The sequence below is a fragment of the Nuphar pumila genome, chromosome 2 (genome assembly GCF_984573655.1).
Source record: "Nuphar pumila chromosome 2, dmNupPumi1.hap1.1, whole genome shotgun sequence".
Classification (NCBI taxonomy): Eukaryota; Viridiplantae; Streptophyta; class Magnoliopsida; order Nymphaeales; family Nymphaeaceae; genus Nuphar; species Nuphar pumila.
The window spans coordinates 104794742-104859608 of NC_143250.1; the positions used below are offsets into that span (position 1 = coordinate 104794742).

General features: G+C 40.0%; 2 protein-coding genes across 2 annotated transcripts; one reads left to right on the forward strand and one right to left on the reverse strand.

Moving 5' to 3' along the window:
• The first annotated feature begins 33274 nt into the window (after positions 1-33274).
• On the forward strand, positions 33275-37871 carry LOC149846536 (peptidyl-prolyl cis-trans isomerase CYP40-like). Its single transcript, XM_089996394.1, has 8 exons — positions 33275-33564; positions 34227-34727; positions 34876-34963; positions 35070-35122; positions 36109-36213; positions 37385-37460; positions 37560-37597; positions 37676-37871. The coding sequence occupies exons 1-8, from the start codon at positions 33394-33396 to the stop codon at positions 37727-37729; spliced, it is 1086 nt and encodes a 361-aa protein (XP_089852520.1). The 5' UTR covers positions 33275-33393; the 3' UTR covers positions 37730-37871.
• Positions 37872-39728: 1857 nt separating this feature from the next.
• On the reverse strand, positions 39729-59229 carry LOC149846537 (ARM repeat superfamily protein). Its single transcript, XM_089996393.1, has 8 exons — positions 59035-59229; positions 56835-57203; positions 43227-43510; positions 42183-42311; positions 40731-40853; positions 40523-40630; positions 40216-40394; positions 39729-40014 (listed from the first exon to the last, which is right to left on the reverse strand). Exons 1-8 carry the CDS (start codon positions 59180-59182, stop codon positions 39891-39893), a joined length of 1464 nt encoding a protein of 487 aa, XP_089852519.1. The 5' UTR covers positions 59183-59229; the 3' UTR covers positions 39729-39890.
• Positions 59230-64867: the final 5638 nt, after the last annotated feature.

Here is a 64867-nt window from a genome sequence, read left to right on the forward strand (position 1 = left end):
GGGGAAAATATCTACTAAAAATATATTAATTTATATTTAATACATATGGGGCAAAATAAAAAATTTAGAAAATGATATGGGTTTAAGGTCTTGTCCAAAATTGAAACTTTTAAATAAAATCATTTAAAACTTCAAAATATGGGTTTGATTTACACATTGGACTTTAGGAGTCTTTTCATGTTTTCAATGCATTTAAAGCATTCAGTTTTCAAGATGGATTTTAGGAAACCGTTTTCTATTATCAACACTTTCTAAAGCTGCCTTGTTGTGCAACTCGTTTTATGTTTTTGGTGGATGAAAGGAAGTTTAAAAGATAGTTTAATGAGAATTTATTCACTTGAAATTAATAATGTTGTTCAATGCATTTTAAATGAATTCAAAGCAAGTAAGGGTCCGTTTTTTATTTTAAATCTCGCTATAAAAACATAATATCATGATAAAAACATGATATTTAGGTTTTGTCAAAAATATCATGATATTTTGAAAATATCGTGAGATAATATATCACATTTTTTCGTGATATTTTCAAAATATCACCCATATGTCACCATGGAATGGTTAGCATGACATTATCTTAATCAAACCGGTCTTGGGTTTGAGTCTCATCATTTGCATCCCTGGATTGACTATAAAAAACAAGGTTTGAGTAATAAGGATATTCTTACCTAAGGCACTGGGTTCTTAGAGACATGAACCCTAATCCATTATGGATGACTTGAAACCGACCACCATCCCTATACACAGGTCTGGTCCTGCTCCAATTCGATGCTCATAAGTTGGATCTTTGCCGAATTTGACTCAAAACCAGTTGGGTACATTTGATATTTGCACCAACGGGGGCTTCACTTTTCTGGTAGGAGCAGCTAGTGCACCTCACTTTGTGTTGGGAAGTTGCAAGTTTGAATCCAATGGCATTGGTATAACTGGTAGGGGTCTGCCTAAACCCAGCTTGCTTTTCAATATATATATATATATATATATATATATATATATATATATATATATATATATATATATATATATATATATGGAACCAAAGAGACAAATCTCCCAAGTTTTATGAAAATCTCACAAAATTATCATGAGAAATTACCCAAATATTAAAAACAGTAATTTCTTGGGATATTTTCAATTTCTCATGAGTTTTTTTGTCAAAAACATAAATATCGCATTTTAAACACAATATTTATGTATTTATCATCTATTTATCATGAAAACTGTGTATTTTTAATTTTAAATATTTTTTATTTATAGTTTATTATAAAAATAAATTTTTATTACCGCGAGTTTTTGCTGAAACTGTGAGATTTAAAAAAAAAATCAAATTCTCTCATGTTTTTGGCTGCCGATGTTTTGGCTTTTTAATTTAATTTTTGTCACCATGCATGGAACTTGACCAAGCCATGACACTCCTTGGTCCTTATTTCACCTAGTTTACGCAATCCATGAAACGAAGTATGGACCTTCCCCTACTCTATTGTTGAACCAATTAAAGATTAGCAGTACATACTAATAAGGAGAGGTTGGTGTATGTTCGCCCCCGATGATTCACTGAATCCCATGTCTGTGTTCGGGGGGTCGAATGAGTGCCACATATTCATGCACATGGGGCTCATATGCCTGTGTATGTTGACATAACTTTGCATCGGACTCTGGTGCTGTTGCAAAGACTTAATCACCCTTGCTTTTCTTGCCCTGAAATGATGGTTCGTGAAAATGACAAAAATATCCTCCATTCAAAAGTTGTGAAACGACTGTTCGAGAAAAGGACAGAAAAGGACAAAAACATCCTCCATCCAGAAAGTTTAAGGAAATGACAAAAATATCCTCCATTCAAGAGTTCTAAAACTCCGGTTCGAGAAACGGACAAAAAAGTCCTCCATCCAGAAAGTTTGATGTTAACTATTTAAAGTGGAGACGTTCCCTATTCATTAAACTTCTGCGCCATCTGCTGTAACAGAAGCTCCCATTATCAACCTAAACTTTGCCTTCGTCTCCAGTCAAGTTTTTTCGCCTTGTTTTTTATCCTGTTTTACGACACATTGTCGCCTTCTCGTGCATGCCTTGTGTTACAAAACATTCCTGTGTCTTCTCTTTATTTTTGTTGTCGTTAGACATCATAGAAGAAAGCAATGACGCACAAACATTCCAACCAGTGCCATTAAGGCAGCGTGAGTAGCTTTTCATCTCATCATGCTATCGATGAAGAAGACATGTCGTCTGGTGTGCCATTAAGGCATTGTTTGGTTATTGCAGGTAGATCATGTTCTTACAATGGTTGGAAACTTATCGATATTTGTAAGACGCTGGGTCCTGTTGACAAGAATGCTTGTTTACAAATGCTAGGAAGGGCCTCTACCCCATCAGGTATCCTACATTAACTCATTATATGCATTGTATCGATTTGTTTGCTATTATGCTCAATTTCTTTCTTATCGATTTGTAATTTATTGTGCGATATATTTATCGACCTTTTAGATAGTATGGTTTTGTATTGTCGAGTTGTAAGTTATTATGCTGAATTGCCGTATCGATTTTCAATATCTTACAAATCGATATACATATCGATTTGTAAGATATTATATGTTATGTAATATTTATTTCTAAGATATTTGTACACAAACTTTGAAAATGTGTGTGTGCAGAAACACATCGTTACTTGCATGTGGAGGGGGGGGGGGGGGATTTTCGCAGGCATGTCGCTGCTCTCTCAGCGACTTCTATTGGACTTGCTTTTGAGCCTAGTGGAAGTAATGAGAGCGTTATCGTCAACACACATGTACGACATGTGTATTACAATTGGCATGGTAAGCGACAACTCGATGCTCAGTATAAGCAAACATCAAACCGCACTTGCTTTGATACTGTCATTCATTAAATTGCTGCTTTGACTTGCTTAACCTTATCGGTATCCGTTGTTATATGCATCCTGATTAAATCGTAGTAAATGTATACGCTTGATAACACAAATTGATATATTGCTTACAAAACATTCCATTATCTTCTCTTCTTTTTCGTTGTTGGTAGGCATTATGAAAGAAAGCAATGATTCACAAACATTCCAACCAGTGCCATTAAGGCGGCGTGAGTAGCTTTCCATCTCATCATGCTATCGAGGAAGAAGGCATGTCGTGTTGTGTGTCATTAAGGCATTGTTTGTTTATTGCAGGTAGATCTTGTTCTTTCGATGGTTGGAAACTTATCGATATTTGTAAGACGCTGGGACCTATTGACAAGAATGCTTGTTTACAAATGCTAGGAAGAGCCTCTACCCCACCAGATATCCTACATTAACTCATTATATGCATTGTATCTCAAACCCCTGTATTCCCGTGTATGCTAGACAGGGTGCTCGTTTCGTCAGAGCTGCTGAGTTCTATTAATGACATCTCTTGTTGCCTTCTTCCACCATCTGTCTCAGACCATAGTCAGATTGTTATCCAATGGGGTCAAGGCTTCACCGGCGACAGATCCTTTAGATTTGAGCAATGGTGGCTTAAGGAGGCGGGCTTCAAGTCGTTAGTCCATCAATCTTGGAGTAGACCTTGCTTTGCAGTCTGGGCGGCTACAAGATGTATGGTTAAGCTTTTTCGACTATCCCGCGATATCAAATCTTGGCTTATCTCCAATAGAATGAGCAAATTCCAAAATCTGGGGGAGTGGGAGCGAGAGTTGGCTTCTATCAATCAGTCTTTCTTGGATACGCCCTATATGAATGCGTCAGATATTGAAAGTCTCAATGCTAGAGCGGTCGAGCTGACTCTTCTAGTACAATCGTGGCGTCTAAAGGATGAGATTCGTTGGAAGCAGCGGTCAAGGGTGACTTGGCTTAAAGCGGGTGACGGGAATACAAGGTTCTTTCATTCTTTAGCGTCTCACAGGCATCGAAGACATGTGATTCACACTATGTATATCAATGGTGTCTCCTTTTCGGGCGATCAGGTAATCAATGTTGTCTCCAACTATTTTTCTAACCTATATTTCTGCAACCAAGCTGTAGGTGGCAATATGGGTTCGACTTTATTTTTGTCCATGAATCGAGCGTTATCCAACTCAATTCAGGGATTGTTCTCCAAAGATGAAATTGTCTCGGCGGTGCGGGAGTCGTCTGGGTGGAAAGCTCCAGAATTTTATGGGTATCCTGTGGATTTCTTTCGCATATTCTGGCAATGTGTTAAGAGTGACATTCTTAGTGTCTTCGTCGAGTTTCATCGAAATGGCCGATTGCCGGTTCATTCTCACCTAGCAATTGTGTCGCTTATTCCTAAGGAGGAAGCCGCATCAGATATCTCGCGGTTTAGACCTATATCAGTGTTAGGGAGTTTATATCGCATTATCGCCAAGGTCTTAGCTAACAGGATGCGGTCAATTGCTCCTAGGATTTTTTTGAAGGCTCAGTTCGCCTTCATTCCTAACAGAAGACTTCAACATTCCTTCATTTTGGCCACAGAAGTGTTGCACTCTCTCAAGATCAGTGAGGGGGCCTTTTTCACTCTGAAGCTTGACTTTCATAAAGCCTACGACTCGGTTCATTGGTCGTTCCTCTTCAACATGTTGGCAAACTTGGGCTTCGGTAGGTGTTTCTCTAGCTGGGTGCATGAGCTGGTAACCAATGCCCAATCACAGCTTCAGATCAATGGGGTCAAGGGAAAACAGTTCAAACTTGGTCGTGGTCTTCGACAAGGATGTCCTCTGTCTCCGTTACTCTTTAACGTCGTCTCTGAAGGCCTGGTAGTTTTGGTTAAGAGGGCAGTGGAGTGTGATCTAATTGAACCTCTCGGTATTCAAGAGTGTCGTAGTTAGATCCTGACCTACGCTGATGACATAATTATCTTCGGAAGGGCCTCCATCCAACAAATGTTAAGATTCAAGCTTGTCCTTCTTTTTTTCCAATCGATGTCAGGTCTATCCTTGAACTACGAGAAGTGTTGTCTATCCATGGTCAATGCCCCTCCATCAATGTTGGACATGGGCCAGCAGATATTCGGATGCTCGGTTTCGGATAACTCTTTTTCTTATCTGGGTCTGCCGCTTCAAATCAGTCGTGTATCAACGGCATCCTGAAGCACTACCATCCAAAGGGTTCAGAAAAAAATATCGGGCTGGCAAGCGTCTTACCTTTCTATCGCGGGTAGACTAACTCTCATCAAGCACGTCCTTTCTGCTATGCCAGAATTTTTTATGTTTATGTTCTTGATGCCTATGGGGGTTAGTAAGAAGATAGCTCAGGTAGTGATGCACTTTCTGTGGTCTGGGCGAGGTCCCAAAAACAAGCGCCACCTAATAGGGTGGGACACTCTTCGTCTACCTCCAAATAGGGGGGGTTTGGGAATCAAGAACCCCCGGCTAAGGAGTATGATTCTTGTCGTGAAGCAGAGCTGGCTTGCACACCAACCTGGGTCTCCGTGTGCAAGCGTGCTTCTAGCTAAATACGGTGGAGTGAAATCATTGGTGGGGGCCACAAGCGTGCGTCAGCGAACTATGTCAAAGCTTTGGTGATCATGGATCCAAGCATGGTCTGCAGTTCTGTCTCATAATGGCAATGCTGACTCGCAGTCTCAGTTCTTTGGTCGTAACCTTGCTCTGAACGGATCTTTTCGCTCAAAAGAAGGCTACCTTGCTCTCCTTCCGTCGGGGGTGGACCGGTTTCCGACGAACCTGATCTGGGGCAAGGGTCCCACTCCGAGATCATGTTTCCTGGCTTGGCTAATCTTACACGATCGGGTGCAGACTGACAACTTCCTCAAATCCATCGAATTTCATCTGCCGAGTAAATGTGTGTTGTGTGAGGCGGCTGAAGAATCTGCCTTTCACCTTTTTTGGGAGTGCTCTGTTTTTCAAAACATCTTTAAGGTGACTTGGAATAAGCTGGGGGTCAGCGTGCGCCAGGAATCGTTCGCCAACGATTTGTTGTGGGGTCCTCAACCAGTTCGTCATTGCAACAAATGGCATATTATTTGGCGAACTTGGCTTCTCTCGTCATGGTGGGCCGTATGGATGACTCGTAACAATGCTATTTTTTGGCAGATTCCGGCAGTGTTCAACAAAATGGTGAACCTTATTTTGGGGGATGTATACGTCATTCTCCCCATCAACATCCCCGAGCTGCAGCACCATCTGCCTCCAGGGACCAGTCATGATCCAGGATGATGCTCGTCGCCTAACTGTTTTGTTTCTTGTTTCTTTCTTCCTCTTCATCCTTGCATCTCTACTTTTCTTTTTTTCTTTTTGGGGCTCCTTGGCATGTCTTGGACCCGTGCTTGGTTACCCGGTAGGTTCAATGTTGGTTGAACCTGTTTTCATTTCGTAATGTTGATGGTTATAGTTCGGTGAACTAGAAATAATAGGTAGAATCTATCCGATTTAATACATTTTGAATCAATGATTTTTTAATTCTAATATTTATTTATCTCAAATTATTGACTTTTTGTTTTCTTGGATTCCAGGTTACCGTTTTCAAGTTAATGAGCTGGGAAAATTCTGAACTTTTGTGTGTAAAATCCCTGGGACCAACAGACTTCAGTACGACTTCAAACTCGATGCTTTGTTGAGTATTATCCTGTATGAAATAAAACTGAGTTATGACACATATATCATGTGCTCTTTCTGGCTCACTGTCAGTCTTATTTTTTATCACCGGGATTGGATATGAGTCTGGGATACAAACAGTTCAGGTCTATAACAGCTAAATTCTTGAGGATTATGATCTAAATCGATCCAGAACTGCCCCAAAAAAGCAAAACCTCCATCCTGAATTTGACCCATTTGCATCGATAGCTCTGACCCACCTTGACAAGTCCAAATCTGGTTTGGTCTATTTCAATAGCAAAATCCTCGTATTGTTATAAGTTAACACCATCCAAAGAAGGTTTCAAGCATCGGCTTTGATTGTGTGCCAGCCAAGTTCAAAACTGGGATTCATGGGACCTCACCCAAAATAGGTGTGTTTACTTTCCATGATTAACCTGGTGGAAACCCCCCACTGATGGCCAGCTTCCGACCCCAGGCTTATGCACGGTGGATAACGCCCGCAAGAATCGATCCGGACTGCCCCGTCTAGCAGGTGAGGGCATTTCCAACTATGCTAACCCCTCGGTTGGGCCTAATGCAGAGTCTGAACAAATAACCCACTGATCAAGTTTGTAGTGGTCCGTCCACCTTGGAGTGACATGCATTTTGGGACACATACTACGGTTCCAACATGGGGCTTTGTCAGCGCAAACAAATTCTAAATCTGGGTCTCATGAGACTGGATCCAATTAGGTGTTGATGTAGTGGATTATTCCTAATCCTCAGATATATCCCACCGATTTGCTTTGTTGTGGTTTGCCCATCTCTTCTGATCTCTGCATGCATGTTGGCGAACTAGCTGGTTGGATTTCCGATGAGAAAGGCTAAACCTGAATATGGATCGAACCAGCTTAAATAATTAACTTGGATATAAGATTTTCATTTTTTGTGATTGGTAGGGGTTTTGAACTTGCAATGTCCCAAAACTTGGTCAGGTGCACTAACAGCTCTTACCAAACAAGCGGAGCCCCGGTTGGTGATAATACTGGCTTGGTTATTTTTTTTAGAAAGGCAAGCTGGGTTAGGCTGACCCCTTGACACAGGACCCCGCTTACCACATGGGATACCAGCCTATGAAGTAATGCTAATCAAGAGGTTGATTTTCAAGATTGAACGGTTAGCGTTCAATCCAAGCAGTATGAGTTTTCATGTAATCATTTTGAGCACTTCCACTGGCTTCTTTACAAAAAAGTGGAAAAAGAGACCCATGGTTTACCCTGGAAATGTTACTCCTCGTATGGTTGGTATTTGGTTAAACAAGCTGGAGATTTGGCATTCTATACGAGTATATGTTCAGACCATAGTTACCAAAAGCACCTCTCAAGGGGGGAAGCACGGTTCTGAAGCGGGAAGCGTGCTTGTCCACTTGCTTCCCTCTCTCGTCCTTTTCATTTCTCTTTCGCTTCTCCCTCGTTTTCCTCTTCTTTCTTCCTTTTTTTTTTAAAGAATAATTCCATTTGGCATGGAAACAGTAACAGTGGCAGACCAAACATGAGGTATCATCAGGTAGGCCACACAGTACAGTAAAGAACGGTAAACAGCAAAATAGAATCAGCAAAGCAGAGTAGGCAGAGAAACCTCTTGTTTCTTCCTTGTTTTTTGTATTTTACATATTATTATTTTTTATTTTTACTTCTCCCTTGTTTCTCCCGCTCTCTCCTTGTTTCTTTCACGTTTTTTTTTTTTATTTGTTCTTCTCACACGCTTTCCCAACAAATCCTGCTTCATACTACTTTTTAACACTTTCCCACTTCAGCTTCACGCATCACTTCCCATAACCATTTGGCATCATGGTAACTATGGCTACAATGTGCAGTTAAATGCAACAAGAATAACCAATAACCATGGCAAAACAGTGAGATCATGAATAGGATGATTGGATGGTTATGTCACCTCATAGGCACTGGATGGTTATGTCACCTCATAGGCACCTACACAGAAAATGCATGTATCTGTTTTTCCTCCTAAAAGAAAATGTCTATTTATTTATTTCTTATGTGGTGGACTCTTCCTCTCTCTCTCTCTCTCTCTCTCTCTCTCTCTCTCTGGGGTTTAAGATAGTCCCACATTCACCATGGTGCATGATTTCCATCGTGCATATGACTTACCATATTTTTCGTGCCATGGGTTCTGCACCGTGACATCTACGTACATGCCATCCCTGAACCAAACTAATCCATATCCATAATGTATCCAGGTTCATATATATGAAAGAAATGTATCCAGGTTCATATAAAAGAAATGTGTAGGCACACTCATAAAGCGAAGCAGGTTATATGTTACCCCCCTGAACAGGGCATCTCATGCTCGGGGGTCCCAAAAAGCACCACGTATTTAAGCATGTGTGTCTCGTATCCCCATGTTTGTCAGCATTAATTAGCATTGGAGGTTGATGCGATTGCAAAGACTTAAGTACCCTCTCATCCATTGGTGCAAAAAAAAATGACGGTTCTTGAAAAGGAGTGGTTGTAAAGACTTAAGTGCCCCGAAGATGATTATTTAAGACCCAGTCTCTGCACTGCAGGATTATCCGAGAAAGAAATCTCCCCTGGAGGAGGCCATGAACATCAACCCTCTTACTCTCTCTCTCCCTTCTATTTCTCACTCTCTCTCTCTCAGCGTGGGTAGCATCATTCAACTCTCACTCTCTCTCTCTCCTTTCTATTTCTGCTTCTGTGCACATCCATTAGCAGATCATACATTGCTCCATCAAGCACCGACTGACCTGCACATTTACTATTGTAGAGCCTGATTCAGAGTTTTTACCCTTACAGAAGGAGGGTCTGGGGGCTCCTCCCAGCGTGGGTAGCATCATTCAACTTGAAGAGATATGGAGTCTGATTCAGAGCTTTTACCCTTACAGAAGGGGGGTCTGAGGGCTCCTCCCAGCGTGTTCATGGTCTTTTGCCCTTACAGGAGGGGGGATTTACATTTCGTAGAACACCCATCACCGGAACGAGATAAACACCCGTCACCGGAACGACGGCTCCGCTGAGACCTCCTCGCTAGGGAGAGGAAGACGATGTGGTGGAGCTTCTGCTGGCCATTCTCAGCGCGACTGCACCGACTGAGTTGCTGTCGAGGAGGAGGGCGAGAACGGTGACTCTTAGCTTGGGCAATCTTTCTTTTGATGATTGTGGTTGTAATGTATCGTTGAAGTTAAAATGGGAAATGAAATGACAATAGAAATTGCTGAAAATTTACAGAAATAAACTAGACTCAATAACGAAGACACCACTTTTTACGGATTTGGAATATGACCTCCGGTTAGGGAGATATGGCCCTGACAAGTTGGTCATAATTCAGGTAGCGATTTACAGTGATTTGCTTACTGAATAACACTACAAATCGCTATAGCGATTTGCAGAAAACACTACAAATCGCTATAGCGATTTGCGGAAGAATCTATAAATCGCTATAGCGATTCACGGAAGACACTACAAATCGCTATAGCGATTTGCGATTTGTAGTGTCTTCCGCACTACAAATCGCTATAGCGATTTGCGGAAGAATCTACAAATCACTATAGCGATTTGCGGAAGAATCTACAAATCGCTATAGCGATTCACGAAAGACACTACAAATCGCTATAGCGATTTGCGATTTGTAGTGTCTTCCGCAAATCGCTATAGCGATTTGTAGTGTCTTCTGCAAATCACTATAGCGTTTCGTTGGAGACCCGAAAATACTACAAATTGCTGTAGGAAAGCCCGATAATACTACAAATCATTGTTGGAAGGCCCAAAAAATTTTTGGTCCGGAGGGCGCTGCCCCCCGAGCCCCCCGCCAGGGGCGGCCCCCCTGGATCCGCGCCGGGGGGGAGCCCCCGGACCCCCCTCCTGTAAGGGCACATAAGTAGAGAGAGAAGGGAGAGAGAGTGAGAGGGTTGGTGTTCATGGCCTTCTCCAGGGTTTTACAGTGTTTTACGAAGAATGAAGAAGAAGATGACGATGGAGCAATGTAGGATCGTCTGTTGGATGTGCACAGAAGTAGAGAGAGAAGGGAGAGAAAGTGAGAGGGTTGATGTTCATGGCCTTCTCCAGGAAGAACTCTTTGTTTTCCTTGATTTCTTCTCTAGAGAGAGAGAGGGTTTTATAGTGTTTTACGGAGAAAGAAGAAGAAGACATGTTTGTCCTTTTTTTGAACAGAAAAAGAAGAAGACTTTGAAGAGTCAACATCATCCTCGACTTTCTGGATGGAGGACATGTTTGTCCTTTTTTTGAACTGTTTGTTTTTTCTTTTTTGAATGAAGGGCATTTTTGTCATTTTCTCAAACCATCACTTTATGAGAAGAATAGCAAGAAAGGGTACTTAAGTCTTTGCAACAACACCAGAGTCCGATGCAAAGTTATGTCAACATACACGGGAATACGAGCCCCATGTGCTTGTATACGTGGTGCTCATTCAAAGCCCCGAACACAGACGTGGGATTCAGTGAATCATCGGGGGCGAACATACACAACCCTCCCCTCATAAAGGGTTCGGAAATCTGCAATATTGTTGGTACTTGTACTTAAATCACCAACCGACTCTAACATTGTTGGTACTTGTACTTAAATCACCATGCGTTTTCCTTTAGTGGGATACATATTTTTTATTTTACTAATTTATTATATTGCGTTTTCTTAAATGTTTCCCATGCATTTTCCAGTAGTTTCTCGATTTGTTTCCTGTTTTCTGTTTCACATGCACTTGAAAAACCTAGTTCCCATGTCCGTTTTCCTTTCTGGCAACTTGATAAAGACACATTACATGAATCCAATGTCATACGGACCAAGGTAATCAGTCTTTTTATCTGTTCACTATGCATCTACAGTATGTGAACCTAAACTGACATGGTGGGGGCTTGCTTTTTTGCTTACACTAATTCCACTCAATTCAGATTGGACATAACTGTTAAGATGGACACGACAGAAGACTGGTCCAAATCCAATCGGATAGATTACCCTGATCTGTTTACCAAATCCATTAAGCTGATTGGCTGCCCAACTTCACCAGAGCTTATTGGAATCTGACTCCAAATCCACTTTGGTGTCTCAATACATGCCCAGAGAGAGAGAGAGAGAGAGAGAGAGAGAGAGAATCACAGTGCCCCTTCACAATTGGAAGGGGTGGGTTGCTCACACAAGTTGTCATATTGTAGAAATGGTTGGTTTGTTGGACATTTTGGGTTTTTGGGTCCAACCCACAGTCTGACCCGGTTTGACACCTTGTTAGTGAGTCACGTAAGTGACTGAATAATGGAGGTAGTGGGTGGGAGTTACGTGAATGTGGAGAGACCACATTCACGTAACTGCCCAATTCTCTATTATATAAAGAGGTTTTGGGGTTACGAAAATGATGAGATTTCGTAACAATTCCCTGCCATAATATTGTTCTGCATTCAGGCGCAGCAGAACGGGTCCTGTTCACCGTCCACATTAGGCCTGAGCTCATTGTGGGCGTCGACCGGCTGAGGAGAACGCCAAACTTCCTACACGATCAATGGCGAATCCAGGTACGCTCCCTGTCTTGTTGTATTTATAGGGTTTCGCCCAACATTGGGTTATGGGCCCACTGCCACGCATTTCCGCTGCGCGTGGCTGCGTAGGCCGGTTTCGGCGTTTTGGCATCGGTGGAGTCGTCGTGGGGTGACAACCACCGGTAAGCCGCAGACTGTCGTTGTGGGGCGACAGTCATCACCGGCAAATGTCACCGTAAAGGGCGACATCTTTTTTCCCTGTTCTGGCAAAACTCATAAAAAAATGTAAGTTTTTATACCTGTGGCCGGTTTTGCCGTCGCCGGGAGTATCGTCGGAGGCGTCACCAGATATCCCCTGCACCGTCGGGTTGCAGGGTGGTCGGCATACGGCGGAGGTGTTGCCGGAGTTAAACGTCAGATGGCCGGCGTTTGGGGTTTGAAAAAGCCCCCTTTTTCTCTGCTCGGAGTTCCTTCAGGCCGCCATGGAGATGTCATCGCTGGGGCGTCTGTCGGCGATTCCAACCGGTGCCGGCAGTAAGACGTCGCCATAGGGCGCCGTCAGTCGCCGGTGACCTTGCTGGCGCCGCTGGGATGACGCCGACGGATTTTAGGGCATCCGGATATGGCTGCCGCCGTCTGGAACTTTTGGAGCCGGGGCATGGGGCTGTCGCCGGACCGGCGTCACCGTGGGGTGACGCAGGTCGCCGGGGTCCGGCGTCATCAATCTGGGGACCGGATCGGGTCCCGTGTGAAGACCCGATATCAGGCCTGATCCAAACCCGAAATGGATCAGGCCTGCTATTATTTTTTGGATCTGACCTGGACCCATAATGGGACTGAGTCTGGGTCTGATCCGAAAAGGGTCGGGTCTCCATTTTGATCGGGTTCGATCCGGATCCATTCTGGAACGAGTCCGATCCAGACCCATTAAGAACCGGGTCGACCCCGGGTCCATAAGGGACCGGGTCGTACCCAGGGTCCGGTTTGGACCGGGTCATACCCGGGTCCATGTAGGACCGGGTCCATGAAGGACCAGGTCATATCCGGTATCCGTTCTGGACCGGGCCCGACCCAGGTCTGTTTTGGACCGGGTCTGACCCGGGCCTGTTTAAGACCGGGTCTAACCCGGGTTCTGTTCGGGCCGGGTCTGATCCGTATTAAGTATGGGTCGGGTCAGACCCGGATCCCATTTAAAACTGGGTTGGATCCATAAAAACAGAATCCAAACACTATTGAGACTGAATCGGATCAGGAACCTGATCCGACCCCTTCCGGAACCGGTTCGGAGCCGTTTTTGACCGGTTCTTTCCAGTTTTTCACCGGTTCCGGGATGCTGAGACCCTGTTTTCATAGATTTAAAGAAATACAGGGATTTTGGTATACGGTTATAGGGTTTTATGGAACTTTTGTTCATATTAAGTACCGATTTATAAGGTTCGGAACCGGTTCGGACCCTTAGATGACCGGTTCGGGGCGGTTTCAGACCAGTTCATACTGTTTTTAGACCGGTTCCTACATGTGGACCCTGGGTTTTACCCATATGAGCATGCTTTTGTTGTTTTTCATGCTTTATAAAGTATTTATTTTAAATAATGCATGACTTATGCATGTTAATTCATGTATTTAGCATTTGTTAAGTTATGCATACTGATTTTAAGCATGAATTATAACTAAATTTATGACAATTAGTTTATGCATTTGTGTTGTAGTATGAACTGATATTATGTCATGAATATACATGCATTAAAATGTGTGCATGGGTGTGCTCCATAATACGAATAGGTTTTTCGGTAAAAGATTTTGATTAACTGATTCATGTAATCACCAAAGTGATCTGAGTCATGTTAATTAAAGATTCTTTGGACCATATTAAGATTCGTAATTATGATTGTGTGTGAATTTATGAAACATCGATTCTACCCAAAGGTAGGTCGTTGTGTTCCAAAATTTACACAAGGTGTGATAGTAGATGTGCATTCCAGCCCATGAAGCATGTTCGTACTCAAAGGTACAGTGCTGAATTGCCTCTGGATTCATGATCTACTAGTTTCACCAACTGTAGTCAATTCCTTGAGAATTGAAGAGACGAAGCAATTATGAGTATTATCGTTTTCACCAAAGTGAAACGATAATGGCTCAACTATGCTTGTCTCAGAAAAGGTGAAAATAAAGGGTCTCACTTTTACCTTTTCAACACGAGTCTCGTTTGAGCAATAATAGTAACATCTTTTCATTTTTCGTTCCTTTGATTTATCAAGATCCCTTCACATTTGCAGAAGCCATTGAAAGTGAAAGATCAACACATTGGATCAATGCCATGAAAGAAGAGCTTGACTCTATGGCAAAGAACCAAGTGTGGGATCTTGTACCTCGACCTGATGGAGTTAGACCTGTTGGTTGTAAATGGGTTTACAAAACCAAAACAGACTCTAAAGGTCATGTGGAGAGGTACAAGGCTAGGATTGTTGCAAAAGGTTTCACACAGATAGAGGGCATTGATTATAATGAGACTTTTTCTCCTGACTCAACTAAAGATTCATTAAGAATAATCATGGCCCTCGTAGCTCATTTTGATTTAGAGCTGCATCAGATGGATGTGAAAACCGCCTTCCTGAATGGGGATCTGGATGAGGAGGTATACATGCAACAACCTCCTGGTTTCAGTATAGATGACTCAAATAACTTAGTTTGCAAATTGAATAAGTCAATTTATGGACTTAAACAAGCCTCCCGCCAGTGGTATAAGAAGTTCAATCAGGTAATAATGAACTTTGGATTCACTGAAAATATTGTTGATCAGTGTATTTACATTAAGACTAGTGGGAGTAAGTTCATAATTTTGGTTTTATATGTTGACGATATTCTTCTTGCAACTAATGATTTGAGTCTTTTACATAAAACAAAAGACTTTCTTTCCTCTCATTTCGATATAAAAGACATGGGTGAAGCCACTTATGTCCTTGGAATCGAGATCCGTCGTAACAGAACTAAGGGTGTCCTTGGCTAATCTCAGAAATCCTATATCCTTAAGGTTCTTAAAAGATATGGGATGGAGAATTGTTCTCCTAGTTTGGCACCTATAGTGAAAGGGGATAAATTGAGTTTAAAGGACTGTCCTCAGGATGATATTGCGAAGGCTCAGATGGATGCTGTCCCATATGCTTCAGCAGTTGGGAGTTACAGTATGCGCAGACCTGCACTCGACCTGATATAGCATTTGCTGTGGGAATGCTTGGTAGATATCAGTCAAATCCAGGCATTTCGTACTGGAAGGCAGCGAAGAAGGTCATGCGCTATTTACAAGGAACGAAAGACTATATGTTGACCTACAAGAAAGCTGACCACCTAGAGGTTGTTGGATTCTCTGATGCAGACTTAGGAGGATGTATTGACAGTAGAAAATCCACTACTGGATACATTTTCCTTCTAGCGGGTGGTGTTGTCTCATGGAGAAGCGGAAAGCAGTCTACCACTGTTGCTCATACCATGGAGGTGGAATTTATTGCTCTATACGAGACTTCGTCACAGGTCATTTGGATAAGAAACTTCATTATGGGTCTTGGTATAGTGGACTCTATTGAGAGACCACTAAAGATCTTTTGTGATAATGAAGCAATCGTGTCCTTTTCAAATAACAACAAGAGCTCAACATTGTGTCAACACATGGAGTTAAAATATTTTGTTGTTAAAGAAAGGACTGAGAATCATCTGGTATGTATTGATACAATTGGGACGAAGGAAATGACTGCGGATCCCCTTACTAAAGGGCTAGCACCGGGATTGTATTCCCAACATGTAAAGGGGATGGTTCTTTTTTATTCCTTCTGATGTATGACAATACATTATGTAATCACATTTGTGTTTATGTTTTGATTCTCTAAGGTTTTGAGTTATTATTGATTTTGCATAAATGATCTCTTATATGGGTTAGAGAGAATAGCAGAATAACAATATTAAAGGACCAATAGAATAGGTGAGAGACCAACCTATTCATAAAGGTAATTTCTTTACATGCCTAAGCACTGAAGGTGAATTTTAGTGTAGTACAAGGAAATATGACATTTCATAAAGGGGTGTTCATATCCTTGACTCATACGATTCATCCTTGTGATAAAGGGTGGCATGTGAACCCACATGAAGAATTAAATCGAGATAACAGTATACACCTCGATTTAGTACACTTTTGGTGTCAATGGGTCAAGTGGGAGTGTAAAACCCATGAATTTTAAAGAATTTTCAATGAAATAAAAATGTGTGTTTACGTGAGATAATATGGTTTATGAGATATTCAATGTGATTTTGAGGCTTGTGGGCCAGTCGAGTGAACCCAATAACGAATACTGTAAAGGGTACTTGGATCCGGACCTTGACGAGATCCGATGATCCGACCCGGTTCACGAGGCCAAGTAAGGAAACCCGATGGTTTCGGGATGATAGCGTGAGATCCGAAGCACATTTAAAGTAAGCGAGCGCAAGTTTAAAACCAATGGGTGAAAAATCCACTTGAAAATGGAAGAAATCCATCAACAAGGAAAAACGTCCCAATGTGACATAAAGAAAATTTTCTGCAAAAGTAAACACCAAGTGATGGTGTGGTGTTGTGGTAGGACACACGGTGTATGATACCACCACCCAAGTTCAAAACCCCCTGTGCACAAATTATTTTTTTTCAAGAAAGTGATGATTTCTACCTTGGTGAAAAGGGTAAAAACGTGGGCTCAAATTAAACCCTACCTTTTTTGTCTCTCTCCACCAAAAACGTGAGCAACTCCTCTCACCTTACCAAAGATAGAGGAGAATCCCATGCATCAAGGGATGAGGGGTACCACAATAAGGAAAAAAGAGAGTGGAAGTTGAAAAAAATGACACATGGAGTAAAGGGGCAAAATCGAAAGAGATGCTATCCCAACAAAAAACATAAGATTTGGGTGAAGATTAAATGCTTTGAAAAATTGGTAACTTCCCCTTAAATAGAGGAGTTAAATGAGAGATTTTGGTAAGGAGTTACATTAGACGTATATCCCTCTCTCCCTCTCTCTCTCACGGTGGTGGTCGACCTCCATTGTTGGACTGTGTGGACCTCCCTTGCTGAACACGTGAACATCCATTATTGACGTGGGGTGCCGCTCTAACGAAGAGAAGGGGTTGCAGCCTTGCCGTCGTGAGACTCCAAAGAGGTAAGGAGCATTGCTATTTGTATGTAAGTGGTTGATGCCTTGTTGCACATCTATGTTGCAATATCATGGAGTTTACGTGACAAGCACCACCTATATATAGGTATGTTTAGGGCCTCGAGACCGAGGTGGCATGAGTTGAAACACCTACTCGCCAATAGGTCAATATGTAGTGGTTCAGCCAATGGTTCTCACCCTTGGCCAACATTGGGGCACTGTGGTGTTCTTTGTAAGGGCATTTTGTTCCTATGTGTGTGCCTGGTAATAGGTAGTACTCATATCAAAACCTACAGTTCGAATCTATGTAGGAAGATGCAAATATTTTTGGTGTGGGTGTTAGCCATGACGAATTCAAGATCGAAACAAAAAAATAAAGTAGGCAAATGGCGTGGAACCTTACGTATCTTGGATTATTATTCATGAAATTATTGTTTGGTTGTATTTTCTTGTTCAATACACCTTTCCTATTTGTAGATTGAATGATTTTAATCAAGTCTGAAGTTATGTATACGTGATTGCTATTTCACATCATGGTAAAATAAAGATATATCATTCCTATTGGGTAATTCGATTGGATTCGATGTTTTTGAGTGTGGAATGCACTCATATTTATAGTTGAAAGATTCCATATATTGAGGATGAAAGGGGTGGCAAAACAGTCCATTTAGAATGATCAAAATGTTTGAAAAATAAAATGATACGCCCTTTTAAAAAGTTATAGAAAAACGGCAAAATTAGTCGACTGAGACAATAGTTAGTCGACTGATAATATGTTCAGTCGACTGATAAAAACCTTCAGTCGACTGCTGCAAAAATTTCCAAAAAACAGACATTCTGTACAGTCGACTGATAAAACCTTCAGTCGACTGATGCTAAAATTTTTCCAGAAAATAGACATTCTGATCAGTCGACTGATAAAACCTTCAGTCGACTGATGCTAAAATTTTTCCGGAAAACAGGCATTCTGATCAGTCGACTGATAAAACCTTCAGTCGACTGATGCTAAAATTTTTCCAGAAAACAGATATTCTGATCAGTCGACTGATAAAACCTTCAGTCGACTGATGCTAAATTTTTTCCAGAAAACAGATATTCTGATCAGTCGACTGATAAAACCTTCAGTCGACTAATGCTAAAATTTTCAGAAAATTGATATTCTGTTCAGTCGACTGATAAATCCTTCAGTCGACTGCTGCTAAATTTTCCAGAAAACAGACATTCTGTCCGGTCGACTGATAAAAACTTTCGGTCGACTAATTTTATGTTCAGTCGACTGATAAACCCTTCAGTTGACTGCTGCTAAGTTTTTCAGAAAACAGACATTCTGTCCGGTCGACTGATAAAACTTTTGGTCGACTAATTTTATAAAAAAATAACATTTTGCTTAGAAGATTTGAATAAAAAAGGTTGGTCGACCGGTGAGTCTATTGGTCGACTAATAAACCTGAAAAATTAAGTAAAGAGTTTTCTAAAATGATTTTCATGAAGGGTTCTTTTAGAAAAGTTCTCCTAAAGACTTTTTAGGTAAAATGCAATTGAAATATCTATAAAGAGAATAGTTTTGATGGTAAACTAAATATGTGATTCATATATGGACTTTAAGATTATGTCCAATACATGGAACACACATGATACAGATATTTACACAACGAAGATCATTTCTTGTTCAAGATAATATAAGAGTTCAAACATGAACATGTGGTTTTGCTAAATGTTGGGAGTGCCAAACAAACACTTAATAAATGATAAAGTTAGATAATGCCATGTTGCGGCGTAACCAGTGGGGGTATGAAACGTACACTCGAGCTCATAAACAAATCTTAAAATGCCGAATGTATAAGTACTCGACACAAAGTTGAACCAGAATTCTGAGAAATTATGGTTGTCACCTATTGGACTTCTAGTGGGTAATGTGCATACCCTAAGATCACCCTGAATGTGGGTTGGGATTTTGGAAAACCCCTGTAGTGCAATAACTTGCATATAAGAATACATAAAATTAAAAAAATATGCATATATAATACTTATGGGATTCTGGATATACCTGAAAGACGGTATATGTTACTGGTTTCCCGGGATACTGGGTATACCTAAAAACGGTATATGTTACTGGTTTCCTAGGGTTCTGGGTACATCTGAAAGACGATGTATGTTACCGGACCCCTCGTGGTGTGATGATTCACACGTGATTATAAATAAGATGGTAAATGCTAACATAAACATAAAACTTTCGAGATTCTGGGTATACCTGAAAAGCGGTATATGTTACCGGATTCTCTGGGCTCTGGGTACACCTGAAAGACGGTATATGTTACTGGACCCATGGTCTACCTTGGAGAGGGTAGGCGGTACGAACTTCATGGACGCTCGTGTTTTTGTGAGAGCTAGGTGTCTCATCGTATGGTCTTGGTCCGCTACGAGGTCTATGCCTGTGCGTACCCACAGGGTAAGAGTAAGTTAAGCATTAGATAATTTAAGTTGACTGGAAACTTATCTTTGAAGAATTATATACTGTTGATTTGGCTTTAGTGAAACTTGTGGAATCTACAGCTTGTACTAATGTAGATAAATATACCTTTAGTTCAGTCATCTTTTGCACTGTATCATGAATTAAAAATCATAATTATCTTCTTAGAATGACATAAACTTCAATGCTAGTTATATATGTTGTTGTTGCACATATTTGTACACAGGACACTGAGCACCACATATAAATACATTGTTTCTTACGCAGACAGGGGAGTCTGACCCTTCTGCTTTAAATGTTTTTCAGGCAACGCATAAATGGAGCATCGTGGCGTCGCATTTGGAAGTAGTCAAGAGATCTCAGTTTTTCAGTGTTTTCTGTTTGAATTCTGATTAGTAGATTTACATTTTTGTAATGGGATGTAATTAATGACATTAATGTTTTAATTAATGAATGGTATGTTTAGTACTTCTCTGTTTTACCCTGTAATGCGCCCGACTTGTATTTTACGCACTTCCGCTATTTCAAAAAAAAAAATTTTACTCCAAAATTTTCACTATAAAAAGTTGGGGCGTTACAGCTTTGGTATCAGAGCAGGACTGAAAAATCTGAGATCTTGGCTCTTCCAGCGACCGCGATGGCTCTGTAAGTATATAGAAATGTGGTTTTCTTAATGTAGAGATAAAAACATATAATTGCATATTATATTTTCATGGAGTTATAACTAAGGTTAGAATGGCCTTTTACTTCCCAAACGAATGGCTTGGGTAAACCATTGCAATGATTTATGGAGATGCTACATAACCTGGCCGAAGTGATAGGCCGACAGGCTGCTGCAATGCAACTGGTGGGTGACAATTTACATCTTGTGACCCATTAGAGGATACATAGAAGATGAGTGTCACTTAAAGTATGGTATATATTTTTCTAGATGGGAAACGTGGATGCACTCGAGAGCATAGCTTCCCAAGTTAGTCTCGTGTCAACTCCTGCGAGAGTTGAAGTTCTGGAGCGAAACCCAGGGACTGCTCGCGTATTCTACCTTCTCGAAACTGATTTGGTGAATCATAACGAATATCAAAATTATTATCCCAATCGCATTGGAAACGATGATTTTGTTGATAAGAGTCATCAGATGAGGCTCTAAATTAATGTTTTTCTTTTTTCCAACTTCGTTGGAGATGTTAGTGACTCTATCATTGATGAAGGGTACCTTTCCGAATAATCTTTCAGACAGAAGGTGAAAGCCTTGTCTGTGCCCTTTAAACCTTTGAGTTCCTCGTTGGAGGATGTTGTAGATCCCCAGTTGTCCTTGGTGATGAGAACATGAATGATGTTATATGCTTAGCAAATGGCTTATGGGTTGCCGATGATGGCAATCGACTCCTGAGAGGGTCATGTTGGGGACTACATAACACCAGACTTTTGGGTGTTATGGTTTTTAAAAGAGAGTTGTGGGAATTCGTGTTTCCCAACCACAGTTGAAAGGGATTGTGGTGAGTTGAGTTGGCTCAGGTGGTGATTCCGGATAATGCCAACATTGTCATTAGGGTGGTGATGCTCTATTGATGTCATTAGAGTGGTGATTCTCTAATGAAGGTTGCTGGAGTGGTGATTCTTCAGCGATGCCGTTAGAGTGGTGATTCTCTAACGATGCCGCTAGGGTGGTGATTCCCTAACGATGTCATTAGAGTGGTGATTCTCTAATGAAGGTTGTTGGAGTGGTGATTCTCCAGCAATGCCGTTAGAGTGGTGATTCTCTAACGATGCCGCTAGGGTGGTGGTTCCCTAACAATGCCATTAGAGTGGTGATTCTCTAATGAAGGTTGTTGGAGTGGTGATTCTCCAACAATGCCGTTAGAGTGGTGATTCTCTAACGATGCCGCTAGGGTGGTGATTCCCTAACAATGCCATTAGAGTGATGATTCTCTAATGAAGGTTGTTGGGGTGGTGATTCTCCAGCAATTCCGTTAGAGTGGTGATTCTCTAACGATGCTGATAGGGTGGTGATTCCCTAACGATGCCATTAGAGTGGTGATTCTCTAATGAAGGTTGTTTGAGTGGTGATTCTCCGGCAATGCCGTTAGAGTGGTGATTCTCTAACGTTGCCGTTAGGGTGGTGATTCCCTAACGATGCCATTAGAGTGGTGATTCTCTAATAAGGGTTGTTGGAGTGGTGATTCTTCAGCAATGCCGTTAGGGTGGTGATTCTCTAACGATGCCATTAGGGTGGCGATTCCCTAAAAAGGTTGTTGAAGTAGTGATTCTTCAACAATATCGTTAGAGTGGTGATTCTCTAACAATGTCATTAGAATAATGATTCTCTAATGAAGTGGTGATTCTTCAACAATGCCGTTAGAATGATGATCTTCTAACAATGTCATTCGAGTGATGACTCTTTTTTTTTATGATATTGGAGTGGTAATTCTCCGGATAGTGTGTTAGAGCGGAAGTTCTCTAATGTGGGTCGTCTAGAATGGTGATTTTCTGACGATAGCGGCCTTATGCGGTGTCGCTTGAGGTCGTTCGAAGAATATATGTATAAAATGAGTTATTGCACCAATAAATTTCATTGTGGCACTATTTGAATTGTGTATTGTACATTTGAGAACTATGAAAGATTGCTAAGGATATTACTTAGCAAGCATAATTATGTAACCTAACGATTAACTATTATTATGCTTTTGTCCTGATAGATGGCATGGGAGGCCAGGTGCAACGATATCATGGACACTGTCAACAACCTTGCCGAGGTTGTACAATAGCAGGTGGTTGCAATACAACAAGTGGGTGCAAACCTTCAACAGGTGGCCCAAGATAGGAAGAATATAGGTGCAGTCACTTACAAGCGCTTTATGGAAATGGATCCTCTTGTTTTTAAGGGCAAGACAGATCCTGAAGTGGCTGAGACATGGATACGTGAGATTGAACGTATTTTTCGTGTTTTGAATGTTCCAGAGGAACAAAAGGTGAACGTCGGTACTTATCGTTTGAAGAACCACGCTGAGAAGTGGTGGGATACAATCTATGCGGTCAAGTTCCAGAATGAAAAGGTTACTTGGGATGAGTTTATTGAGGTTTTTAACTCTGCATATTTCCCTAAGCATGAACGTAGTAAGAAGATGCAAGAATTTTTAGACCTACAACAAGGGGCAACAACACTGGTGGATTATATCACTAAGTTTCGTTGTTTGGAACGATATTGCCCAAATGTATACACCGTGGAAGAGGATCGAGCAATGAAGTTTGCTCGTGGATTGAAACCAGCTTTGAGAACCAAGGTGTTCACACGAGGGCCAAAATCACTCGATGAGGCCATCGAATTAGCGACCCTATTGGAAGAAGACTGGGTCAAAGAGCAAAAGAACCAATGGAATAAACCCGAGCAACAATCAAGGTTTATGTGAGTAGTAATGAGAAAAATCCTAGTGAAAGGGAGTTCACACCACCTATAAAAAAGAGAATGCGGCAGGAAGGCTACCCGAACCGCCAACAACAAAGGAAATCACAACAACCAAAGGTTCAACAAATTTGTCGACGGTGCGATGAGGATCATCTCTTCGGAGTTTGCCCTCTATATAATGCAAGTGTTTCAAATGTGAGCAACCAAGACATATTGCTAAGTTTTGCCCGAAGAAGTCTACTGAAAATTTAGTTTAAGCTAATTCGACTCCATTGGAAGAAAAGACGTGCCAATAAGTAAGAAATACCATAACCTTTTTGTCGAGTGATGTTTGTGATTTCGCAGACGAAATCCTTTTTAAGGAGGGTAGGATGTAAAACCCATGAATTTTAAAGAATTTTCAATGAAATAAAAATGTGTGTTTACGTGAGATAATATGGTTTATGAGATATTCAATGTGATTTTGAGGCTTGTGGGCCAGTCGAGTGAACCCAATAACGAATACTGTAAAGGGTACTTGGATCCGGACCTTGACGAGATCCGATGATCCGACCCGGTTCACGAGGCCAAGTAAGGAAACCCGATGGTTTCAGGATGATAGCGTGAGATCCGAAGCACATTTAAAGTAAGCGAGCGCAAGTTTAAAACCAACGGGTGAAAAATCCACTTGAAAATGGAAGAAATCCATCAACAAGGAAAAACGTCCCAATGTGACATAAAGAGAATTTTCTGCAAAAGTAAACACCAAGTGATGGTGTGGTGTTGTGGTAGGACACACGGTGTGTGATACCACCACCCAAGTTCAAAACCCCCTGTGCACAAATTATTTTTTTTCAAGAAAATGATGATTTCTACCTTGGTGAAAAGGGTAAAAACGTGGGCTCAAATTAAACCCTACCTTTTTTGTCTCTCTCCACCAAAAACGTGAGCAACTCCTCTCACCTTACCAAAGATAGAGGAGAATCCCATGCATCAAGGGATGAGGGGTACCACAATAAGGAAAAAAGAGAGTGGAAGTTGAAAAAAATGACACATGGAGTAAAGGGGCAAAATCGAAAGAGATGCTATCCCAACAAAAAACATAAGATTTGGGTGAAGATTAAATGCTTTGAAAATTTGGTAACTTCCCCCTAAATAGAGGAGTTAAATGAGAGATTTTGGTAAGGAGTTACATTAGACGTATATCCCTCTCTCCCTCTCTCTCTCACGGTGGTGGTCGACCTCCATTGTTGGACTGTGTGGACCTCCCTTGCTGAACGCGTGAACATCCATTATCGACGTGGGGTGCCGCTCTAACGAAGAGAAGGGGTTGCAGCCTTGCCATCGTGAGACTCCAAAGAGGTAAGGAGCATTGCTATTTGTATGTAAGTGGTTGATGCCTTGTTGCACATCTATGTTGCAATATCATGGAGTTTACGTGACAAGCACCACCTATATGTAGGTATGTTTAGGGCCTCGAGACAGAGGTGGCATGAGTTGAAACACCTACTCGCCAATAGGTCAATATGTAGTGGTTCAGCCAATGGTTCTCACCCTTGGCCAACGTTGGGGCACTGTGGTGTTCTTTGTAAGGGCATTTTGTTCCTATGTGTGTGCCTGGTAATAGGTAGTACTCATATCAAAACCTACAGTTCGAATCTGTGTAGGAAGATGCAAATATTTTTGGTGTGGGTGTTAGCCATGACGGATTCAAGATCGAAACAAAAAAATAAAGTAGGCAAATGACATGGAACCTTACGTATCTTGGATTATTATTTATGAAATTATTGTTTGGTTGTATTTTCTTGTTCAATACACCTTTTCTACTTTGTAGATTGAATGATTTTAATCAAGTCTGAAGTTATGTATACGTGATTGCTATTTCACATCATGGTAAAATAAAGATATATCATTCATATTGGGTAATTCGATTGGATTCGATGTTTTTGAGTGTGGAATGCACTCATATTTATAGTTGAAAGATTCCATATATTGAGGATGAAAGGGGTGGCAAAACAGTCCATTTAGAATGATCAAAATGTTTGAAAAATAAAAAGATACGCCCTTTTAAAAAGTTATAGAAAAACGGCAAAATTAGTCGACTGATAATATGTTCAGTCGACTGATAAAAACCTTCAGTCGACTGCTGCAAAAATTTCCAGAAAACAGACATTCTGTTCAGTCGACTGATAAAACCTTCAGTCGACTGATGCTAAAATTTTTCCAGAAAATAGACATTCTGATCAGTCGACTGATAAAACCTTCAGTCGACTGATGCTAAAATTTTTCCAGAAAACAGGCATTCTGATCAGTCGACTGATAAAACCTTCAGTCGACTGATGCTAAATTTTTTCCAGAAAACAGATATTCTGATCAGTCGACTGATAAAACCTTCAGTCGACTGATGCTAATTTTTTTCCAGAAAACAGATATTCTGATCAGTCGACTGATAAAACCTTCAGTCGACTAATGCTAAAATTTTCAGAAAATTGATATTCTGTTCAGTCGACTGATAAACCCTTCAGTCGATTGCTGCTAAATTTTCCAGAAAACAGACATTCTGTCCGGTCGACTGATAAAAACTTTCGGTTGACTAATTTTATGATCAGTCGACTGATAAACCCTTCAGTTGACTGCTGCTAAGTTTTCCAGAAAACAGACATTCTGTCCGATCGACTGATAAAACTTTCTGTCGACTAATTTTATAAAAAAATAACATTTTGCTTAGAAGATTTGAATCAAAAAGGTTGGTCGACCGGTGAGTCTATTGGTCGACTAATAAACCTGAAAAATTAAGTAAAGAGTTTTCTAAAATGATTTTCATGAAGGGTTCTTTTAGAAAAGTTCTCCTAAAGACTTTTTAGGTAAAATGCAATTGAAATATCTATAAAGAGAATAGTTTTGATGGTAAACTAAATATGTGATTCACATATGGACTTTAAGATTATGTCCAATACATGGAACACACATGATACAAATATTTACACAACGAAGATCATTTCTTGTTCAAGATAATATAAGAGTTCAAACATGAACATATGGTTTTGCTAAATGTTGGGAGTGCCAAACAAACACTTAATAAATGATAAAGTTAGATAATGCCATGTTGCAGCGTAACCAGTGGGGGTATGAAACGTACACTCGAGCTCATAAACAAATCTTAAAATGTCGAATGTATAAGTACTCGACACAAAGTTGAACCAGAATTCTGAGAAATTATGGTTGTCGCCTATTGGACTTCTAGTGGGTAATGTGCATACCCTAAGATCACCCCGAATGTGGGTTGGGATTTTGGAAAACCCCTGTGGTGCAATAACTTGCATATAAGAATACATAAAATTAAAAAAATATGCATATATAATACTTATGGGATTCTGGGTATACCTGAAAGACGGTATATGTTACTGGTTTCCCGGGATACTGGGTATACCTAAAAACGGTATATGTTACTGGTTTCCTAGGGTTCTGGGTACATCTGAAAGACGATGTATGTTACCGGACCCCTCGTGGTGTGATGATTCGCACGTGATTATAAATAAGATGGTAAATGATAACATAAACATAAAACTTTCGAGATTCTGGGTATACCTGAAAAGCGGTATATGTTACCGGATTCTTTGGGCTCTGGGTACACCTTAAAGACGGTATATGTTACTGGACCCATGGTCTACCTTGGAGAGGGTAGGCGGTACGAACTTCATGGACGCTCGTGTTTTTGTGAGAGCTAGGCGTCTCACCGTATGGTCTTGGTCCACTACGAGGTCTATGCCTGTGCGTACCCCCAGGGTAAGAGTAAGTTAAGCATTAGATAATTTAAGTTGACTGAAAACTTATCTTTGAAGAATTATATACTGTTGATTTGGCTTTAGTGAAACTTGTGGAATCTACAACTTGTACTAATGTAGATAAATATACCTTTAGTTCAGTCATCTTTTGCACTGTATCATGAATTAAAAATCATAATTATCTTCTTAGAATGATATAAACTTCCATGCTAGTTATATATGCTGTTGTTGCACATATTTGTACACATGACACTTAGCACCACATATAAATACATTGCTTCTTACGCAGACAGGGGATTCTGACCCTTCTGCTTTAAATGTTTTTCAGGCAACGCATAAATGGAGCATCGTGGCATCGCATTTGGAAGTAGTCAAGAGATCTCAGTTTTTCAGTGTTTTCTGTTTGAACTCTGATTAGTAGATTTACATTTTTGTAATGGGATGTAATTAATGACATTAATGTTTCAATTAATGAATGGTATGTTTAGTACTTCTCTGTTTTACCCTGTAATGCGCCCGACTTGTATTTTACGCACTTCCGCTATTTCAAAAAAAAAAAAATTTACTCCAAAATTTTCACTATAGAAAGTTGGGGCGTTACAGGGAGAATGTTGGACATTTTGGGTTTTCGGGTCCAACCCACAGTCTGACCCGGTTTGACACCCTGTTAGTGGGTCACGTAAGTGACTGAATAATGGAGGTAGTGGGTGGGAGTTACGTGAATGTGGAGAGACCACATTCACGTAACTGCCCAATTCTCCATTATATAAAGAGGTTTTGGGGTTACAAAAATGATGAGATTTCGTAACAATTCTCTGCCATAATATTGTTCTGCATTCAGGCGCAGCAGAACGGGTCCTGTTCACCGTCGACATTAGGCCTGGGCTCATTGTGGGCGTCGACCGGCTGAGGAGAACGCCGAACTTCCTACACGATCAATGGCGAATCCAGGTATGCTCCCTATCTTGTTGTATTTACAGGGTTTCGCCCAACATGGTTGGCTTATCTGCATTCAAAGAGGATATTAGCATTTACTTTTCCTTGCTGAGCAAGATAGTTGCCATGAGTGACCATAGATAGCAAGCTACAACTTTTTAATCAATCATATCATGCAACTTGGAGCTAACCACAGACAGGAAAGGTTATCTTTTAGATAACTTGATATCAACTATCTAATTTTTTTCGGCGTTCTAAAACAGAACTTGAATGTAAAAAGCAAAAACACATACCGGTACTCGCCATTAACAAAAAGAGCGTTGACACGGGTGTTCAGTGTTTTCTTCAGTGTATCGATGTCCACGATAAGCCAGGCTGTCAAGTCTATGGTGAGCATAACCCTAAACCCAAATGAAAGAAAGAAGACACCTTGATTGCACTCATCAAGCAATTTATAGTGGGAGGTGAGTGATGTACCCTTCACGTAACATACCTCTTCCCACTAATTCCCCACCAATGCTTTCATTAGTGCTTTCTGTCAAATCGGGCCACTTAGGGTCAGACCCAATCCGAAATGTCTAACAATTTTATGAATCAAAACGCCAAAAACAGAAAGTTGGTTCCACTATTTCCCCCCTCCAATTAGTTCCCTTTCCTAAGAATAGTCGGAAATGTTGAACCCAATGTTGTTAGAATCGGTATCGGCCCCGAATAGATTTTCGAAGATTCTGAACTAAATCAATCAATTTTTAACCAGCATCTGACACGTGTTACAAAATTTTAAAATATATTTTGAATTATTTTTAAAATTATTTAAATATAAGCCAAATCAACTTGGATTTCATATCGATGTCTGACTGATACGATACAAGAACATGATCAAAATTAGTAAGCGACAAATTGTGGTTATTGCATGACAACATGGAGAGCCTCATCAGCCCCCAGTAATATTTGTACTATTTGAAGAACTGGCTGCACTGATGGTGCAATAATATTTTTTCCTTAGCTGCACTAGTGCAATCTTAGTGAAACAGGTCTGACCTATGCCCGAACCCGATTTAAACTGGATCCCATACATATAGAACAAAGGGTATGCTCTAGTTGTCCAAGGGCAAAAACGTAACCTCCATGTACTAAACCAAGATAGGTTAGAAGTAATTACAAGTGAGTACTATCTACCTCATTGTCAGTAATTACAATTGAAAAAGTCTGATCTTTCTACATAAACAAGACTTTGGTTACTTTTTGAAAATTTCAATATGTTAGATGCATTTTTCGGATCAAAGTCAAAAAGTTCAGTGTTATTATGAAAAGTTTTCCTCACTAAAATCACTTAGTAGTCACAAGTAATAGCTTAAAATTAGTGGTCATTTTCATATTTGTTATGGGGTATAAATATGTGATGAATTTTGTTAATTTCTATATATAATCATAGGCAACTACTTACTATCTCAGGCATATAAGGTCAATTTAATGTTAAAACCGTTTGGTTAAAGTTTGTTACTGTTCTCACAGAAAAGCAATTATGTTTTCTGAAATGTATATTTACCTTTTTTTTAAGGCCAAGAAAGTTTCTCTTTTTTGTGAGAGTAATGAAAACTTTTAGTGAGAAATAAATATCAGAACAGATGATGAGAGACCGTCGATCTTGAGATAAAGGACAGATTTACAGAAGGTATCCAAAAAATACATCAAAGCATTAGATCAGATTGATCCCCTGAGATTGAAAGGGGCCCAACCCATTCTTACCAATCCAAGATAAGGCCAAGAAAGTTGAATCATATTGAAATCATGCAAACCCGACACATACAGATGATGAATAAAGTTCTCTGAAGCCTTAATAAGGCCATGAAAGTTTCTCACTGATTAAACTAAAATGATCAAAAATTCTTTGTTTTAAAAAAAAAAATATATTTAATTTTTATTTTTATTTAAAAAACCTAATCTATTTTTCTAACCGCACATCTACATAATTGTAAACCCCCTCCGAAAAAGTCACCGGAAGAGATAAACATTGAAAAAAAAGAAAAGAGGAAAAGGCGGTTCCACGAAAATCAGGAAACCCCTTTCCCCGATCTGCGACGAGCGGGGGAGAGGATAAACCTCACCCCCCACGGGGGGGAGGGTTATCCTCACCCCACCATGAGAGCCCTCCCTCGCATTCGAGCAGGAAGCGAGCACATAGAGAGAAAAAGAGTTTGAGGAAGATTGAGCAGGAGAAAGAGAGAGAGAGTTGCAGGGATGGTTACTGGAATCTGGCGCCGGCAGCAGGTGAGTCCTCCCCCATTCTCTTCTTCTTCATTTTGTTTTCGTCAGGGCAAAGGTGGCTGGCAGCCATGGCTGCCAGCGAGTACCTGTCAAAAAAAATATATAAATAAGAGAGGTAGTGAGAGAGAGAGAGAGGGAGTGAGAAGGGTCGGCCAACAGACCGACGTCGGTGCCGATCCCCTATCGCAGGGGGGAGTCGGCCGGTGCCGACCCGAACCCGGTGGATACAGAGCAGGGGTCGGCCTGTGGTTGATGCCCCTCTCTGTAAATGAAAGGGGCTTTGCCCCTTTCGACCCATTTATTGAGACTGGGCTCAGTCTGGGTGTGACCTAGACTGAACTGGGTCGGTCTGGGTCACGCCGAGACCGAGGAAGGTTAAAAAAAAAAAAGAAGGGACTGGGTTCGGTCTTGGTCTGACCCAAACCAGACCAAGTCAGTCTAGGTCTGACCCAGACCAGACTGAGTCGGTTTGGGTCTGACCCAAACCAGAACCCGAGTCTAGGTCATGAAGAAAAAAAAAAGAACCGGTTCTGGTCAAAATGATTTATGGAGGTCGATTCAAACTGAACCGGTTTGAACCAAACCGAGTCTGACTGAATCAGTTCAGTCTGATTGGATTAGGGTTCTTGGTTTAGATCCAACTTGATATGAACCTGACCCGTTATGGATCTAATTGGATTAGTCTCGAGTCTGGATCCAGTCAGACTATCCTAGATCCGGTCAGACTGTCCTAGATCTAGTTAGACAGGTCTGGATCCAGTCAGATTATCCTGAATCCAGTTAGACAGGTCTGGATCTAGTCAAACTATTACGAATCCAGTGAGACAGGTCCAAATTCAGTCAAACAGGTTTGGATTCAGCCTGACAGTGTTGGATCTGGGTGAGCAGCAGATCTGGACTCAGATGATTGATCCTGGATCCAGATCATAGATAGATCTGGATCAGGAAAATTCTAGAACGGTCCAAATCTGAAATGACCTAAATATCCTTTGGGATACCCGAGATCTATTTTGGTAAAATGAGCATATCTTTGCACCCCGAACTCAAAATCGAGTGAAGTTTAAGGCGTTAGACTCGTATCGTAGAAAGGAATCTATTAGTTCATGAAATTCAGTCAAATTAGTGATGTAGAAATTGAGGGTTCATGAATAAATTTGAGAAAGGGTATTTTGGTAATTTAGTAATAATGTATGAAGTTTTGTTTATTAATATGAGAATATTGTGTAACCATATCATACTATTAGAGCTTTGTGAGGCTCAATTTGAGGGAAAATACAAGATTCACCTTCAAGGTAAGGGATATTATAAGTAATTTTAGAAGTGAATAAACATTTTACGTTGCATGTTATTGTGATTTTGTGTATTAATATGATTAACATGATGACTTTCGAGTGATACCATGACATGCATAAAAATTATCATGCTTGACATTATGAGTTAATTTTATACATGTGGTTGTGATATCCATGTTAGTTGTGGTGTGCCCTGCATGATTGAAAGATATTGTATTTGTGATTGCATGTCTAAATGTTCATTAATATCATGCATTGTGATGAGAGTATGTTAGATTGAAATCCCATATAGTCTATTCATGTTGTATGAATAGATGTGTTGAGATCAACATGCATAACCTCTTAAATCCCAAAAATGACGACCTGTGGCAAGGGCTACCTGGTTTGCGGCCAGAGTGCAGCTACCATGGAGAGTTGATCGCCGGTGATTGAACGATGTAGAGACCCTACATCTTTGCATGCTTAGTGAGAGATGTGTGAGTCTTAAAGTCATCATGAGATTTAAGAATGAGATTGATTGTGAAGAGTTTACAACATCACTCGTGAGAGAACGAGTGTATGACGAGTTTGAGGATATGGTTCAATGGGTTGAACTTAGTTATGATTTAGGGTTTCACTCATACCGGGTTGGGATTCTGGAGGACTAGGGATGGTTGATAACCATCATGGTTAGGATGTAGCATGAATCATACCGAGATTGAGAGCTTGACCTCCTGGCTAGCTACCGGTGAGGTCTCCGTGGTGGTTCACTGCAGTGCCTGGTGGTCTGGAAACTACTGGGAGTGTATGGTTCATTGTCTAGCCAACATGTAGAATTAGAGTGTTCTACGGGATTACTACGCCCATGAACGACTATGACCGATATAGTCATCTTAGTGATAGTTGTGTGAAATAATGTTAGAGAAAGTTAATTTGAGAAATTAAAATATATCAATTTGTGTGGTCTGTCGAAAACTAAACTAAGACTAAGGGCTTAAAGCTCACTACAATTGTAAGTTAATTGTTTAATTGCTTATAATTTTTCCTTGCTGGGTTGTAGACTCATCCCCATGTTTAATTACAAGTGTAGGTTTCAGGCATTAGGTCAATCAGGACGTGAATAATTTTTCTTTTTTCAGCAAAACATTTGGTATATTTTATTTCTTTGTCATTGAATAAAATGTATTTGCTTTCTGTTGTCATAAATGATAAATTTTGTAAGAAAAAAATGTGATGATGGTAATAAAATATTTTTTTGCCACATTTTCTTTATATAAACTTTGAACTCTTTCTTCTGAGAAATAATACCAATCGAACTCGGAAACTCAGACTCCTAAGGTCCCCGACAAGGGTGTTAGCTTTTGAAAAGTATTTTGATAATTTCCATCAATTTGAACATAACATGCCCAAGAAACCAAGAACAAATCTATCAGACAAGTGCATCCAAATCGTAGACCCGACTAAGTGTGAACACAATCAAGCGTGATAAGATCTTAATCTGAACAGGTCAAGTTTACAAACCGGTACCTGGATCCACTCACACCCAAACCCAACTAAAGGCACTATCGTAATTCAACAAAGTGTTCACAGACAAAATGTCATCATTCCTGTATCCTTGTAGTGAAGGTATGGTAAGAATATGAAACGTACTGTGGGTACATCCTGTCCTTCTCAATCCCCAATCCAAGTCAGGGATTTTTAATTCGTTCCCTCTCATGTCTCAACCATCAAAAAAAGGTTGGACCCTGACAGTGAGGTCTTCCCTGCTCCGGAGCCCACTGCACTGCACTACTGTGCTGCCCACATTAGTTTCTTCCAATTTTACTATTTTAGTTCCTTTTAATATTTATTGGTTTATCATTTTGTTAGATTATATGCTTACTAAAGTTAATTATAATAACAAACAAACTACAGAATGATTAATAAAATAAATGAACTCCTCCCTCTTTTCCAGTGCCACTAATAAATATTTGAATCCCCGCCGAGGGAGAGTGGTGGCGACTGGCGAGGCAGTTTTACAGACGGAGGGAGGGAGAGACGAAGAGTCTAGAACAGTTTTTGGGCGAGAGAGAGAGAGAGATGGTGAAGCCGAGGTGCTTCCTGGACATTGCCATCGGGGGGGAGGTCGAAGGGAGGATCATGGTGGAGTTGTATAGCGACGTGGTGCCGAAGACGGCGGAGAATTTCAGGGCGCTCTGTACAGGGGAGAAGGGTATCGGCCCCGACACCGGCGTCCCTTTGCATTTTAAGGTCTTCTTCTTCTCGACCATCTTCTTCTTTTGTTTTGCTCGTTTGATTTTCTTTCTTCTGCCGAAGTTTACGAGATAGTTGGTAGCGTTTTTCCTTGTTGGTGGCCGTAATCGAATGATGGTCGCGCTCAGAATTGCTGGAGGTTGCTTGGTTATCGCTTTCGGGTTCTTTTTCTTGGTTGTTCTTGATGCTTGCGCATCGTTTCTGCTAGTCTTATCGCATTCCGCTCATCTTCTTGATTAGTTGTGATGAGAGAGAGCGAGCATTGAAACCCTCCCATAGTAACCATCTTCGTTTGAATATCCGTAATGTTCTAAGGCATTGAATCTCTGTTACCTATCGTATTATATGAAATCTTCTATTTTTCGATTTATTGCTTGTTTTATTTTTTGTTTTTTTTCCTTTTCTTTTTATTACTGTTCGTTCTTAATCATTTTCTTTTTAGCGATTATTTTGTTGTATTGTTTATTTTGTTTTTTTTTATTGGGTTAGGGATCAATACTTTACCACCATCTTCATTTTCTGATGCCTATGATATCGGGTGGTCCCATCTTTTTATATCAGATGAATAACCTTTTTGTTGAATCTTTTTATCCTATTTAAACGGTTTCTTGTGCTTTGTTTGATGAATTTAACTTAAGATTGGATGATTATCGATTCAGGGTAACCGTTTCCATCGGATTATCAAGGGGTTCATGATTCAAGGTGGTGATATATCGGCGGGAGATGGTACTGGGGGTGAATCCATATACGGATTGAAGTTTGATGATGAAAATTTTGAGTTAAAACATGAGAGGAAAGGAATCCTGTCAATGGCTAATTCAGGTCCAAACACCAATGGCTCTCAATTTTTCATCACAACCACCAGAACATCTCATCTTAATGGGAAGCATGTCGTGTTCGGCAAGGTGGTTAAAGGTATGGGGGTGGTCAGGTCGATTGAGCACACTCCCACAGGCGAGCATGACCGCCCAGATGTAGATGTTGAGATTGTTGATTGTGGGGAGATTCCTGAAGGACATGATGATGGTATTGCCAATTTCTTCAAGGATGGTGATATGCATCCTGAGTGGCCAGGGGACCTTGATGAGAAGCCAGCAAGGATTGCTTGGTGGATTGCTGCTGTTGAATCAGCTAAGGCTTTTGGAAATGAGCATTACAAGGTGAAGTTAACCAAGTGTGGAACTGTGCAGTTGTGGGATCATACTAGTTAGTTAACTGTTTTCTTTAACATGGTGTCTAATTCAACTTCCTTACATTTGATTTAGCTTTCTTCTATTTGTTTGACTGATTGAAGCCTTACTGCAACAGAAACAGGACTATAAAATGGCTCTTAGAAAGTACAGGAAGGCTTTGCGGTACCTGGACGTATGCTGGGAACAAGGAGACATTGATGAATGTTTGTAATCTACTCATTTACTGTGTTTTCTGTTCATTCCAATTCATTCACCCTTGTTTCCATGTAGATGTTTCTTGATCAAATTGTGCTATATAAAAATTTGCAGATAAGAGCTCAAATTTGAGGAAGATAAAGTCACAAATCTTTACCAATAGCTCTGTAAGTTGCATTGTTGAAGTAGTGCTTTCGAGGTTTGATCAGTCTTTTTTGTGCAGAAGTGTCTTTGTTGGTAGTAGTCTTTATTTCATTTATATTTTCATGCTACTAGTTGATTAATTGGCTGCAGCAGGGCCCATAACTTAAGCATGTTTGAGGTTTCCCTGTAGCAAACTGTTGCCATCTAGTTCATTATTTGTGATCAGTAATGTTTCGCCATATGATAGGTGGCCATGATGCAATGAAGCATTCCAAATGTTTTCTTGACTGTCCTTACACATATGTACACAGCATGAATATGGGTGGATATGTTCACCTTTCTAATGCAAGAAGTGAGAATTATATGTGACAGGAGTGTTCATAATTCTTCTGTCCAGTAAAATAACATGAAACTGTTAAACAAAAGCTATTTCAATTGATGTTGTAATGGTGTCGAAGAGTGGGGACATAATGGTGTCTAAGAGTGGGGACTCTTCTCTCATCTATGATGTCACCTAGCACCTACCCTGCGGCCAGCATGTAGGTTGCCTAGTCGTGTTTTAACTCCACACATCCTCTTCCAGCTTGCAGTCATCACCTCTGTACTGAGCAGTAACCTTACAGTATTGCCAAGAGCCCTGTGCCATATAATCCCTGAAACTTTCTACTTCCCAGTCAGCTTATTCTTTTGCTATTCTTATACAAATGCATTTCTTTGTGCAGTTTGTTGTGCAAAAATTTAACATGGAAATAATCACATAAAACTGCCTCATATTGGCAAACAATGAATGATAAAGCTATGCTTGTTTTTAATAAATTCTTACAATGCAATACCTGTAAAGTTTATTAATTAATGCTTTCTACTGTAAAATAAGTTTATACATTTATCTGCTTGTACCTTTCACACTCTTGAATTAATTTTACATGATCATTGATCTATCTTAAAAATCAATTTTGAATTCTATTTGTCCACACACCTTGATGGCAACATGGCATAAACTTCATTGCAGGCTTGTAAGTTGAAACTGGGGGATCTAAAGGGTGCTTTACTGGATGCTGATTTTGCAATGCGTGATGGAGATGACAATGTTAAAGCCCTTTTTCGCCAGGGTCAGGTTAGTCTGATATGCCTTTAAAATGCACTAGCTCTATTGCCTGGATGTGGATACCACTTTATGCTTATGAAAGCATCAGAAGTTGTCCTCAAGAAAGCCATCATAAGCTACTGTTTTACAGTTTTTTGGGTAATATCTCATGCACGAAGTTTTGCTTGGTGGCATGAGGGGTTTAGATGGCCATCCAAATGCCATGCTGCTAATACTGAGAAGTTCCATTGGAAAGCTTTGTCCATGTTGACGTGAAACTACAAAAGCCTTCATTCTCCTATGTAATCGAACTTGTATAACATAACCTTCTGACAGGGATGGCCATCTGATTTCTGTCATAACTTTGGGAAGCCAATGTAAGGTATACTAGGAAGGGCTCTCCATAATTCCATACTACCATGTCAAAAATTGAATAAATGAAATAGGTTTCTTTAATAAAAAAAAGAAAATAGATGTTCCTGTGCTATGTAACTATAAAGAGAAAAAAGGGGATCAGATAGACTGCATCTATCATCTATGTATCTCGCTCCATGCCAGAGCAAATTGCTTTTCCTCTGGATAAGCTTTGCCCATTTAACTATATTCCAATGGTTAAGAGACTCGAGCAAGAGTACTCTCTCTCTCTCTCTCTCTCTCTCTCTCTCACACACACACACACACACACACATACACACACTCAACACATCCACACACAGACATGCAAACAAGCACATACACGTGAACTTGCTCACATGCTTTCACAGGTGGATCTACCAATTGCTAAAGTCATGATGTATAGGATCTTCTTATTAAATATGTGGGTAGTTCAACTAAAGTCATGTTGCATTCTAGGCCCTATATCACCTATTTGAAGGATTTGCTCTGGTCAAAATGTTGTATCTTGAACCCATGCTGGTCTCTGGTTGATCTGGTCTGTTCTACATTATATCAATGTAAGACGCCCTCCTATTCTCTAGAACCTCAAGCTCAGTTTTATCTTTTGTGATGAAACTCCAGCATCTCTTACCACCATCTTTTGCATTCCTTTACAATCATGCTTATAACCTCGAAGGACATTTAATGGATAAATACTGAATGCTCCATTATGCATAATTGGTTGTAGCCAGTGATTCCTCCAATTCTTTTCCAATGTCCTATATTTGTAATACAAGTCTAACATCTTTTTGGCTATGGTACACAGGCATACATGGCTCTCAATGATGTTGATGCTGCTGTGGAAAGCTTTAAAAAGGCTTTAGAGTTGGAACCAAATGATGGTCGGTGTACTTCCTAACTATTTAGGAATGTAGTGTCTATTCATGTAGGGACTTGGATTCTAGATCTTATGGTGTGTATTTTTGTTCTCTATTCTGTAGGAGGAATAAAGAAGGAGCTTGCTGCTGCAAGGAAAAATGTTTGTAAAATGAATCTTGGCAAGTAATTATAGGTGTTTGATAGTGGGACATCTCTTAATGCTAAGAATGTGCTGCAGATTGCCGATAGAAGAGATCAGGAGCGGAAAGCTTATTCCAAGATGTTTCAATAAGCATGTAAGCTTGATGTGGCGGTTTCCCTCTTGCTGGTTGAGCTTTTATGAATTTTGTTGTGTGCTAATGCTCAATACAGTATTTTGTAGTGGTTGGCTCTGATTTCCATCTTTGCAGTTGAATTATTTTTTGGGGGGACCTACATTACGTCCAAACAGCCTCTGATATGTTTTTCTTCTATTCAATCTCTTGTCAACATGCATGAACTCTAGGTAGGTGGGTGAACGTTCTATTGCTTGTTTCCCTTGCTATGGTGATTTTACCGGGTCATAATTCAACTTTCAGGACTTTTTACGAAGGGCCAAGGATACTTCCGGATCCCTTGATGACTTGCATATGCAGGACACCAATTTTGTTCTGGGCAGTTTGCTAAAGTTAGAGAGGGATATGATGGACTCATGATTTTTTGTTTCCTACAGACATGTCATGTATCATAATAAACACTTTCTCTATCCTGATTACTCTCTTGTTCTTGTGAATTTTAATGAATGAATCATGTTTCATGTTACTAAAATTGTTAACCCCGAACTCCCCTTGTTTGTTACCTTCCCCTTCTCTTGAATCTCTTCACTGCAGCTTTGGTGGAATGCTGCTGGCATTTAAAGGGAGACGCCTTTGGTTGGCTATAGAAGAGCTTCCCCAAACTCCTCTAACATGTCTACCAAAAACTTGTCGTTCGGTTGCGAGCTCTCCCATCCTATAACATGTTCATTGAAAAAGCAAAAAAGGACAGATGAACGAAGCTCTGTTCATAGCAATGAGGATTTTCGTCAGGTCTGATAGTCCGTCAGGTGACAAATACTTGGCCCAGGCTGGGGGATCGGTTTTAGGTTCCAAAATTAAAAAGAAGTGGACCAAAGTCCAGGCCGCCAACATAGCAGGCCAGTTTTGGGACCCAGTTTGTATACCTGGCTTTTTTGGAAGAGGTTATTTTTAGCTAGGCCAAGGGAACATCCCTCCATCACTAACCTTACATTGGCAATGCTCAAGTTGATAAAACCCTTGAGGTCTCCTCTGCCCACTAAGGTCGTGTTTGATGGTGTGCCCCGCTGGATGCCGTGCCCATGAAACAGTGAATGCGGCAGACGTGGAATGGTGCCGTTCCACTCCTGTTCTGCTGGGAACAGGGACCGGAACACAAAAAAAAAAAGAAAAAGAAACGTAGGGGGTGTCTACCCTCTCTTTCTCTATCTTCTTCATTCCTCTCTCTTATTAGGACTATAAATCAAATATCTTTAAGTAGTTCTTTGAATAATATTTTTAATTAAGGCAGCTTTTGATATTTAATTTGATTAAGGTTATTTTTCTTTGATTTTCTACGATTAGAGCTTTGAATCAATTTTTTTAAACGAGGGATTCTTATAGTTAGTTTGATTAGGTTATTTTTCTTTGATTAGAGTTTGAGTAAAGGCTTTTATATTTAATTTTATGATTTATTTATGATTTTGTTGATTTTATGATTTATTTTTCTTGTAGTTTAGAGTTTTTTTGTTTATTTATGATTTATTTTCTTACATTTTAAGGTTTTTATGATTTATTTATGCTTTTTGCATTTGTATATAAAAAATACAAATTCTTATTTTTTTCTCAAATTACCCCAACATTTTGATTCAATAAGAGATCCATATCTAGGGCCTAAAATCCATATTAAACATGTTAAAACACTCATATGATGGGGTATATTGAGTCATACAATCTAAAACAAAGTTATCCAACCCATTATCCATGTGTCCAAGCTTTCCGCACAACATAAAAATCAAATGCCGAACACAAGGGACACAACTTCTTGTCCAGTCAAAACAAATGCTGGACATAGTACAATTGTTCTGTTATGTCCAAACTTGGACAAGCAATCAAATGCACCCTAACGAGAACACACAGCTTCACCGTGGGGGTGATGGATGCCTGCTGTAGGTTTTGAACTGCAGCATAAAAGCATTTCTTTAAAATGAGTCTAACAGAAATATACATCCTTAGAAATAAAAAGATGAAGGATTTCAACAATAAGAATTTCATCTTCTAGATAAAATTTGTTCTCATGGTGATCAAAAGAGAACTGGCTTAATTTTTCCTTCTCTTTTGCTAAATGGGCTGAAGTAACAACACCAAGCTAACAAACAAAACGGTAATACAAGACATTCTTGATCAAAAGCCGTAAGTTCAAGATTTATAGTCGTCAAGTCCCAGATCTCTCAATGCATCACTAGCAGCATCTTCGCAGCTCTCATGATTGTGTTTGGCCTGCCGTATGATCTTTTCCATGCCATTATTTAGGAAGGTAGCCCTACACATACAAAATTCCAGTAAAAACTCAATTTATATGATAAAAATCATGTTTGTACACTTTATAGATTAAATATTTTTCTGTAAATCAGTATTGTCAGGAAAAATTTAAATAGAAGAAAGTTTATTTTTGTTCAAAAACTTAACATTAGTTTATTTTCGTCCTGTAAATGACTGCCACTGCCAGAAAGTTTGCACATGCCTGTTTTCAGGATTGCGGACAGAAAGATTGCGAATCATCAGACATGCTTGTTTCTGCATCTGGCTGGCTGTAGGAAACTTCGTCATTGCTTCCATTGCAAGATCACCAGCACCTGCTTCCATTGCACTGGCTGCATTCTCAGGGGACCTTAGTGAAAGAACACAGATGGTTGACATGATCTGCAGTTTTCACATGACAAGGATTACCAAGAATTCATCAATTTGCTAATCTCCAGTTTCTCAAATTTTGAAACAATTTATTCTCAATCTCAACTGTTTTTGATGAAGAGTTTTCATTCTCCACCTACCTCTTGTAGGACAGTAGGATCTTCGGCAAATGTTGAAGAAAGTTGAATCAGTTTACTTAGCCCCTGCTTCTCAACAATGACATTTTTGTTTGCGTCACTGCCTGCCAACTTAGATGGAGTGGCAAAAAATTAGGCCATTCAAGGAATCACATACAAATCTAATGAAAATGTAAGACCAAAAAATTCCAATTTGAATGAAACTTGAAACCTTAGCCAACAAGGAGCAGAGAGCTTTAGCAGCAGACTTGTTATTTCGCACACAGCTGTCACTGATACACTGGAGAACCACATCTATGCCACCATCGTCAGCAATCATCCTGCAAATCTCATCCTGTAACAACAATGAAATGCAAAAAGGCAAAAGTATATAAGCTCACCAGGATGAAGGGCCATGTTGCAAACTAATCTGTCAGTGTCACGTATGCTATTATTCACATTCATGAACTTGTGGCTGCTTCCATCTGTTTGTGCACATGGTTGGCGATGTGCATATCATCATCATCATCATCAAGAAGCCTTAGCCTATGCAATGGTTATGTGATCACAGGTTATACAAAGTTATACAAATGAAGGACAGCCTTAAATAGAAGGCTATGTTCGCAAATATAGGTCATAGTTCGCAAACGAAGGACAATCTGAAGTTTCTTGTCCTTAAACCCACTTTTACCCCACGAACAAAGGGCATCCCCCACAGTTCCACTTGGTCTTCTCCAATGTGCAAAATAGGAGACCACCTTCTTCCAAACAGTTTGAACCACTCTACAGGAAAAGGTGGTCAGCATCCTTCTCTTCTTGATGGCATAAACCACAACTGTTCACCAACTGCCAACCCTTGTGCTTCAATCTGTCCTGAGTAAGTAACCTCTAGAAATTTTCAAGAAGTTAACTGAGGGCACCAGGGCATAATTAATCACCATGTACCTCTAGAAATTTTAGTGCTCTGTACTTGTTGTCACCTCATATAATATCCAACCCAACACATTCTCCAAGGAAGTATGTTTTACATGACTAAACACAGTCTACATGGCAAATGTTGAACAGATTAGAAAGCTGATACAGATAAAGCAAGGGCAAATGAAATGTCATGTAAATAATTCCTATTTGAAATACTACAAAAGTGGCCTTCATCTGAGAAGCAACTTAAACTGATGTAGTAAAGGGTATAACAGTTCACCCCAGATGCATGTCATGTAAGCTAGTTTTCTTCTTCTTCTTCTTCTTCTTATTATTATATTATTATTATTATTATTATTATTAGCATGATCATCCATGATCGTCATCATCATCATTAAGAAAGTGAAACATAGGTTACATTTATATTATACTAAAAGAAGGAAAATGTAAAGAAAATGAGACAAATTACATAGATGACCCCATTAATTACTAAATGGATGGATCTTTGAACATAATAAAGTTTGATTATGTGTGTCACTTCTTCAATTATCACATGATCCTGCTATTATCAGCATACTAACCCAATCACATCCAAAGATGGCAATACATGGCGACAAAGTGGTCCAAAGCAATTTATGCTTCTAACTTGTTATGTTGATCACTAGCAACATATCAAGAAGGCAGTGAGTATTATGATTAATGATGTTAAAGATGACATTAGTTATAAATAAAGAACCATGATAGAATAAGCATAGGTTCCTCTTACATTGACTGCAACTGCTTTCAAAGAAGCAGATGCAGAAACTAAGCAAGAGGAATTGAGTCCATGACGAAGAGCATCTACAAGAATTCCAGCCATTCCAATTTTAGCAAACCTTCGAGCATAGCCAAAGACCTGTTTAACAATGATTTATCAATTAATCAGAAATTTGTTTATCAAAACCACAAGACAGATGCACTCATTATTGTAATGCTTGTCATTCATTGGCAGTAATTATGATAATTCAAGCAGGAGGAAGACAGAAGTCCTTGTGAATGAAGGTAGTCTATCTTTACGAAAGAAACATCACTTGATACATGACAAGCAGCCATTCATAAATAAGATGAACTTTGATGTAACAAAAAAAAACATGGATATACAAATAGGAAACACTATCACTCCAGAAACATCATACAACTGACCTATATATCAAATTTATTGTGATTTTGTCATGATTAGTTCACAAGACAGTTATAAAACATGAGAATTTTTTATGTATCACCTCTTTTAATATAGTGCTTTAAATGTGATTTTACTTTCCATTTTCTTTATTTCTTTCGTATTCATTCTTTTTGAAAAGCATCATGATTTTTCTGGTACTTTGGAAACAAAATTTTAGATTACCACAAGATTTTTCTTGATAAGTAAATTCCAAGGACAATATTTCTAATTCAACCAAAGTTGATGGACATGCAGCATGTTGGACCAGTGTATCTACCATCTATGTGAAAACAACCTCATCCAAGAATACTAGACTCCAGTGTGTCAGAGAACACCACGCACATGGTACAGAAGACCTCGTCCTCACTAAATACGATGGTTGGTAAAATGAAATATTTCTAGAAGCAACTAGCTTGACAGATTAAGTTAGTCCATTGACATGGATTAAATATTTCAAAGTTATGTTCAATACTTGCCTCTTATCAAGACCAAAGAACAATATTTAATCATCAAAATTTTTAAAAGAAGAAAAAGGAGAAAAATCTAGGAAATAGAAATCAAAAGCATTAAGAATAAGATTAGACACTTCATTATGCATCTAACGCTTACTTGAGAAGCCAAAACACGATTATCATCAGGTGTCAACAAGACCCGTGTTGCATCAAAGAGACTTTGGATGCTTATTTCCTTTTTTCTTGCAATAAGTTGAACAAGAAGTTCATCTATTTTCAATTCCATGAATGATTCCTTGAGAACCTCATTACCACTTGCAGCTGCAGCTACAACTAAAAATCCATTAGCCAAGATGTCGATGTTATGTTCATATTGATTCAGGATGCCCATAAGAGTCTTCGGTCCACCACTTTCTCTAAATGTCTCTGCGCTTTGAACATCTGAGAAGAAAGATAACATCATTCTAGAATTTGAAACACAGTTCAAATGCCCATTCATTTATACATGCATTTAGCAGAGGAAGCTATAATCTTGGACAACAACCTATGTTGTAGCTGAACAGCAATAAACACCAAAACATAATAGCGCACAATCAGGAAGAGCAAAAATGTTTGATTTAGGTATTGTAGCACTAAAAGTAGTAGTGCCAGTTGGATGACATAGTGCATATGGAAATGACAAACGGCATTACATGATGGTTCACCTGGAGAAGATTCTTGACAGAAAGAAGCATGATCTCACTAAGTAAAAAGTTGCCAATCAAATAATTATGTGGTCATACAAAATGATATTTTGAGGTCAGAGAGATAATCTTGCAGATGGAGACCAGATATGTAACCATGTGCTGTCTTTTTATTAACAAGGTATTAACAGTAGGGTTGGTTCAACAGAATGCTTGAATCAACAACTTTTTACAATAAAAGGTATATAAGTGATGATGCACCACAGCAGAAGCTTCTATGTCATGTACAGCTTTCATTTATGAGACATGTACAGATACTTCCTCCTTATGCTAACAAAATTTTGACTTCAAGGAAGTGAAAAAAATCAGTTTAATATCAAGACAATGTAGGGATCAAGAAACAAAGAGAAAAGAACAACCTCAATGACAGGGTAACAGCAGCAAGCCTCCCACAGGACTTAAAGGAGGACATGCTAAGGTTGACTACAGAAAGTACAATACTATGACTCTATGATGCAGAGCAGGACCGACCCGGATCCATACCGCATGACCCAGGCACGGCCAGGGAACCCGGCACCAATGGGATGGACGATCGGACCCAGGTGATGGATCCGATCACGAGTCCGGCACCATGATGTGGGGACGTGCCCCTGCGCACTTATGCCAGGCGAGCGAAGGTATGAAGCACACCGCACGTCGACAGCATTCCAACGCATGGGTGATCCAGCATGTCAGCAGCACCGATTCAACCTCGGGTCTAGGGCTGGACCCGAGATCCAGATCTGTTATGCAGCCTATAATTGCCCAGCCTTAGGGTTACGTGGGGTGTAGAAGATTGGAGTTTAGCTTTTGTTTTTCCTTTTATTGTTTCTGATTTCTGTTTTGCTGTCAGCCTTTGTTTCCCCTGCAGCCATTATTTCCATTCCCTTCCTTTTCATTAATTTTTCATTGTAATTCATTACCTTCAATAAACAAGTTAAGTTGCATTGGAACTCTGATCTCCTCGCTGCATCAAAGTGGTATCAGAGCACCGCCCTCCTCCTTGGTCAACGACATGGCGCAAGAAGCGATGAACGATCCTACGAGCGAGAAAGAGCGAGACGAAACCGACAACGAGGACCCGATGATGCGGATGATAGACATGATGACCAAGATCCAAGAAAATCTGCTATGCGTAAGCAAAGACGTAACTGGCATGTCAAAACGTATGGACGGGATCAAAGGCCGGATTGTCGCCCATGAGTTGCTGGTGGGGCAACGCGCGATGTCAATGCAAAGAACGGGAGCGGAGCTGGATGACGGCGCAGCCGATCGTGTGAATGCAATACTCGCGGAATCAATCCAGCCGGTGCACCCTCATTCTGTCTGTGCCACCATTTTGCATCTGGTACCCTCTCTCCATCCAGAATCGGTAGCAGCTATGAATCACACAACCGGTACCTTCCAGCCGAACCAGGGGATCACGACAGGACCCCCCCACGTTTCGGGTGCGCTACAGCCCTGGCCTCGAGCCACGGTGGCTGTGTCGCAGGCCGGGCCTGGTCTGCAGGACCCCAGCATCACGCTAGACCCTGCTGCAGGCCCGGGTTTGTCAGCCCGACCTGGGAAGGAACTCCCCTTCCCTCCTGAGCCTGTGCGTGGAGGCCCTGTGGCAGCACACCCGTGAGCAGGGGGATCCCTGTGGATGGGTCCGAATCCGAGAGGGTCCGGACCGGAGTTTGTGACAGCGAGACCCAGACCCGAATCTCGAGGACCATCCTTTGGGTCCCAAGGAGCAGGTCCGAGTCTTGAAACCCCATACCCAACCTACCCAGTTGGGTTCGATTCGCGGTTTACCCCGAATCAAACCCAACCCCCTAGTCTTGAGCCCAAAAATAGATCCAATACTGACCCAAACCTATATCGAACCTGGACGGAGCTTCAGTTTGAATTTGAGTCGGGTCAAAACCAGACCCATCCTGTTATGGATCAAGGATTGAGTTCTAACTAGGCCTTTTCGCACAACAACTCGATCCCTGATCCTACCTATCCCATTCTGGGTCCGACGAATAATTTAGGACTTGACCCGATCCAAATCCAATCGGATGAATCATCCTAGTATTACACCAACCAAACCCAATACCCATACCAGACCCAATCCGTTAACATGTCCCTGATCCAGAACTTGGTACCCTACTCCACACACTACCTCTACCCTGACCCAACCCATAACCCGAACCCATGTTGTCCCATTCCCACCAACCTAGAACCCATAAACTGACCAGCCCTTCCACCTTTAGTAGTACCTCCTGTTATATCGGTGCCTCAACGCCGACCGCATATGGATCCCACTCACGGGCGGGCCAGACCGAGGTAGATTCAGCAGGGACCGGTGTGGCCTGAGCACTGACCACACGTCCTGGGAGTTCTCCAACACCAGCCTCTAGTCGAGCAGTATTGTGACAAAAATAACGCTGCCATGATGGACGATGAAGCCTTCTGGAACGAGCACCCTGCAGGAATGGTAGAACCTCGTCAACAAAGAGCGCCAGAGCACCCCTCCACCTACGGGGTGAAGCTAGACCTTCCAGAGTTCGCGGGACGATTCGACGCTGAGCAGTTCTTCGACTGGGCCTACGCCGTGTAGTTTTTCTTCGACAACCACACTGTGGCTGAGCATCGTCGTGTCTCTCTAGCGTCCACTCGATTGAGCGGCCTAGCTCAAACATGGTGGGTTGACCGCAAAGGTCGAGAAAACGATAGGGGCAAGAGCGTGTGCAGACATGGGAAGAGATGCAGAGGTTGATGCAGTCCAAGTTCGTGCCTTCAGACCATGCCGAGAGAGCCTGCAAGGAGTACCTGACCCTGCGTCAAGGCACCCGTACCGTGGCGGAATACACTGCTGAGTTCCATCGTCTATCCCTGCGAGTGCAGATCGAGGAGACCGCCCGTCAGCATGTCACAAGGTATATTTCTGATGATTTCAGTTGTGTCACAGTCGAGTCATTGGATCAAGCCAGCATTTATGCCATGAATGTGGAGGAAAAGTTGAAAAGGAGGCAGGACTATAGAGCTTCCCGGAGTGACCCGTCCAGTCGGCCCAAGTCGAGTTTCCCAAAGAAGGAAAACTCAAAGATTACCCAAAAAGTAGATCCCCACAAGCCTGACCAGTCCGGACCATCCTACCATACCCGGTCCAAGACCAAGCCCAGTGAGTCAACCATCCGTTGTTTTAGGTGTCAAGAGTTAGGGCACGTGGCCTCAAAGTGTCCCACCATGAATAAGAACGCCCATCTAAAAGAGGGTATCGTCGAGTCAGCGTCAGATAGTGAGAGTGAGGGCGAGTCCTCGGTTGAGGGGGGGCATGAAGGCGAAGTCGTAGAGTTCGACGGTAACGTCGAGAATTTGTTGTCCATTCATCATGTCCTGACCGCACCCCGAGAGTCGATCCCTGCAAAATGGCTGCAAAATAACAGCTTTAGAACCAGATGCAATTGTGAGGGTCATGCGTGTGATGTTATCATCGACACTGGGGCTTGTTAGAACATGGTTTCCGAAAGTGTCGTGTCCACTCCGAATCTGAAAACGAAAAAATTGGCCCAACCATACAAGATGGCGTGGTTCAAAAGAGGGAACGAGGTCCCCATTACCCAGCGTTGTCTAGTTCGGTTCTCTATGGGAGAGCATTACCACGATGAGGTGTGGTGTGATGTAGCCCCTATGAGTGCTTATCATATCCTTTTGGGACGTCTTTGGCAGTTTGATCGCAAGACCATCCACGATGGTCGTAGGAACACATACTCATTTATTTTTAAGGGGCATAAAATAATCCTCCTCCCTATCAAGAAGACCGATTTTCCTACTGTGGATAAGCTCAAGCGAGTTCCCCGGCTCGCGGGCCTATCATACCGGACTTTCTTGAGCCATTGCAAGGAGGACAATTATTGTTATGCCCTGGTGGCCAAACCTTCTTTGAGTACGTCGTTACCTGTTCACGCGGACATCGCGCCCCTTGTCAAGGAGTTTCACGATATTATGCCAGACGACCTTCCCGATGGCCTACCTTCGATGAGGATGGAGCAGCATGCCATCGATTTTGTCCCAAGGTCGAGTCTACCTAACCTACCCGCGTATCACATGAATCCATCTGAGCATGCTGAGTTGTTGAGGCAAGTTTAAGAGTTACTGCAAAAGGGGTTTATTCGTGAGTGTGAGCCCTTGGGCAGTGCCCGCCCTTCTCACTCCTAAGAAAGATGGGTCCATGCGCATGTGTGTCGACAGTAGAGCGATCAATCGCATCACTGTCAAGTACCGTTTCCCCATTCCTCGGTTGGATGACATGTTTGATATGTTGGTCGGTGCCTCTATTTTTTCCAAAATTGATTTAAAAAATGGGTACCACCAAATTCGTATCCGAGAGGGGGATGAGTGAAAGACGACATTCAAGACACGTGATGGGTTGTATGAGTGGTTAGTCATGCCATTTGGGTTATCAAATGCCCCGAGTACTTTCATGAACATGATGACCCAAGTGTTGCGTCTTTGTATAGGACGGTTTGTCGGTCTATTTTGATGATATTTTGGTTTATAGTTCTTCGTTGTCTGATCATTTGAATCATTTGCGTCAAGTCTTAGAGATTTTAAGGAAGGAGAAGTTGTATGTTAATGCCAAAAAGTGCGAGTTTCTGACGTTAAGTGTGGTATTTTTGGGTTTTATTGTGTCGCCTGATAGAGTTAAAGCGGATCCCGCCAAAGTCCGTGCGATTGCAGAATGGCCTACCCCATGGACTATAGGAGAGATCCGTAGTTTCCACAGGGTAACCACTTTCTACCGTCGTTTTGTGAAAAACTTTAGTACCCTCATGACCCCTATCACAGAATGTCTAAAGGGTACTAGTTTTCATTGGACTTCAGCCGCGGGCAAAGCTTTCACACTCATCAAAGAGAAAATGACTAGTGCCCCCGTCCTAGCCCTTTCTGATTTTAGATCAGTTTTTGAGGTTGAGTGCAACGCCTCTAAAGTGAGAATTGGTGTTGTCCTGAGTCAGAATCGCAAGCCTATTGCATTCTTTAGTGAAAAGCTGACTCAATCGAGATGCCAATATTCTACTTATGATGTCGAGTTTTATGTCGTTGTACAAGCCCTTCGTTATTGGAGGCACTATCTCATTTATAAGGAGTTCGTCTTGTACACGGATCATGAGGCGTTAAAGTATCTAAACAGTCAGAAGAAGTTGAGTGCGAGGCACGCCAAGTGGGTCAGCTTCTTGCAAGAGTACACTTTTGCGATTCGCTATCAATCAGGTACTCTGAACAAGGTACCTGACGCACTTAGCAGGAAAAATAGTCTTTTAATGACTATGTCCGTGCAGGTCATTGGATTTGAGTAGTGCAAGGAGTTGTACCCGACAGACCCTGATTTTCAGCAGGTCTGGGAAGGGTGCCTCTCCTCTACCAGCACGGCAGACCCACGATTTACTATCCATAACGGCTACCTCTTTCGAGGTAATAAGTTATGTGTGCCTGCGTTCTCTCTTAGACTACAATTGATTTTTGAGTTGCATGAGGAGGGACTAGCTGGGCATTTTGGACAAGCTAAGACGTTTGCACTGTTAGATGAACGATACTTTTGGCCCAAAATGCGCAAAAATGTTAAGTTTGTCCAAGGTTGTCGAGTATGTCAAGTGTCCAAGGGTCGACGTCAGAATAGTAGTTTGTATACTCCTTTGCCCATCCCCGGGAGGCCTTGGGAACACATTGTGAAAATCTCTACAAAAAGAGATTGTGTGTAACACCACAATACAAGAAATACAAAGAGTGCACAAAGGCACAAAGGAGAACACTCACAAGTGCACAAAGGCACGGATACACATGCACAAAAGCATGAAACAAAATGAACTTGAATTCATAAGTTCCCAAGAGGGGCTTTACAAAAGCATTGTTATTGCATATGGCCTATTTATAATGCAAAAAGAAGCCACAGGGTGCAGCTCAATATGACTGTCGGAGCTGCACCCAACGGTCACATTTGTGACTGTTGGGGCAGCTCCAACAGCTACATGGAGTTGTCCCTTTCACAACAGTCAAAAAGAAAAAAAGTGTAAAAAGAAAAAGGTGTAAAAGGCAAAAGTAAATAAAAAAAGAAAAAGTAAAAATGTTAGCCCATTAGGGTGGCTGACACCTATTGAGTAAAAAGACTTAAATACCCCTGATGGGTATTTCAGTTTACAGTTAAAAGAGACATAATATTTTAACACTCCCCCTCAAACTTAGGGTGTCACGACCGAAAGTTTGCCAAGAAGGAAGTTAAATCTTGGAGAACACAACGCCTTGGTGAAGAAGTCTGTCAGTTGATATTCTGATGTAACATAAGGAAGGTCAATGGTTTATCTTAAATATTCTTCACGAACATAGTGGCAGTCCATCTCGATATGCTTCGTGCGCTTATGAAATGTGTGATTTTTGGCAATGTAGATTGCACTTTTATTATCACAACATAATTTTGTGGGCCCTTGAACTTGAATATTCATATCTTCCAACAAGTTGCGAATCCAAACAATCTCCATGGTAGTAGATGCCATGACTCTATACTCAGCTTCGGTGGATGAAAGCGATACTTTTTGCTGCTTCTTGTATCTCCAAGAAATTAATGATTCACCTAAAAAAATACAGAAACCAGTGGTGGAGTGACGGTTATTTGTGTCACCTCCCCAATCAGAGTCAGTATAAGCAATTAAACTTAATTCAGACATAGAAGATAGAAATACTCCCTTGTTTAGTGTACCCTTTATGTATCTAATGATGCGAAGGATGACGCTCATATGGACTGTAGTAGGTGCATGTTGAAATTGACTAGCAACATGTACTGCATGAGAAATATCAGGCCTGGTAATGCTGAGATACGTTAGGGATCCAACCAGATGCCGGTAAGGTGTGGGATCTTTTAAGAGAATCCCATCATCAATCTTCATCTTTGAACCTACTATTTCAGGAGTTTCGCACGCAGACCTTGTCATTTGTGATTCCTGATCTATCAAGAATCTCACAAGCAAGTTTAGTTTGAGACAAAAAATAGCCTCTCTGAGAATAGGCAACCTCAATTCCCAAAAGATATGTCAGAAATCCTAAGTCTGACATTTCAAATCTTGAAGTCAAAATAGATTTAATGCTCTTGATTCCTTTGATATCATCACCTGTTATTAACATATCAACATATAACAATAATATAACAATCCCTGCATCAGATTTCTTAACAAACAATGCAGTGTCAGTATAGCATGAAGTGAAACCATTTTCAGTCATTACATTGTTAAACCTATCGTGCCAAGCCTTGGGTGATTGTTTCAGTCCATAAAGATCTTTACGAAGACGAAAAACTTTATTTTTAGGGATTTCTATACCAGGTGGAGCATCCATGTAAACTTCTTCATTAAGATCTCCATTTAAAAAAATATTTTTGACATCCATTTGATAAATATTCCATTTTCGAATTGAAGCAATGGTGATAAAACATCTGACAGTAACCATACGAGCTACTGGAGCAAATGTCTCTTCATAGTCAATCTCATATTCTTGATTGTACCCTTTAGCTACAAGACGAGCCTTATACCTTTCAAGAGAACCATCACTCTTAGTCTTGACCTTGAACACTCATCGACATCCTATAGTTTTCTTGCCATTGGGAAGAGATTGAAATTCCCAAGTGTTAGCTTTCTTAAGAGCTTTGAGTTCACTCTCCATGGCTTCTCTCCATTCAGTATATTATTTGGCTTCTCCAAAAATTTTTGGTTCAAAATAAGAGTGAATGACACTCAAACAAGCTCGATATTTAGGAGAGAAAGAATCAAAAGATACGAATCTAGAAGGAGTCCTTCTGGTTCTTTCAGTTCTCCTAGGATGAGAATCATGAGTGGAAATAGTCTCACTAGGTTCACTATATAGTTCAATAGCACTCCTAAATGTGCTTTTATCTCTATGCAAATAAGTGATGGGTTCTCTAGATACATTTTCTTCTTGAGGGGTAGAAGGGTTAGAGTTATTGTTGATCACAACCATTTCATTTTCACTATTATATGTTGATTCATCATCACTAGAGATATCATCATCCTTAGATAAAAGGTCAAAAAGAAAGGAGTAATCGGCATTTTCTAAATGAGATTCATTTTTTTTAAAACCACTATCATTTTCTAAAAAAGTTACATTCCTTGAAACATATAATTTATCATTCTTAGAGTCATAACATCGAAATCCTTTTTGAGTTTCCGAATAGCCAAGGAAAGCACAAGGAATGGCTTTTGGTAAGAGTTTATCATTTTTATCGGTAAGAACAAAGCACTTACAACCAAAAACTCTCAACCTATTATAATCGGGTTCTTTTTCATATAGAATCTCAAAGAGAGAAAATTTATCTAAATTTTTTGATGGAAGTCGGTTGATAAGATAAACGGAAGCAAGAGCCGCTTCGACCCAAAAAATTTTAAGAATATTTTGGGAAATGAGAAGGGTTCTAGTGGTTTCAATGATATGCCTATGCTTTCTTTCGGCCAAACCATTTTGTTGTGGGGTCTTAGGACATGATCTTTGATGGACAATGCCACAATCCTCAAGATATTTCTTAAACTCATTAGAGAGATATTCACCTCCGGAATCGGTCCTAAATATCTTTAAATTTCTATTAAATTGATTTTAATCATCATATGATACGTTTTAAAACATGAAAAAACTTCATGCTTATGTTTGAGAAAATATATCCAACAATATCGTGAGAAATCATCCACAAAAATCACATAGTAAGCAAAACCACCTTTGGATATGACAGGTGCCGGTCCCCAAACATCTGAGTGAATAATTTCAAAAGGTTTAGTACTAAACATAGTTTTTGGTTCAAAAAGTATACTTTTCATTTTTCTAAGAATACAATCATTACAAGAGAAAGTATTTTTACAAAGATCTTTAACAAAATGTAGATAGGATAACTTGGTAATGTTGGGATGACCAAGTCTCTTGTGCCAAACATTTATGTCTTTATGTTGGGTCACATTACAAAAGGTGTTTTTAGGAATTTGAAGAAAGTCCACATAGTACAAGTCTCCTTTCCTAAAGCCTTCCCCAATCAATCTCCCGGACCGGTGATCCTGTATTAAACATTTATTAGATGAGAATTTAATGTTACACCCAAGGTCCATGAGTTGAGAAACGGAAAGCAAGTTTAAATTTAATTTTGGTATAAGTCTAATTTTTGGAATAAAGAAGTTTTGGGTTTTAAAATTTCCAATTCCCTTAATTTCGAGAGAAGTACCATCCGCGGTCGAAACAAAAGAAGGTGACACATTTTTAGAATACTCGGAAAGAGATGAAATGTTTGGGGTCATATGAAAGGATGCACCCGAATCTAAGAGCCAAGAAGTTTTACCTGGAGGAGAAGAGGTGGATACGGTGGCACCGGAAACAGCTCCCTTTAGAAGAGGTTGAAGAGCCTCCACAATTTGATTGAGAGATAGAGCTTCTTTTGAAGATTCCTCTTTGGATGGTTGAGATGTAGTTGCCAATGCTAGAAGTTTCTTCCATTTTGGGCAAACCGGTTTGATATGACCCGGTTCTTTGCAAAAGTGACAAGAGATTTTGCTATAATCTCTTCTTCCTCCTTGATTACCTTGATTTTGATTCTTAAAATAAGGAGGTCTATATGTTCTTAAATTGTTACCGGGTCTACAAACGGCATTAACACCATCACATTCTTCTTGATTTGTGGACATTGCAAGCACACTAGGATTTTGCTTGCTAATGCCCATACAGGTTTCCTCTCCACTTAATTTAGTTAAGACATCTTCAAGAGAGGGAGAGGTAAAAGAAGATAGGAGAAAAGATCTTATTTGCTCAAACTCGGGCCTTAGCCCATTCAAAAAATTGAAGAATCAGTCTTCTTCTAATTGCTTATAACGAAGCTCTATGGCTTCTCCACTCCACTTGCGTTCAAGCATGGCAAGCTCATCCCAAATTGAAGAGAGTTCCGCAAAATACTCTCTTATAGACATATCACCTTGAACAAGAGTTAACGCTCTCTTTTGAAGATAATACTTATGGGACAAGTCCCTAGAAGTATATATCTTCTCAATATACTCCCACGCTTGAGAAGCCTTTTTAAACTTTATAATGTTGGCATTAATCCTTGTCTCAACGGAAGAGAAAATTCAAGACAAGATCTTGAAATTCTTCATTTCTCATTCCTCATGTTTCCTACTATATTCCTCAAGAGCATTAGTTCTTTCATCTCCCTCAAGGATTTTGATTTCCCCTTCTTTAACCAAAGTAATTTTAGGCTCTGGTTCCGGAATCGAGCCTTGAATGTAACCTCAAAGCCCTTTCCCTTTGATGTGAGCTTCCATATTTTCGGCCCACACGTGATAATTTGAGTCATTTAGCTTGAAACCAAGAGAAAAATGGGAGTCTTTCTCACCCATTAGAGAGGAAAGAAGAAAAAAAAGAATACGTACCACAATAAGATTTTAAATCTTTCTTGTTGTAGTAATCTTTTAAAATATTGAATGAAGAAGAGTCTCCACTCCAATCACCAAAAAGTTGAAGGCACGTTTTTCGAGGCACTTGATATTGAGAAGAATCACACCAATTTCTTTCTCCAAACAACCTTGCTTTGATACCATGTGAAAATCTCTACAAAAAAGAGATTGTGTGTAACACCACAATACAAGAAATACAAATAGTGCACAAAGGCACAAAGGAGAACACTCACAAGTGCACGAAGGCGGATACACATGCACAAAAGCATGAAACAAAATGAACTTCAATTCATAAGTTCCCAAGAGGGGCTTTACAAAAGCATTGTTATTGCATATGCACTCACAAAAAAAGGATATGTTTACAAGGGCCACTAAGGCCTATTTATAATGCAAAAAGAAGCCACATGGTGCAGCTCAATATGACTATTGAAGCTGCACCCAACGGTCACATTTGTGACTGTTGGGGCAGCTCCAACAGCTATATGGAGTTGTCCCTTTCACAACAGTAAAAAAAAAAAGTGTAAAAAGAAAAAGGTGTAAAAGGCAAAAGTAAATAAAAAAAGAAAAAGTAAAAATGTTAGCCCATTAGGGTGGCTGACACCTATTGAGTAAAAGGACTGAAATACCCTTGATGGGTATTTCAGTTTACAGTTAAAAGAGACATAATATTTTAACACACATTTCCATGGATTTTATTGTGGGTCTTCCCCGAACCTCGCGTCATTTTGATTCCATCTTAGTTGTGGTTGACCAATTTTCCAAAATGGCTATTTTTGTCCCGTGTAAGCGAACCACTGACGCCTCATTAGTAGCCTCGTACTACTTTAAGGACGTGGCCTGCTTTCATGGATTACCTCACATGATCACTTCAGATCGTGACACTCGTTTTATGAGCCATTTTTGGAAATCATTATGGGCCTTATTGAAAACCAAGATCCAGTTCAGCAGTGCATACCACTCGCAAACCGATGGCCAAACCAAAGTCGTAAACCGCACCTTAGGGAACCTACTGAGGAGTCTAGTTGGGGAAAATGTCAAAACATGGGACCTAGTCTTGCTGCAAGCCGAGTTCGCCTACAATAGTTCCATCAACCGATCCACGGGCAAGTCTCCTTTTCAAGTGGTTTATAGGCGCTCACCAACCCATGTAGTAGATCTAGCACCTGTATCTAGTCTCCAAGACCCAGCCCCAGACGCATTTGATATCGTTGAATATATGTGTGATATTCACATTACAAGTCCGAGCCAAACTTGTTGAAAGTTACGAAGCTTATAAAGCTTTTGTGGACCAAGGACGTCGTGATGTCCAGTTTCAAGTTGGTCAGTTAGTATGAGCTTACCTGCGTCTTGAGCGTTTCCCAGTGGGTACTTATGACAAGTTGAGTCCTAAGAAGTATGACCCTTTTAAGATCCTCCGGCGATTGGGTCTGAATGCCTACTTCCTTGAACTGCCCGAAGATTGACACATTTCGTCTATCTTCAATGTGTCTGATCTATATGCTTACTGTGGTGACAACAAGTCGTCAGAGCCGACTTCTTCCCAACCAGGAGAGAATGATGCAGAGCAGGACCGACCCGGATCCATACCGCATGACCCAGGCATGGCCAGGGAACCCGGCACCAATGGGATGGACGATCGGACCCAGGTGATGGATCCGATCATGAGTCTGGCACCACGACGCGAGGACGTGCCCCTGCGCACTTATGCCAAGCGAGCGAAGGTTTGAAGCACGCCGCACGTCGACAGCATTCCAACGCATGGGTGATCCAGCATGTCAGCAGCACCAATTCAACCTCGGGTCCAGGACTGGACCCGAGATCCATATCCGTTATGCAGCCTATAAGTGCCCGGCCTTAGGGTTACGTGGGGTGCAGAAGATTGGAGTTTAGCTTTTGTTTTTCCTTTTATTGTTTCTGATTTCTGTTTTGCTGTCAGCCTTTGTTTCCCCTGCAGCCATTATTTCCATTTCCTTCCTTTTCATTATTTTTTCATTGTAATTCGTTACCTTCAATAAACAAGTTAAGTTGCATTGGAACTCCGATCTCCTCGCTGCATCACTCTCTATAAAATCTCCCCATTAGCAATCAAATTGTGAAAAATTTCCAAAGCAACGAGTTAGATCTTCCACTGCTTAGTGCCAATGGGGTTGGTCACAACCAAAAAAAAAATACAGATCAAAATTCACACCATCTGAAAACATAATCAGGTAATTGCCCCTCTTGCTCTACACCTGAAAACAACCATGTGCCTGGTGTAGAAGCAAGAGGAAGTTGATAATGAAGAGACTCACCACACCTAAATGAGAAAAACAATTGATAAAGTAAATCTCAAAACAACTAACGCTGTGTCAATATAGCCATCCTGCCCAATGAATATTTTTTAAGTGCCACGATGATTGATGCATACAATGGCTTCAAATGAAATCAGGATAGAAATTCATGAGAATTGGTTCATCACACTTGTTGATACAAAATAGTATATACTTGCTGATAGAAAACGGCAAAACAACCCACACTGAAGGAGACAGACTAAACAGAACATTAATCAAGGGAACCACTATGAAGTATGAACTTATTATAGAATACCATGTAGAAGGGTAGCCAATGTCTTAAGTGCCAAAATAAGTGCTTTTTCTTCATGACCATGACGAGACAAAACAGTACAGATGGAGGTTACAAGCTCCACCCCACCATTCCTTGTAGCAATAGGAGCATTTTCTGATCCATCAACTGAGCATAAACCATAAAGACTATCCAGAAGTTCAGCCATTCTCCCAGTATCAATGCTACCATTTTGGACACCATCCAACCCAAATTCACCAGAGCTTGCTTTCGATGTGTTATCTTGCAGTGGGGAGTTTGGTGCTTTGATGTTCAAAGCTTTCAATGCATCCAATGTCAGAATGACAGGATTTTCTTTGGCACTTGAAACTCCAGGAACGCCTGTTATAATTTCTGTGTTTAAAATAAAGAGACCATTTACTGAAACAATCATCACATTTTCTTGATCATGAAGAGAAAATACAGCATCAACTCATATGGAACTAGAAACCATCTACATGGTTGCAAATTAAACACCAAGGGCACGTTTGGAAGCAAGAAAAAATCTCATAGGAAAAGAAAATTTTGCCTATGAGAAGTTTTGATATGATAAGTTTTCCAAATGAAAATTTTCGCTTGTTTTTGTAGCATGAGAAAAGCAGTCTCAAAATGTATGAGAAATTTTTTTGCTTGTTTGTGTGTAATAAGAAAAATAAGGTTGGAAGCTTTCTCTCTCCTGCAAAATTATCAACATGTTTTGATTGTAAATCTTTGAAAAACATATGTATAAACAAAGATCCACCAAAGAGGAAGCAAAGAACCAAGAAAAAAAAGCAAGAAAACAAGAAAGCAAAACAGAGCCATTTCAAGAAGAAACACTTTGCAAAACTGAGAACCCAAGCTTATTGGATCCTCTACCAACTCATTACAAAGTACATGCTGCAACATTTAAAAGTCTTCAAGTGCAAATCAATTAGCAAAAAAATAATAAACTAGTCCTATAACATGATCAGAGTTTTGGTTTTGCATAAGCACATTTGCAACAATAGGTTATCCATGTAATGTTACTAAAATGGTCTTCAAACTGTACACAGTGGAACTGAATAGAAAAGAGTGGTCTGTCCCCCATACACACACAGGTTAAAGATATTCCTGAGGTGATCTGAAAAAAACCTGTACTCGTATTTTATACACAAGCCTGATCATTTGAAAAAAGACTGCATAGCCTATCAAGCCTGCCAAGATCATTTCTAGCAGCAGTAGATTTGTAGCAAGTTCATTCTTTGCAACAAAATAGTAAGCATCCATAATCTTAGCATTACAACCATAACACATACTTAGTCCAAGCATTACATACAACCATAGAAATTTAACATCAATAGTGTTCAAATTAAAGAGTCATACAAACTCAAACAATTATAGAAATTTAACATCCATAATCTTAGCATTACAACCTTAGTTTCTTAAAAGCGTTTTTCTTAGAAATTAAATAACTGTAAGACGCGATAATCTCTTTAAAGCATGATTGCAATTTGTAGATGAAGAACTTTGTTGCTTCCTCACTCGGTTGGCTTCAGTTTCTTCATCGGGAAGACGACTTAAATTTCTGCTACTTGTATGGTTCAAACTAATCAGCATTTGGGTTTAGCTCCAGAATAAAATAGTGAAGCACGCACGCTGCAAGCAAAATATTTACTTGTTTTTCGTACTTGTATCATTGAGGTGTTTTAAGCAAAGGAAAACGAGCTTTTAATAAACCAAATGTGTGCTTAACAGCATTCCTCAACGATTCATGACGACAATTGAATATTTCTACCGTCTTTTTTGGTGAATGAGCTCCAGGAAAAAAAACAATGTGCATAAAAGCACCTATTAACTTGTCCACCATAATGTGCATTTTGTTAATGATGCCACCAAAGGAGGACATAGTGGTGAAAAGCTTGAAGGAAGTTTTTTGCCGGCATTAGCATTTCATTCATGCAAATATCCCATTATCCTACCAAAATTAGAAATACCCACTTTGTAATCACTGCCTATCAGTGTTGATCTCCACAAAAACAACGCTTCAAGATGGAATAACGAGTACCCACTTGACAAATACGATCAATGAACAAGACCAATCAAAGTTATGATCAAAACTGCAGGTGGGCGCTCGTCTAATGCGAATTTCTTTCTTTTTTTTTCAACTGGGGTTGTGTAATCTAAGGCAATAAAGGAATGAAAAGGTGGCATGATGAGAAGATACCCGAGAGATCGACTCCTTGTAGCTTGAGAGTGTGGATGGCGTCCTCCAACGCTTCTGTTGGATCCATCCCCAGATCATTTATGTTCTCCATCACCAAAGCATCGAAGCCTTCCTGAGATATCCGGATATTCTTAGACGACGAACCCATCGTTCTCCACCCTTTCTCCGATCTTCGATTCTACTTTTCAAATCCTCCAATGTTGGTCTTGGTGATCCGTTTATGTACCATGATTTGGTGATGGGGAAATGATTGCAGAACTATGTGGAGACTTCAAAAAGCAAGTCCTGCATTTTTGTTCTGCCACTTTTGAAGGTTTGAGTAGCTTATTCCATGTTCGGTCCCAAGGATGTAAACGGGTCGGATTTAGTTCGGATGTAGGCATGACCGAATCCAATATAATCGGGTGTGACCTGATTGGATTAGGAGACGGATTCGGATTCGGATTCGGATTCTGATCAGAGATTAGAAAACTTAGTTGGATTCCAACTATAGTTGTACAAAATTTCAAGGGCAGCTTTGGATTTAATAATAAGGGGTGTCAATGGTTCAGGTTTTACCTGACCAAACCCGATCCACTGAAGTAGGCCCATTTAACTAAGAACCTACGTCTAGTTTGGATGTTTATAAACCAGACCAGTCGGACCCTAAGATCCAGAAGTGGTGCTTTTTACTTGGTTCTGGTCTGACTACCTTGTTTGTTGGACCTGTCCAAAGCCAGGTCAAGTTGGACTCTGACCCCGGCCAGGTACCGACACCTGCAAATCAGATCTGGTTCGAAATCTGAATGGATCGGCCCATCTACGTAGAGAAATTGATGTTGGGAACATTTTAGTCTGCATCTAGATAGCGTAACCAAGCCCCAGCTAGCAAATCTTAGTCTTACATTTGTTTTCTTTTTAAATGAAAAATAACTGAAACTCTGGTCGGACTCCGGGGTTAATGTATGACTGGGATCCTGCTTGTCTGACCCGATTAAATAATTTAGACCTATTTCATTAAACCTGGACATGGGTCCTATCGAATCTGATCCAGGATGGAATCAGGTCATACCCGACTTGTTAGACAGCCCTATTTCTACTCATAGTGACAAAACCAGGATCCATTTCTACATCATCGATGAAAGAAGATGTAGTGACCAGTGGAGGGTGTATCGAGGTCAAAGTTTCCTGCAGACAACGAAGAAAGGGCAAGGAAACATGCCCTCGGATGAAAAGAAACTCTTTCAAGGTCTTGTAGGTGGAAGGAGAAGGGGTTCCAGACGGAAGGGTACCCTCTGTTAATTCCCACCAAGAAGAGATGAAGACGGTAGAGTATATATGTACCACCGGATGCTCTGATGATCATCGAGCAGGCTCTTGGCTTGTCTGTAGATGCAGACCAAGTCCCTGTCAAGTAGAGAGAAGGATCTGGCCACGCTTCTAGACATGTTGCTCAACTAGAGAATAATGATCACGAGAGATAAAATGTCCCAGATTTGTAAGGAATTTCCTGGTTTTAGCATGTCTGAAAATTTTGGCTCGGAGGCGAACAATAAGATTATTTGTGTGTGGAATGATAGCTCTGTTAAAGTGAAATTTGTATTCAGCTCTGACCAACTAATGGCAGTCATAACAGATTGTCAAGAAGACATGGTAGTTGTAACTACGGTGTATGGCATCCATGAAGCTTCAAAACATGAGTTGTGAAAGTATCTGGATCAGCAGCCTAAGGACAATCCCTGGCTAGTTTCAAGAGACTGAAATACCACCAGAAGCATATCAGAGAGAGTCAGATCCTGGTTGGGTCATGTAGATAGTGACCAACTCAACAACATGATAGAGATATGTGGGCTAACATAAATTTAGATTTTGAATGTGTCACAACCAGTGTTGTGAAAAGCGTTGAGGCATAGTGAGGCGCTCCACCAAAATTTGAGGCCAGGCTTAAAGCGTAAGCCTAAAAAAAAAACAATAACTTTAAAAAAATTATAAAAAATATCTAAAATTATAAATAAATAAAAAATACTTTACTGATGAAGCAACAACTAACAAGAAATAAAAAATCTTAAATAAATACTGAAAAATATGAGATTAACATATAAAAATAACATTAATGCAACAACTTGATCTATGTAATTAGTATCTAAGAAATAAAATATGAGCATTCATTCAATAAAAAATTAACATTAACAACGAAATGCATATTAGCATTAACAACATCATGTTATAATTAAAAAATGTATGTTAGCATTAACAACCAAATGTTAATATATTTGTCCAAAACTCTTCAAAATGAGAGTGTTAACATTCACAATTATAAATAACACTGATCCCCAAAAATATATAAATGACCATAGCTCTATGATATGAATTAGAGCCTAGGTTCTTCTTGTGTCTCGTCATCATCAATATTTAAGTCTTCAATGTCATCATCTGAAGAATCCATATAAATAGATTTTTATTCATCTTCATTCTCTAACTCTTCATAGTCTGCACTTTCTTCCTCCACATCCTCGATCACTTCTTTTTGCTTTTCTTTTTTCTTCAATAAAAAAACATGTATTAAATACTTATTTTATCTAATTAAAAAAACATATTTATATTCATAGCAAGGTAAAAGAAATATAACTTTACCTCGATCTCTTGAAGATCTGTCTTGCCTAGAACCACTTTGTGAATCATGAGGTGAAGTGACTTTTTCAATAGGCACATGCTCAATGACATTTATGTCGAAGTTCAGATTCAATCATGAATCCTCAAACAAGTTGGGAACACTAAGCAACACTGGATCTTTCTTCTCCACAATCTACTCATCATCTAAGTTTATATGATCTAGGCATATAGGGTCTTTGGTAGCCCTCCTCCTCATATTTCTCTCTCTTAATTTTATATTATACATTACAAAAATCAATGCATTCATCTTCTCTTGTTCAAGTCTATTCATTTGTTTTGTATGCAGCTATAATTTCAAATTATTGATGATCAATTATAAGATAATTAAACTTATAAAAATATATTTCAAAAATAAAATACAAAGTCATAAACCAATGAAAAAATACTGTCTCAGATGAGCTGTTTATAAGAAAGCTAATTAAGTTTCTTCTTTTTTCATCTGTCTAACCATCTGCCATAATGCTGCAACAAACCTTTGATCATTCATTTTTGAACTCTTAAAATTTTATGAGTATAATCTACCTCGTCCTTCAAAATCCATATTCTGATCTCGTGATAAGAAGATGGTTTGAACTCTCGCCCATAATTTGCAATAGCTTATACCATTGCACCAAAATATGGATTGTTGCAAAGATTAAATAAATGATAGAGCATTTAAATAAAAAAATTTACCAATGGTACGATATACGTTTTTCCTTTCATCCCTTTTAAAAATAGTGTTTATTATGATTTGTCATGCTTCTTTACTCACAAAAAGGTCCATGGGACCACCTGTGTTTGTTTTTGCATTACTATATGATCCACTGATTTCTTTGTTCACATTATCGCCTATTGATGATCCAAAATAAACACTTCTCCCGATTTTCAACTTATTTTGTTCTTCATGTTGTTTCTTTTGCTTATGATCCCTTAGATGATTCTGAAAAAATCTTTTCACATTAGGTGAAACCGCTTCACACATTCTTACACCATGTTTTGTGCCAACTAAGTGATGTTTTAACCTATAGATGCCTCTTGTAGTCTCTTTATGACAGTAATTACAAATTACATGTCCTACGAGTTTGAGATTTTTAGTGAGATTTGAAACTTTAACTCCATGATCCTATCTTACATCTTTTCTCATTGTTCAACTGCAAAAATGCATAAAAAATATATATATATATTAACAAAAAAAATTAGATTACACGTACCATTCTTTGATAAAAGACACATTCAAAATCCAGATAAAATATACTATCAAACAAAAGCAGAATAAGGGGTATTGATTAGTATTTTTTCTAGTGCATGTGCACATCGTGAGTCCACATGTTTCTGATTTGTGTGTGGATGTTATTAATGGATGTATCCATATGATAGATTATTACTGAGCTAGTGCCTTTGCATATTTTAGTTGACTCTAAAGTTTTGATGATTATTTCTTGAGATGCATTTGAATAATTACCATATGATGGGATTAACTTGACAATTATTAATGATAAAATATATTCATTTGGCTTGAAATATAATAAATCAAGATCATTAGAAGCACCTATGCAGGAGTAATTTTGATAGACAGGCTCTTTACAAGCTGAACCATGAGCGGGTAGTGTTCTTTGTCGGCCCTAGATCCTAATAACCATAACCAAATCAATCACACTCATTATTTCCACCATATCAAAGACTAAGTAACCTGCAAAAAAAAATGTGATGTCACAAATTATATCTCACTCCCATGTTACCAACCATAGTTATTACATATAAATACATCATAAATGGGTTTTGTTAGCCAACCTACATATTTTGATATTGTTCAACTATGGCAAAGTGATAAAGAGTGCCCTTACTAAATAACCTATGCTATAAGCAACATTAATCAAGTCACTTGTGATTCTAACCAAACCTCATGGCATCACTAACCTCTTTGACTCACAATTAAAATAGGTTGAACAGTCCTTATGCTCCATATCCTGAACTATAACACATTCATCAAACATATAGTTTGGTATGTGCACTCTCCAGTCATAATGTACAGCACCAAAATCTGGGATATCATGCACGATTTAACAAGCTACTGCTACATTTTATAGCATCAAAATCTTCAAACTCTGAAATACACACACTCAAATATTGTAGAGCATACCCTTCTTAATAGACAACCCTCTGTAGAGATATATTTTATTATCACATGCTGCACAATGCTGAAAGTTCTGAAAAACTGCCTAACTGAACCACATGCCACACGATGAACCATTGCCCCAAAGCAATATTTTCTGGTCTTCTCTATCCACAAGTTTCACAAGTCTAATTTTCTTAAATGAAACCTCACTCAAAACTCATAAACAATTTGTTTCTGTGATCCCCACATAATACACACACATGATGAAAACATCCCCAATCTCCATGTGATCCCTTCCCCAAAAGAAAATGAGAAAAAGCAGTAGACTGCATCTGAGAGAGGTAAGAGTACCTGTGTGAGAAAAATATGAGAGAGGGTGGGTCTGCCTGTGAGAGAGAGATTGCGCGTGAGAGACGAGGGAGAGTCTGCGTGAAAACATAAAAGATTAGAGTTTGTTTAAACTTTAAACCCTAACTTTTGGTCAATTTTGAGCTTTGACCTTCACTTGACCAAAAGCCCCAGAGTTTGAGGCGTGCCTCACCTCGAGGTGTGCGCCTCATGGCATATGAGGTGCACGCCTTGAGGGTTTTGTGTTTTATATACGCGCCTCAAGGCATAAAGCCCCTCACCTTGAGGCGATGCATGTTTTTTGTGCCTTGAGATAACATTTTTAATAACACTCGCAACACAACTTTTTTTTACTTCCTATAAAATAACATCGTTGGTTTTGGAGAACGGTTCACATATCCTTTTTTAAGAGGAGATAAAGATAGAGGCAACTAAATACTTCATGACCCTGTTTCAGAAATCCATAACCAATTCAGTGACACTCCTGGGAGAGAGGGAGCTAAGGGTTAAACATGGAGGGAATGGACCCCAACAGTGCTCCTGACCAGACGGGTTCTAGAGTGCACCAGCCAATCAATGCAGGGTGGGTTACCTAGGGACTCGCCTGAGAATCAAGAGGAGCGGGATATAGATGGACAAACGTTGATCTTAGTCTTAATTACTTTCCTCAAGCAACGTTCCATTTTTCAGAAAAGTGAGGGGCCCCGATCAGATAGCTTCATTCAAGCACTAGGAAAA

Excerpts from the sequence above, each read along its gene's own strand:
- LOC149846536 (XM_089996394.1), top strand. The coding sequence starts at position 33,394 with ATGGTGAAGCCGAGGTGCTTCCTGGACATTGCCATCGGGGGGGAGGTC. Across the intron at positions 34,728-34,875 it reads TTGGAAATGAGCATTACAAG|AAACAGGACTATAAAATGGC; the intron begins GTGAAGTTAACC and ends TTACTGCAACAG. Across the intron at positions 37,598-37,675 it reads TTGCTGCTGCAAGGAAAAAT|ATTGCCGATAGAAGAGATCA; the intron begins GTTTGTAAAATG and ends AATGTGCTGCAG.
- LOC149846537 (XM_089996393.1), bottom strand. The coding sequence starts at position 59,182 with ATGGGTTCGTCGTCTAAGAATATCCGGATATCTCAGGAAGGCTTCGAT. Across the intron at positions 43,511-56,834 it reads ATTGGCTACCCTTCTACATG|ATGTTCAAAGCGCAGAGACA; the intron begins GTATTCTATAAT and ends CTTTCTTCTCAG. Across the intron at positions 40,854-42,182 it reads TGAAAGCAGTTGCAGTCAAT|GATGAGATTTGCAGGATGAT; the intron begins GTAAGAGGAACC and ends TTGTTGTTACAG.